Source organism: Pan troglodytes, chromosome 20, assembly GCF_028858775.2.
Source record: "Pan troglodytes isolate AG18354 chromosome 20, NHGRI_mPanTro3-v2.0_pri, whole genome shotgun sequence".
NCBI classification, from domain to species: Eukaryota; Metazoa; Chordata; class Mammalia; order Primates; family Hominidae; genus Pan; species Pan troglodytes.
In genome coordinates, this window is record NC_072418.2 from 38,170,163 (window position 1) to 38,220,735 (window position 50,573).

At 53.2% G+C, this 50,573-nt stretch overlaps 2 protein-coding genes, 1 long non-coding RNA gene and 1 pseudogene across 10 annotated transcripts; 2 read left to right on the forward strand and 2 right to left on the reverse strand.

Moving 5' to 3' along the window:
• Positions 1 to 3,367: 3,367 nt before the first annotated feature.
• Positions 3,368 to 13,385, forward strand: SCN1B (sodium voltage-gated channel beta subunit 1). 3 transcript variants are annotated; one of them, NM_001110821.1, is given in 6 exon segments: positions 3,632 to 3,759; positions 5,450 to 5,616; positions 6,421 to 6,661; positions 12,053 to 12,194; positions 12,571 to 12,642; positions 12,733 to 13,385. In NM_001110821.1, coding segments are annotated over 5 exon segments (657 nt in total). In that variant the 5' UTR covers positions 3,632 to 3,719; the 3' UTR covers positions 12,638 to 12,642; positions 12,733 to 13,385.
• Positions 13,386 to 14,656: 1,271 nt separating this feature from the next.
• On the forward strand, positions 14,657 to 39,639 carry HPN (hepsin). Of its 6 annotated transcripts, none has more exons than XM_009435294.4 (13): positions 14,657 to 14,808; positions 15,244 to 15,458; positions 22,118 to 22,219; positions 22,303 to 22,344; positions 32,807 to 32,936; positions 33,008 to 33,130; positions 33,263 to 33,303; positions 33,481 to 33,646; positions 33,760 to 33,950; positions 38,317 to 38,412; positions 38,606 to 38,748; positions 38,934 to 39,098; positions 39,315 to 39,639. In XM_009435294.4, exons 2-13 carry the CDS (start codon positions 15,443 to 15,445, stop codon positions 39,351 to 39,353), a joined length of 1,254 nt encoding a protein of 417 aa, XP_009433569.1. In that variant the 5' UTR covers positions 14,657 to 14,808; positions 15,244 to 15,442; the 3' UTR covers positions 39,354 to 39,639. The 6 variants fall into 6 exon arrangements, with proteins under 6 accessions (XP_009433569.1, XP_063656747.1, XP_016791145.1 ...); XM_063800677.1 differs by having other exon boundaries at positions 15,389 to 15,458; XM_016935656.3 differs by lacking the exon at positions 39,315 to 39,639 and having other exon boundaries at positions 14,698 to 14,808; positions 15,389 to 15,458; positions 38,934 to 39,308.
• LOC129138055 (uncharacterized) lies at positions 15,820 to 18,801 on the reverse strand. The gene is made up of 2 exons (XR_008540991.1): positions 18,537 to 18,801; positions 15,820 to 18,445 (listed from the first exon to the last, which is right to left on the reverse strand). It is a non-coding gene; the product is annotated as an uncharacterized LOC129138055 (long non-coding RNA).
• Positions 39,640 to 47,116: 7,477 nt separating the features above from the next.
• LOC107969730 (uncharacterized) lies at positions 47,117 to 49,397 on the reverse strand (annotated as a pseudogene).
• Between the last annotated feature and the right edge of the window lie 1,176 nt (positions 49,398 to 50,573).

Genomic DNA, 50,573 nt, shown 5'->3' on the forward strand with positions numbered 1-50,573 from the left:
ATCCTCCCACCTCAGCCTTCCGAGTAGCTGGGACTACAGGTGTAAGCCACCACGCCCGGCTAGTTTTTTATTTCTTTTTGGAGATGGGATCTCACTACGTTGCCCAGGCCAGTCTTGAACTCCTGGCCTCAAGCGATCCTCCCGCCTCAGCTTCCCAAAGTGTTGAGATTTCAGGCGTGAGCCACCACGCCCAGCCCCAGACCACACTTTGAGAACCACTATTATAGGTTCAAGGAGTTCATAAATGTGGCTACTTATAACAGGGCCTGGCACAGATGGAATGGAGGAAATATTCAATAAATGTTACACTTATTCCATAAAAATAGAGGGAAAAAAGTAACTCGTGTAGTGAGTACCAAGTACGTACGTACCCAGCTCTGTGCCAAGATCTGATGTTCATTTTATTCTCACAGTGATTCCATGAGGTGGAGACAAAGATGTACACGCCGGAGGCTACCCAGCAGGGAGGCAGACTCCAGGCCTGACCCCTGGGGTCTCCACATTTACATGCAAGGTCCTAACCCCCTCAGGACCCCACCACAGCCCATTCAGGCTGACATTGGTTGGATTCCTGTTTTACAGATGAGGAAATGAGCTTGGAGGCAAAGTCCCTGGTCCAGAAAGAACCCAGGTCCACCTCACGCAAACCTTGTCCTGGTTCCAGAGGGAGTATGTGGGGTAGAGACACCTTTGGCATGTCACACCCCCGGCTATAAGAATCATCCTAACTGATGGCTTGGAGCAGGGGACTGGAGGAGGGATTGGAGAGTGGATCAGGAGTGGCATAGGAGGCAGAGCCAGCCTCTCCTATCCTCTAGCTGTGTGATCATGGCAAGGTACCCACGCTGAGCCTCAGTCTTCTATATCTGTAACATGGGTATAATAATAATATCACCTATAGGAAGAATTAAATGAGCTAATGTTAGTAAAGTGCTTAGAATGCTTAGAACAGCACCAAGCCCATACATAGTAGGTGCTCACTGAACATAGCTTATAGGGCTGTGAGGTGCCTCCTGTCCAGTGCTGAGGCCTGTCCTCACTGTGCCTTCACCTACCATCCCCCACCAGTGGAAGGGCCTGGAACAGCAAGAGGGTTATTCTCTGCAGGGGAATTTCACAGCTCAGGAGGTGCTGGAGTAAAAGTCTAGACCACAGAGGTGTCAGATGTCCCTGGCTCCCTGCCCCTCTGCCATGGTCCTGCCCCACACCCTGGCTCCTCTTGCCTGGCAGGGCTGGGCCAGGGGAATTCTGAGACCTTACCCCACCCGGAATTGGAGGCTAGGATCTGGGTAGTGACCCTTCAGCTGAGAGTCTCACTCCCACCCTGGTCCTGACAGCCCAGAACTCCCACCTCCATTCTCTCCATTTGGCAGAACCTACTGGTAGGACAGGCCACTCACCACTGCTGGGGCAGGATTCCACATCCATCCTAGGCCAGCTACATGACTCTGGGCAAGGGCACGGCCCTCTCCCAGCCTCAGTTTCTTCATCTGTAAAATGGGGATAATAGAACTCGCTGAAGGTTTGGGGCAGTAGAAGTGGGTTCTGCAAATCCCAAGGACTTAGTGAACATTGGCATTCATTTATTTGTTTGACAAATATTGATTGAGTACCTACAATGTGCCAGGAACAGTTCAAGGTGCAAGAGACACAAGACAATATCCTCACCTGGGAGATTTTTTTTTTTTTTTTTTACATGGAGTCTCACTCTGTCACCAGGCTGGAGTGCAGTGGCGTGATCTCGGCTCACTGCCACCTCTGCCTCCCGGGTTCAAGCGATTCTCCTGCCTCAGCCTCCTGAGTAGCTGGGACTACAGGCATGTGCCCCCACGCCCAGCTAATTTTTGTATTTTTAGTAGAGATGGGGTTTCACCATGTTGGCCAGGATGGTCTTGATCTCTTGACCTCGTGATCCGCCCACCTCTGCCTCCCAGAATGCTGGAATTACAAGCGTGAGCCACTGCGCCCGGCCTTTTTTTTTTGAGACGGAGTTTCGCTCTTGTTGCCCAGGCTGGAGTGCAGTGATGCGATCTTGGCTCACTGCAACCTCTGCCTCCTGGGTTCAAGCGATTCTTCCTCAGCCTCCCAAGTAACTGGGATTACAGGTGCCCACCACCACTCCCGGCTAATTTTTTTTGTATTGTTAGTAGAGACGGGGTTTCACCATGCTCGTCAGGCTGGTCTCAAACTCCTGTCCTCAGGTGATCTGCCCCCCTTGGCCTCCCAAAGTGCTGGGATGGCGGGGGGTGGCTCACACCTGTAATCCCAGCATGGTCAACATGGTGAAACCCTGTCTCTACTAAAAAATAAAAAAATTAGCCAGGCATGATGGTGCACACCTGTACTCCCAGCTACTTGGGAGGTTGCGGCAGGAGAATCGCTTGAACCCGGGAGGCGGAGGTTGCAGTGAGACGAGATCGGCCACTGCACTCCAGCCTGGGCAACAGAGCCAGACCCTGTCTCAAAAAAAAAAAAAGAACATAATGTCAGGTAGTGAGGCTGCTGTGGAAAACACTCAACAAGAGTAAAGGAGGTCAGGTTAGGAGCGGGGAAGGCAGTTTACCCTGAAGGGACACAGAAGACCTGACGAAGGTGACACTGGAGCCATGGAGGCCCAGGGAGAGGGGCGGGGCAGGGGGGGAGAGCAGGGGCAGAGGGGAGAGCTGGGGCCAAGGCCCTGAGGCAGGAACGGGTTCCCTGTGTTGGGAACAGCAGGAGGGCCTGAACAGCCAGAGTGGAGTGGGAGGAAAGAGGGGTAGAAGGTGACATCAGGGACATAAATGGGTGCAGGGGATCATGAAGGGGTCCTCCTCCTGAAACAGCACCTCCAGATTCCCGGGGCTGCTTCTCTCCAGGGTGCCCCGCCTGCTTGGGTGAGGTCTGGATTGTAGCTGTAGTCCTAGCCTGACGGCCCCCCACCCTCCTCTAATGCCTACTTGGGGTCCCTGCACATTGACCCCCAGGCCTGGATATCAGGGCTCAGGGGAGATAACTTGGAGGTTCGCCCTCTGGAACTCCTGAGGATGACCTCCATCATTTGAAGTCGGAAACCCGGCCCCCAAACTGCGCTCTAAGTCCTCCTGTGACTCTGGGGGTGACCTTTCCAGACTCCCTGGGAAGGTGGGGGGGGGGGTCCTCAGAGCCCCAGCGGGGTCGGAGACACACAGACCACCCTCCCCGTTCCCAGAAGTCGCGGTCCCTGCGCCACCCGGAGAGGCCGGTGCAGCGGGCGCCTCCCGGGCCGCTGCGGCAAAGGCTGGGCGGCCGCGCCTTCCCCCCGCGGTGATTCATCCCGCCCCCTCCCTCTCCTCCCTCTCCTCCCTCCTCCCTCCCTAGGCCGCCGCCGCCGCCGCCGCCGCCGCCGCTGCAGTGCGCAGGAGACCGCGGTCCGCGCCCGAGCGCGCCCGAGCCGGAGCGGGACCGGGGTCGGTGCACCTAGCGGATGTGCCCGGCTGCGCGCGCCAGCGCAGCAGCCCGAGCAGCGGCCGCCGCCCGCGCGGCGGGGATGCCCGGACGCCGGGCCCCGGGGCTGGGCCCCCGGCGGTAACCGGAGCGGGGGGGCCGCGCCCCCCCTCCTCCCCCCTCGCCGGTCCCAGAGCCGCAGCTGCTGCGCCCGCGCGCTCCCGGGGACATTCTAACCGCCGCCAGGTCCCGCCGCCTCTCGCCCCGCTATTAATACCGGCGGCCCGGGAGGGGGGCGCAGCACGCGCCGCGCAGCCATGGGGAGGCTGCTGGCCTTAGTGGTCGGCGCGGCACTGGGTGAGTGCGCGGGGGGCGCGCGCGGCCGGGGGGCACCGCGGGGGCACTGGCGGGGCGGCGGGAGTGGCGCTCGGGACTCGGGGCAGCCGCGCGAGGGCCACCCCCGGCCCATCCCCGGGCCCGCCAAGTCAGCTTCAGAAGTTGTGCGCGCGGGAGCCGGGCTTGGGGAGGGCAGTGGAGGTGAGGGTGGTCTCCAGCGGGCGGGGGCCGGGCTGGCACAGCCTCGCGGCTGCAGGCGCCCAGCCGGGGGCGAGGAAACGCGGAGTCAGCTGCTCCCGGAGCCCCGCAGGCTGCAATGTGACACCCACAGCCGCGGGAGGGGGGTGGGGGGAAGGCGGCGCCCGGAGACTGGGACGGGAAAGACGGAGGGACAGGGAGATATGAAGACGGGAGGAAGGGGGCGAGAGACAGAGAAGGACTCGGAGCGCACCGGAGTGGTCCGCTGGGATGCTGGGGACATGGGGGTCAAGGGGGAGACGGAGACAGAGAGAGGGGTATTGGAGGGAGAGAGAGAGAGAGAGAGAGAGAGAGAGAGAGAGAGAGAGTGTTAAGAGACTGAGCGCGATGGAGAAAGGGAAACTTGAGAAAGACAGAAGGAGATGGAGAGAAGAGAGAGGGAGATGCGGGTGCCCGTGAACACCGGGAGAGAATCTTGCATGGAGTTTGAAAAGGGATAGACGTGGAAAGGTGGAAAGAGATTAGGAGAGGTCTCCTTCTGAGCCCAGAGAGTGGACAAAAAGTGGAGGGACCTTCAGAGAGACCCCTGAGAGGGACAAAGATAGGAGGGACTGAGACAGAGGCCCTCAGGGAGTCTGAAAGGGACCGCAGGGGAGGCGGATGGATGAGAAGTCCTGAGGATCAGGAAACAAGGACAGCACAGGGCTGCAGCAGAAGAGACACAGCGTTAGCTACAGAGTGCTGGGAGGCAGAAAGGAGGTGCCAGGTAAGAGTGTGAAGGAATTCTAAGACTGGAATTCAGTGGGCTGCAAAAGCCCTGGGGCAGGAGAGAGCTCAGGAAAGCTTTGAGTAGTGGATGGGGTTGGGGTGGGAAGAGCTCTAGAGGCGAGGAGCCTGGGGAAGAGGGGATGATGGAGGCAGGAGAGGCTGGGGAGGGGATGGCTCACACAGGGGCTTGTGGGGCTGTGGAGAGGGGCTGAGTGTGGGTCAGCCCCGGTTTCAGTGCCCACCTCCCCACAATCCCCCACCCCCAGACCTTTCTCCCAACCCATTTCTGCTGGAGCTAGCTGGTTTTACAATTTAATGGTGAAAATGACTGCCACCTTAAACTTCTAACTTAGCTGGAATTCTCATTCTACCACCTAGATGCTTGGGTTCCTCCAGCAAGGGACTTTCTGAGGAAGGGGCACTCGGGTAGCAAAAAGTCTGAGTTACCGGCAACGTTGACAGTCCCATTTATGGGGCCTCCCATGTACAAGGCCCTACCTAATTTATGAAAATGGGCCCAGCCATTGCTGGAAGGAAAGGACCATTTCTTTCAACAAGAGAGAGGGAAACTGAGACTCAGAGATGAATGACTTGCTGAGGTCACGCAGTGAGTGACAGGGCTCAGCCTAGCATCCAGTCCTGTCTGCTGGTAATCATTGAGGGGGGAACAGATGATTTGTGAGGGGTCTGGCATTGCTTAGGGCAATGGGTACCTCTGCCTGACCCGAGCCTGCTGTCCCCACAGTGTCCTCAGCCTGCGGGGGCTGCGTGGAGGTGGACTCGGAGACTGAGGCCGTGTATGGGATGACCTTCAAAATTCTTTGCATCTCCTGCAAGCGCCGCAGCGAGACCAACGCTGAGACCTTCACCGAGTGGACCTTCCGCCAGAAGGGCACTGAGGAGTTTGTCAAGGTGTACGGGTGCCAGGCACGGGCATGGGAGGGCAGGGGACCACAAGTGGGAGGCGGTGGGGCTGGATCTCAGGGAGGGGGCTTATTTGTTTAATAATATGCTGTGATTGCTGACCTGGATTCAGATTCTGGCTCCACCAGTGGCCAGCTGGTGACCTTGGCCAAGTCAGTGAGCCTCTCTGAAAGTCAGTTTCCTCCTCGGTAAAGACGGGGTGGCGGTGGTCTCTAGCCCATAGGTTTGTGTGAGGACTGAATGCATTGACGCACCTGGCACATGGTTGGCATGAAATAAATGTCAATGGACTTATATGGCACCAGCAAACAATGTCTCCGATAGTCATTACGGAGGGAAGACAGAACTGTTTTTTTTAACCTCCTTTAAACTATGTGTGTATTTTGCATTACATATCGGTGAGGGAACCATAAAATTCTGTGACATGCTGGAGAGTTGGGGTCTCCAGCTGCTGGAATCAGGCTGCCCTGTGTCTGCTGGAGGAGTGTGTCTGGTGGCTGGGAAAGAACTGCAGAGAATGATAGCCTAGAGGCCAGATGGGGCTTGGGAGGATGACTGAGGAACGTGTGTGTGGGCGTGTGCATCTCGGCTAGAGGCAAAAGCGGGGTCTGGATGACTCCAGGCGTGATCCTAGCCCCCCACCCCGGTGCCCTCCCTGCCTGAGGTCAAGGCGTCTGAGCCCATCTGTGTGCCATCTGTGTCTGTGGGTGTCAGGGCAGGGGACAGAATCAGGGTCAGGTGAGGGAAGAGAGGCCCAGGCAGTGACACCTTCCCCTCCCTGCCTACCCCTAGATCCTGCGCTATGAGAATGAGGTGTTGCAGCTGGAGGAGGATGAGCGCTTTGAGGGCCGCGTGGTGTGGAATGGCAGCCGGGGCACCAAAGACCTGCAGGATCTGTCTATCTTCATCACCAACGTCACCTACAACCACTCGGGCGACTACGAGTGCCACGTCTACCGCCTGCTCTTCTTCGAAAACTACGAGCACAACACCAGCGTCGTCAAGAAGATCCACATTGAGGTAGTGGACAAAGGTGAGTCGGGTGCTGCCTGCCCCTTTACCGTCACCCACCGGAGAGCCAGATGGAGGGACAGATGGCAGGTAGTGGACAGGACAGGCTGGCTCTGTGCCTGGCCAGCCAACCGCCCACAGCAGCAGGCTGAGGGGGAGGGGAGCAGCCCCTCCTGCCCACTCCAGCTCTGGCCTCTGTTTCCCTCCAGCCCACGGAGAGGTCAAAGCATGCCTGTCCCCCACAGACGCTCCGGGTACAGAACCCAGCTCTGTCACCTGTGCTGTATGACCTCTGGCAGGTGCCTTCTGTCTCTGAGCCAAAGGGTTGTCCTGGGCTCGCCTGGGATAATAATCCGATGTGTTTCTCGGGGTGTGGTTTGAGCCATTCTTCTATCATGGGGTTCATGAGGATTGAGCAGCTGCAGGCACATGCCTGGCTTCCAGCAGAGCCTTGCAGGTGGTGGCGAGCGTGGCGGTTCTTACTGTTTGAGTAGCTCAGCCTTGCTGCCCTCTGTCGTGATGAGGCAAGAGAGCGTGCCACCTAGAGCAGAGTTCCGCACACCCCTCTGCACTCCTGCCCCGGGGGAGCCGCGCTGGCCTGCAGTCTCACTCAACACCTCTGGGGCGGGCCCAGGGGTCCTTTCTAAAGCTCTCAGGTGAGGCAGTGAAGGGCCACAGGTGCGGGGCCCACCCTCTGAGCAGCAAGGGTCTACAGCGCTTTCGAACGTCTCATCATTTTGCCTCAGCCACCCTGGACCCCTTTTTTGAGGGAGGTCCGCCCCTTCTCTGATCCATCTTCTGCTCAGCATCAATTGCAATTGTCCAGCGCCCTGTGGCCACTGGCTTAGAGTTGGGGAAACAGCCCAGGCCTTGAAGCAGCTACAAGCTGTGGCAGAAAGGTCTCTCAGGGCCACGGCACACACATCCTCATGGGCAGCACGCACTGCCCGTCTTTTCTGTGAGATGGGTGCCGGCCTCAGTGCCTTACACGGAGTCCCTTAGTGAATCCTCTCCCCACCCTCTGGGGTAGGGGCTCTTCCTATCCCCATTTTACGGATGAGAAAACCAAGGCTCAGGGAGGGAAGGTTATGTGGCCAAGGTCATGTGATTGGGAGCTGGACTTGAATCCAGAGGAGCTTGGGTGACTGTGTTTCTGTTCTTGGCATGATTCACTGTACTCTGTGATCAGCCAGAGCCTGTGGGTTTCTTTTTATAATTAGCATTTTTACGTTTATTGTCAAATTGGTGTAGCAGAATGCAATTCAGCAGGCATGTCTGAGCCACTCTGGTGTTTGTCACGATACTGGGGGGTGGGGGTCACCCGCAGACATGGATGATGGAGCCCCGCCTGCGGAGTTGCTGTGACAAAGATGCCTGCGGTACTGGGACTTTACAAAACCTGTGTTATTGCTCTTGCAAATCTGCAGAGGTGAGATGGGGAGAGGGTGGGAGGCTCCAGGGCACTGTTCAGCCACCCAGGTTCTTTCCATCTTGTTGTTTGGCAGTTGGCCAGGGTGTTGTGTCCTCTGTACGCCGTGACCCAATACAGCCTCTTTTTTTTTTTTTTTTTTTAATTTAGATTTTTATTTTTTGAGACGGAGTTTTGCTATTGTTGCCCAGGCTGGAGTGCAATGGTGTGATCTCGGCCCACTGCAACCTCCGCCTCCCAGGTTCAAGTGATTCTCCTGCTTCAGCCTCCCGAGTAGCTGGGATTACAGGCATGTGCCACCAAGCCCAGCTAATTTTTGTATTTTTAGTAGATATGGAGTTTCCCCACATTGGCCAGGCTGGTCTCGAACTCCTGACCTTAGGTAATGATCCACCTGCCTTGGCCTCCCAAGGTGCTGGGATTACAGGCGTGAGCCACTGCGCCTGGCCTGAGCCTCTCTTTTTTAGGATTGTCCACTGTATGACACTACATCCCACAGCCCGTGCTTTTACCAGCATTTACCATCATATGCAGTTCCTTATGTTGGCCCTGCAGAGTTTGTGTTTTCTGCACTATCCACCCAGTTCTAGTGTTTTTTACCCACCATATGTAGTATTGCCTTTTAAACATTACCCACTATATTATAGTATTTTATATTACCCACTATAGGATATTTTATATTACACAATATATTTTACTATCATAATATTGCCAAACACAACAGTTTTTTGTTTTTTGTTAAAGAGAGACCAAGTCTTGCTCTGTTGCCCAGGCTGGGATACTGTGGCGTGAACATAGCCCACTGCAGCCTCGAACTCCCGAAATCCAGCAATCCTTCTGCTTGAGCCTCCCACGTAGCTGGGACTACAGGTGTGAGCCACTACGCCCGGCAATTTTTTTTTTTTTTTGTAGAGACTGGATCTTGCTATGTTGCCCAGGATGGTCTCGAACTCCTGGCCTCAAATAATCTTCCCTCCTTAGCCGCCGTAAGTGCCGAGATTACAGGAGAGAGCCTCCGCGCCTGGCCTACAGTATTTTTATTATAATCCATCATACTAGTGTATTTTTAACGTTCCCCACCATGGCGGGTATTTTTATTACCCACCATGCTATGCTATAGTATTTCAAAAATCAATCCTATTGTAGTATGTAAAAATATTCCATTCTATACCATACTATATTCATCATTACCTCTGATACTACAGTATTTTTAACATGACTCATTGTGCTATTGTATTTTTTCATTACCCACAATACCACAATATTACTGTATTTGTTAGCACTGCTAACATTCCTTATTATTATTCCATTCCTTATTATTATTATTTTTGCAATGGAGTCTCGCTCTGTCACCCAGGCAGGCTGGAGTGCAGCAGCACAATGTCGGCTCACTGCACCTCCCGGGCTCAAGCGATTCTTCTGCCTCAGCCTCCCAAGTAGGTGGGATTAGAGGTGCACGCCACCATGCCCAACTAATTTTTGTACTTGTAGTACAGATGAGGTTTTACCATGTTGGCCAGGCTGGTCTCGAACTCCTGACCTCAGGTGATCCACCCACCTCAGCCTCCCAAAGTGCTGTGATTACAGGCATAAGTTACCATGCCCTGCCTATTATTATTATTATTATTATTATTTCAAGTTAGAGTCTCACTCTGTCACCCAGGCTGGAGTGCAGTGGCACGATCTTGGCTCACTGCAGCCTCCATCCACCTCCCGGGTTCAAGCGATTCTCCCGCCTCAGCCTCCGAAGTAGCTGGGATTACAGGCACGCGCCACCACGCCCGGCTAATTCTTTTGTATTTTTAGTAGAGACAGGGTTTCGCTATGTAGACCAGGCTGGTCTCGCACTCCTGGCCTCCAGTGATTCACCCACCTTGGCCTCCCAGAGTGCTGGAATGACATGTATGAGCCACCACACTGACATTTTTATTATTTTTATCCACCATCTCGCTGCAATTTCAGTATTGCCCATCGACCTATATTGCCTCCTGGTAATGACCCCTGAGGAATGAGCCATGCCATTTCCATAGGTGGAGGCGACGGGTCATGGTGGTGAGAACTTCACTGACCTGGAAGAGGTGGAGAAGATGCTGGGAAGCTGCTGAGGGCTGCCCACCTGTGTTAGGGGAAGGCAGATGGGGACCCATGGGGACAGTAATACTATTTCGGATCCACACAACAGGAGTGGAAAATGCCTTGAGGCACAGCAGCGTCTGAGGCGGGTGAGAAATCCGGCCTGCAGAGTTGCGGCTGGCCTTCAGATCTGCGGGCTGCCTGTGAGATGCCGTGTTACCTAAATCCGTTTGGGCACTGAGTTCCAGGAGTGGGGGCAAGAATTCCGATGACGGGGCTTTATCCGGTGCGCATCCAGCTCAGAGTGGTTCCTAAGACCAGCCACCATGGGCAGCCAGGATGTGCTCATCCTTGAGGCTTTCCGAGGCATCAAGGAGATGGTTGGATAAAGAATTTAGCACAGAGCTTGACTGATGGCAGGCCCCCACAACATGAGACATATTAATAATGTGTGTGGAGGCCAGGTGCAGTGGTTCATGCCTGTCACCCCAGCACTTTGGGAGGCAGAGGTGGGAAGATTTCTTGAGGCCAGGAATTCAAGACCAGCCTGGGCAACACAGCGAGACCTCATCTCTACCAAAAAAAAAAAAAGAAAAGGAAAAAATTCACCTGGCCTAGTGGTGCACACTTGTAGTATCCGCTACTCAGGAGGCTGAGGCAGGAGGATTGCTTGAGCTCAGGAGTTCCAGGCTGCAGTGGGCTATGATTGCATCACTGCACTCCAGTCTGGACAATAGAGCAAGACCCTGTCTCTTAAAAAAATAAAGTCTGTTGAAAAGAATGAATGAAGGAAGGAAGGAATGAGAAGGAAACCCCGTCTCAGCTCCTCCCGCAGGGAAGCTGGGGCAGGGCAGGCAGGGGGGGCATCCGGCCCCGCTCCCTCCCTTACTCTGGCCCAGAAAGCACTGGTGCCATCTGCACAGGGTGGAGCCAAAGAAAGTGCCCCACTCACAGCAGAGGGAGGCCATTTGAGGACAGCAGGGAAAATGGGATCTCAGCCATCTAGGAGGGGGCCAGAGATGTGGGATGGACACCTAGGAAATCCAGCCGAGGACACCAGAGTGGCTTTTGACTCTGGTCCCCTGGCTGAATGCGTTCCCTTTACAGTTTAAATTTAGGCTCAAGGAGAAGAAGCTGGCAATCGGCAGGGCCAGTGCTGTAGAGAGGATGTAGGGTTTCCGGAAAATAGCCAACACTTCAGCAGTGCTGGCTGCGAGCTCATCCAAGCATGTTACGGGTGTTAACTCATTTCCTCTCCAGCAACCCTGTGAGAGGGTCTGAGTGTTCCCATCTCCATTTTACAGAGGCTCAGAGAGGTGCAGTCCTTTGCCTGAGGTCACACAGCTAGTAAGAGGCAGAGCCGGGATTTGAACCCTGGCAGTCTGGCCCTAGAGCCCCAGCTGTTAACCATTAGGCTTTATAGCCCCAGTTATAACAACAATAACAATACTAATACAAGTGAACCTTCATTGAGTGCTATTTATAGATCAAGCACTATTCTAAGGATTTTAAAGCATATTTAATTCTCACAGCACTCTGATGAAGGAGGTATTCATTTTACAATTGAAGAAACAGAGGCCTAGAGACATTGAGTCACTTGCGCAAGGTCACACAGCTGGCCAGTGGCAGAGCCAGCCTTTGAACCTGAGCCTTCTGGTTGCAGAGCTACGGCTTTTAGGCACTGTGCTGAGGGCCTCCAGAATGACACAGATGTGGCCTCGAGTTACACACGGAGGCAGGTTGAGGGTGACCCCCACCAGGCCTACCCAAGGCTGGGTATTAATAATCACAGTGCATACACCAGGCCCAGGGAGGTTGAGCCACTCGTCCAAGCTCACACAGCAAGCTCACAGCACACTCAGGCTGTCATGCAGCCTGGGCTACCCCCTTAACCCTGCCTGGCCCCTGCAGCTAACAGAGACATGGCATCCATCGTGTCTGAGATCATGATGTATGTGCTCATTGTGGTGTTGACCATATGGCTCGTGGCAGAGATGATTTACTGCTACAAGAAGATCGCTGCCGCCACGGAGACTGCTGCACAAGAGAATGCGTGAGTAGGGTGGCTGGGAGGCGGGAGGGCACCCAGGGCACCGTCACACTTGCCAGAGAGGAACTCCGGAGCCCGGGCAGGGAGGAGGCAGCGGAGCGGCCCAGGGCGCCATCTCTCAGTACTACCCAGAGGGGAGTGCTCCCTGTCAGACACAGGATAGGGGTCGTCAGACCCAGCCCCTTCCTCCCTCCAACTCAGGAGCCCAGGCTCCCAGCCAGATTCCTCAAAGACCCTGAGGAGTCCACCCGTAGACTCCTTCTCTCTCTAACTAAGGAGCCCTGTGTACCTGGGGTGGAGACCGCTACCTTCCCCCATCCCCCGGGGGTTGGGTCGGTCTGATGATGGGGTCACTGTATACCTGGCCTTTCCCCCACAGCTCGGAATACCTGGCCATCACCTCCGAAAGCAAAGAGAACTGCACGGGCGTCCAGGTGGCCGAATAGCCCTGGTAAGGCGGATGGGCGGGCAGAGGGGAAGGGGATTGGGAGGGGCCGAAGTCCCCCAGGTCCCTAATTCCCCCTCTCTTGCTCCCCTTCAGGCCCTGGGCCCCGCCTCAAGGAAGAGCCAGCCCTAATGGGGACTCTCCAGGCACCGCCTGCCCCCAGTGTTGGGGTGGCCACTCCTGGGCCCCAGAAAGCCTCAGAGTCCTGCCGACGGAGCCACTGGGGTGGGAGGGGGCAGGGGGCTTGGCTCGCACCCCCACTTTCGCCTCCTCCAGCTCCTGCCCCGCCGGCCGCGCACCGCCATGCATGATGGGTAAAGCAATACTGCCGCTGCCCCCACCCTGCTTCTGCTGCCTGTTTGGGGAGGGGGGCGGTGAGGTGGGGGCAGCGGCCCCGCACCCCTCCTCCTTGCTGATTTGCACACATTGGCCGCTTCAGACACGCACTTCTGGGGCCAGCCCCTCCCCGCCTCCTCCCTGCCTGGCGGCAGGGGTCGCGATGATGGGCTGGAGCAGTTTAGGGCAGGGGGTTCTGGGACCCACTCCGACTCCCCCTCCCCGGCATCATTTCCCCTCCCGCTTCCTCCGGCTGGACCTGGGGTCCCCCCTCCCTGTAATGCACTCCTGCCCCGGCCCGACCTCGCCCTCTCTCACCAGCCTTGAACTGTGGCCACCTAGAAAGGGGCCCATTCAGCCTCGTCTCTTTACAGAAGTAGTTTTGTTCATGAAATAAAGACTCTTGGACTTGATGCATAGTTTCGATTGTGAGCCCCGTCACCTTCCCCCCATTCCCGTCCCCGAATCTTAGAGCCCGCTTTCCAGGGACCCCACCTGAGGGCCCACAGGTGAAGCCACTTAGTGCCTGATCTGTGTCGGGGTTGGGGGAGCCATGGGCTCAGGGGTGAGGGAGAGTGGAACGGAGCCAGGAAGGGAGGGGGTGCCGTGGAGGGAAGAGAATCGAGGCTGATGCTGGGGTGCAGGGGTGGCATGGGGTGTGTGGTGTGCCCAGCAGTGTGAGTCTCTGGAGAGGTGGGCGCTGGGGAGAAGGAGAGGGAAGGAGAGACGGGTATGGATGGAAAGGCAGAGGAAGCCAGGCTAAACCAGCGTGTCCCAGTGAGGGGCCCTGGGCTGAGTGGAGGAAATGGGTGCGGTGGAGGTGGGTTTGGCTGGGCACAGCGGGCACGTGTGGGTAAGCGGGTGGGGCCGGTTGTGCGGGTGGCCTATCTGGGGCAAGCAGCCGAGGCCGACTGTGTCCGGCGTGTGGTTGAGCACGGGCAGGTGTCTGGCGGTGACCCTGCACGTCTGGTGTTTACCTGGCCCTGGGTCTGACGTGGGCCGCGCCTGGCTGCTGGCGGGACAGTGTGTTATCTGCCTGCGGACGCTTCCGGCCACTTGGCCTGGGCCTCTGCCCTTAGCGCTGTGTTTTCCCGGCCAAGCCCCCCATCCCCCCTATCTAGTGCTAGGACTTTCTGGCTCCAGAGGTCACCGCGGCCGGGCGGAGGCTGCCAAAGCAAACCAGCCCCGTGACTTGTAGGAAGCCAGCGGGGGAGGGGCCGGGGCAGGATGAGCAGGGCAGGCGGGAGAGGCTGGGGCTGGGGTTGGGGCCCAGGAATTGGGCAGGGAATTAGGCAGAGGTGCAGCAGGTGGCGGGCACAGCCAGGACCTGGGGCTGGAGGACGCAGAAAGGGCGGGGGGAAGGGGTCGCTGGGCGAGGGTGGAGTGGGCTTAGGGCAGCTAGGGCCCTCCATCTGATCTCTTCTGGTCAGACCCCCACCCTTCAGCCTGCACTTTCTCCCTAAACCCCCAGCCTCCAGCCAGGCCTGTCCCTGTTCCCACATCCCCGCAGACAGGCACACCTGGGTCCCCCTGGAGGTCCAAGGCGAGCCCCGTAGCTGGGCCCGCCTGGTCCAGCCCCCACAAGCCCGGCCCCATCAGCCAGGTGGCCTCCAGCGCTGCCAATCGAATGGTCCGGCCCCTCCCCGCCCCTTCGCCCGCCCCTCGCCCAGCCCCCTCCTCCTCAGGTGAGGCAGCCTGGCCTAGCAGGCCCCACGCCACCGCCTCTGCCTCCAGGCCGCCCGCTGCTGCGGGGCCACCATGCTCCTGCCCAGGCCTGGAGACTGACCCGACCCCGGCACTACCTCGAGGCTCCGCCCCCACCTGCTGGACCCCAGGGTAAGGACAAGGGCCCCCAGACTCACAGTTCCAGCCCTGAGGACAGGGGTTCCCTCATCCCCCGACCCAGCCTAATGCCCACCTCCTAATAGAGGGGTTCCTGGGGACCTGAAGAGGGGGCACTATGACGTCCCCCCAAGCACCTAGGTGTTCTGGCCTGCTCTTCCTTCAGACTCAGCCGTTGGACCCCAGTCCTTTCCTCCCCAGACCCAGGAGTTCCAGCCCTCAGGCCCCTCCTCCCTCATACTAGGGAGTCCTGGCCCCCAAATTCCTCCTTTCCCAAGACTTATGATTTCAGGTCCTCACCTGTCTCTTCCCTCAAACTGGGATCCTCAGTCCCCTGCTCCACCAGGCTCAGGCATGGGGGTCCCCATCCCTGCAAATCCAGGCGTCCCCCCGCTGCTGGTCAGACACTGACCCCATCCTTGAACCCAGCCCAATCTGCGTCCGTGATCACGGCGTGCTCTGGCCAAGGCCCAGTCCCTACAGCCTGCCTGGATGGACGCCTGGGACTGGGGGCGCCAGGACTGGGCTGGGCTGGGCTCCCCCAGGCCCTGCCTCCCCGTCCATCTCCTCACAGGTCCCACCCTGGCCCAGGAGGTCAGCCAGGGAATCATTAACAAGAGGCAGTGACATGGCGCAGAAGGAGGGTGAGTCCCCTTCCCTGAGCCCCAGCTTTGGCTCTGCCTGGCGCCCCGCCCTCTGTGCTCTTTTCTCTACCCTCTACTCTTTGGAGCCCCCTCTCTCCGGGCACCCCTCCCAGATGCATCCCCACCCCCTGTTAGTCCTCCTCCACCTGATTAACTATTAACCACATTTTCTGTGCAGCTGTGCCACCACCAGCCTCCCTTCTACCCTATGTGACCTTCCTGGCGTGCTGCCTCAGTTTCCCCTCATCCCCCAGTGATTTCTCAGCTAACTCTGGACTTGTCCTCTACTGGGGCTGAGGCGGGGAGGCTGTAGCTGTCATGGTTAAGGACACAGATTTGGAGTCAAACACACAGGCTTGCATTTGAATTTGCTCTTGCCATCTTTTTTGCTGTGTGATCTTGTGCAAGCGACATTATTCTTAGGGCTTTGGTCTCCCTCTGGGTCAAGCATGGATCCCAGTCCTCCCTCTGTGAGGTTGTTGAGTGCATGACACACACCAGGCACTGGTCTGGGGCTCTGCATATAAGACGCATGCCATCAAGCAGAGCTGTCATGACAGAGGTTGGCAGACTCGGAGTCCCAGAGACCCAGGACCCCCACCGATCCCAGACATTCCTCCACCTCCTGGCTCTGTGGGCAAAAGAGCAGAGGGAGGACTTTGGACTGGGCCTGGATGGATGGAGAGGGGAGAGACGGCAGAGAAACCACCATAAGGATGACAGAGAGAGACTGCGTCATGGAGTTGCTGGCCCTTGGGAGTCTCTGGGCAGCCCCCAGCTAGCCTGGCTTCCTTTCTACCTCTCACACATGGGACCCAGCTGGAGGGGCGCATGGAGGGGCGGCCTGTTCTTTCTGCCTTCCCCTAGCTGGGGCTGACTCCCTCTCTTCTTCCTGCAACCAGGATAGCCGGGCTCAGTCCTGGACAGTAGCACTTTCTAGCTGTGTGGCCCTGGGCAGACGGCGTGTCCTCCCTGGGCCTCCATTCTCTCATCTGTGAAATGGAGAGGGTGACAGTGCATGTCCAACAGCGTGGGGCGAGGCCTGAAATGCCAGGATGGGCAGGAAGCACTGAGCGTGTTGGCTGAAATGATTAGTTCAGATCTCTGGCCTCCTCGGGTCTCGGCACAGCTGGCAATTCAGACCCCAAACCAATCAGCTGCGGTCCAGAGGGAACCCAGGCTCCCAGTTACTCAGGAGAAGGCATTGCACCCTAGACGAGCAGGTGGATGACAGAGTCCAGCTCCTTGGGGACAATCTCTTTCCTGGAGCTGCCGGAAGGACAGCACCAGGGCTTGGGCCCATGGGTGAATGAGCCAGGGAAGAAAAGCAGAAAATGCCCGGATGGACAGAGATGGCCTGGGTACAAAGAGAAACAGACACAAAGTGGGCTCTGGTGCCTCCCTGGCAGCTCCGGGCTGGTCTCGGAGGGGAGTCCTGCTGTCAGGGCTAGGGGTGTGGAAGTCGAACCTGGACACAGATGCTGAAGGGTTCCGATTCTGCACTTACTTGCCGGGTGACCCGGGTTTGGTGGCTGCCAGACTTTGGGCCTCCTTTTCTCATCTGTAAACTGGGGGTGATGGCAATGGCGCCTTCCTCGTGAACAGCTGCAAGGATTTAACGATGCTGTGCAGGACTGAACGGGGTTAGGGTAGGGCGGTGCGTCCGTGTGTGATTCAGAGAGCCGTTGTGGCTGCAGCGGCTGCTGTTGTTGGTGTCACTGTTATTGCTGCTGGCTTCTTGGTGCTGCCTGGAAACTTGGAATTGGAGGAGGTGATACTGGAGTTGCAATTCCAAGGATGCCAGGCAGAGGGAAGAGCAAGGCTCTTGCTCTTCTCTGGGAAGCTGGGAGGTGACACAGCGCTGGTGTGCACGTAGCCAATTGTGGTATTTCTGGAGGTGAAGTTGGAAGTGGAGCTGGGTGGGAGAAGAGGTGTGCAAGCTGGACCAGGCAGGGGTGGGACTGTTTTGGGGAAGAGCCGGCCAATTCCTTGCAGTGCCAGGTCTCTCCACAAGGTGGCGCCAGTGGTTAGTCCCTGCTTCTCTTGTCTAACTTGTATTTTACAAGTTCTACTGTTTGGGTTGCTTTTTGGAAGCTCTCTCTGGTGCCTGATAGTGACCCACATGGTTGTCTGAGAATTGGGGGAAACATACTCCCAAATCTCTAAAAGCCGTGCTTATACCGTAGTGGGGCTGGAAATGCCAGGCTGAGGGACTTAAGCTGTCCGGGGGGTACTAGGGAGTCAGAGAGGGTTCTATAGGTAAAGAGGGGACAGGTTGGATTTGGTGTCTCAGTAGGTTCCCCAAGCCTCCGTGTGGAGGGTGCGCTAGAAGGGAGACTGAGCCCAGCGGTTGGATGGGGCCGGAGCAAGGTGCAGATGGAGGGAAAGAAGGAACCGGGGGAAGGAGAGTCACTCAGGAGGATTGGCAGGCTGTCGGGGGAGGGGAATGTTATGCAGATGGGGGTGGTCCTAGGAGTGAGGGCCTCTGAGACAGGACCTGGGAGGAAGAATATACTTGGGGAGACATTGGGGAGACATTCTGGGACCTGGTAGGGGCAAAGGGACTAGGAGGTCCCAGGGAAAAGGTATTTAAAAGGTATTTAAAGGACTGCAGGAGCCCTGACCTGGGACCTGGAAGAGGGTCTAGGGCTGGGGACAGAGGGGAAACTGAGTCCACAGAGGTAGGTGAGACAGACTTAGGGGCAAGGAGGAGCAGGGGGAGGCTGCGGCCAGCCCTACAAACTCTGGATTTTATGGAGTAGGTAGAGGGTGGGTGGAGACAGCAGCCTCAGAGACGGGAAGGAAAATCAGGTGCGCGTGGTGTCCCAGAAGTCCAAAGAGGAGAGCATTTATACAGGAAGCTGCAGTCATGTAAGATGAGGCCCGAGACAGGGAGCCACCAGTTGAGTGGATTTTCAGAGCCAGACAGCCAAAGGTGTTACGCGTGGGGGTCTTCGCAGCCAAATGGTGGAGGCGGAAGAACTGACCTATGAGAAGACCCAAGGCATCCAGAGGGGCCTGGAGAAGCAGGGGCAGAGAGTCTCAGGGAGATGTAGGGGTGGGGGAGGTCTGGCTTACCAAGGGAAATAGTCCTGCTGCTGGGATCAAAGAATTGATGATGACGTGCCGCCTGTCCCAGTAGAGACACGCAGGGAGGATGAGGATGCGTCCCACACCCTGGGCCAGATGAGGATGCTGCCTGTCCCAGTAGAGACATGCAGGGAGGATGCCTCTCATACTGGGGGAACCCCAGGATGCAGATGCTTCCTGTCCCACTGGAGGCGCTGAAGTCCTCTGAACCACACAGCATGGAAGGAGGTTCTTCCTCTCACCCTAGGAGACACATACATAGTGGCATTGCTTCCTGTCCCACCAGATGTGCCAAGGCCTCTAGGCTGCATTCTGCGTGGCCTAGAGCCCTGGCAGGCACAGCTGAAAACAAAGCAAGCAAGACCAGCCCAGTGGCTGTCGGGAGCCAAGACCTCCTGCTGGAACCTGGAGAGTGGTCCTGGGCAGAGTCGGGGGGCAGGCCTGAGAGCCCCTCGCAGGACCGGCAGGGGTCAGCCGGCAGTAGTTGGGCTGGTCTGGCCCACTGGGGCCTCTTTTGGGGAAGAGAGTGTTTCCTCGTGCCTTGATGGGAGCCACTGAGCTTTCAATTTTTTTTTTTTAATACAGAGTCTCGCTCTGTTGCCCAGGCTAGAGTACAGTGGTGCAATCTTGATTCACTGCAACCTCCCCCTCCCGGGTTCAAGCGATTCTCCTGCCTCAGCTTCCCGAGTAGCTAGGACTATAGGCGCCCACCACCACACCCAGCTAATTTTTGTATTTTTAGTAGAGGCGGGATTTCACCATGTTGGCCAGGCTGGTCTTGAGCTCCTGACCTCAAGTGATCCACCCGCCTCAGCCTCCCAAAGGGCCGGGATTACAGGCATGAGCCACCGTGCCCAGCCTGAGCTCTCAAATTCTTAAGACACCCAGATAATGGCCACACCAGGAAGGTCCTAGACCACTCCCTGCTCTGTTTCAGGTGCTGGCCTGGTGCTGGGTTCACCAGCCACATCACCATGGGTGCAGATGGGCGAGCTGGGAGCTCCTGCCGCCTTGGGGTGCTTTGCGGCTGCCAAGGGCAGTTGAACCCAAGCCAGGCCCAGCTGAAGTCTTTCAGCAGCCTTTACTCTTTGGCCCTCTTATAATCCCTAGTGAAGGGGTTGGCTTTTATTTATTTATGTATTTATTTATTTATTTTTTGAGATGGAGTCTCGCTCTGTCGCCCAAGCTGAAGTGCAGTGGCGCGATCTCGGCTCACTGCAAGCTCTGCCTCCCGGATTCACGCCATTCTCCTGCCTCAGCCTCCCGAGTAGCTGGGACTACAGGTGCCTGCCACTGCGCCCGGCTAATTTTTTGTATTCTTAGTAGAGACAGGGTTTCACCATGTTAGCCAGGATCGTCTCGATCTCCTGACCTCGTGATCTGCCCGCCTCGGCCTCCCAAAGTGCTGGGATTACAGGCGTGAGCCACTGAGCCCGGCTAGGAGTTTTAATCTCCAGGACTTCTTTGCCCTGGGAATAAAATCCCTTTTCCTGTGCCACCAGGCCTCCCTAGCTGGCCCCAGCCTTGGTTCCCACTACCTTCCCCAAGCTCTGGCCATCTGGCCGTCTCGATGGCCTCTCCAGCCTCTGACATAACAGAGCCTGCTTATTCTTGCCTCAAGGCCTTTGCCGTTCCCTCTGCCCACAGTGCCCTTCCTTGTGGTCTGTGCGTGGCTGGCACCTCACCTTTCAGAGCTTAGCTCAGAAGTCTCCTCTAGGGGGGGCCCTGTGATCCCTGATCCCCCTGCAGAAGCCCACCTGCTGCCCCAGCCTGCATGGTTTTCTTCACAGCCTCTGCCACAATCTGGAAATTATTGGGTTCATTTACTTGTTTCCTTGTTAATGTCTTCCACTCCCCACCTACACGCATGAGAACGTGAACCCCTGAGAGTCGTAACCTTATCTGTCTTCTTTGGGTTATGTTCCCGGAACCTAGAAAGGTGCCAGGCACACAGCGGATGTTCAGTAGGATGGTAAACAAATAAAGCTTCTTTAGGCTGATGAAAAAACTGAGGGTCAGGCGCGGTGGCTCACGCCTGCAATCCCAACACTTTGTTTAGGAGGCTGAGGCAAGCAGATAGCTTGAGTCTGGGAGTTCACGACCAGCCTGGTCAACATGGCAAACCCCGTCAATACAAAAAATACAAAAATTAGCCAGGTGTGGTGGTGTGCGCCTATAATCCCAGCTACTCGGGAGGCTCAGAATTACCGGAGCCTGAGCGCTTGAGACTGCAGTGTGCCATGATCGCGCTGCTGCACTCCAGCCTGGGCAGCACAGTGAGACCCTGTCTCAAAAAAAAAAGAAAGAAAGAAAAAGAAAGAGAGAGAGAAAAAGAAAGAAAGAAGGAAAGAAAGAAAGGAAGGAAGGAAGGAAGGAAGGAAAAGAAAAAAAACTGAGGCTGAGGCTCAGAGAGGGGAGGGGAGTTGCTCAGGCCCACACATCTCTGATGATTTATAAAGCATTTATAGAGAACTTGCTATGTGCCAGGCACTTCCGCACAGTGAGAGCCAGGATGGCTTCATGGCTGTACACAGGGGACCTGGCATCAAACCTGCCCAGGGTTCTGGACGCTGCTCTGCCTCTTCCAGGCTGTCACTGTGGGCACGTGACCCCACTTCTCTGAGCTATCTCAAAAACAGGAATCATAGTTGTGGGATTGAAATAAGGACTAAATGAGCTGATGTATTTAGAACGGTGCTTAGCACCTAGGAGGCATCAATACAATTTGAGCTATTCTTCTTCTTGAAAATAACTTTAAATTATTATTTTTAGAAGTAGGTGCTCAGTGGATGCCCATTTAATAGATAAGAAAGTTGAGGCTCAAAGATATGATGGCACCTGCCTTAGGTTCCAGCTAGGAAGGGGTAGGGTCAATATTTTTAAATGAGGCTGGCCAGACGCAGTGGCTCACTCCTGTAATCTCAGCATTTTGGGAGGCTGAGGAAGGAAGATCGCTTCAGCCCAGGAGTTTGAGACCAGCCTGGGCAACATAGCAAGACCACGTCGCTAAAAAAATTAATACATAAAATAAAATGAGGCTGGCAGATTTTCAAGTGGAGGGGCAAATTTGATCTTGCAACTGGGTACCATGAGAGAGGTCTGATTTAGGGGGTATCTAGGGGCAAAGCATCTAGAACAGCAGAAACGACTGAGGCAGCGAGGAAATGCCAGCGGCAGGGAAGAGAGCTACCAAGAGGGCAAAGGTTGGGGGTCACAGTCCCAAGAAGAGATGGCCCAAAGCAAAGACAGAAATACAAAAGCACACTGTCACTGGAGAGGAGACATTCCCTAAGTGCCAGGAAAGTGCAGGGCGGAGGTGGAGACCGTGGCAGGTGGCCCGGCCATGCACCCCTCCCAGCTGGAACCCTGGGGGAGCTGGACACCTGGTTGTTCACACGGCAGGGGAGGAACAGCCCTGTCAACTGCTGGCCCCGGGAAACTGGGCCTGGGGAGGACATGCTTGGGCATAATAAGTTAGCCCTGGGGGCAGGGCAGAGCTGGCCTCGGGCCCAGACCCTGCCGCAATGAGGACAGGCCTGGCTGTGGCCCCAGCATGGTGTCTGTTGCAGGTGGCCGGACTGTGCCATGCTGCTCCAGACCCAAGGTGGCAGCTCTCACTGCGGGGACCCTGCTACTTCTGACAGCCATCGGGGCGGCATCCTGGGCCATTGGTGAGAGCGGTTCCTGTGCCTCTGACCTCCCCTGGCCCCTGCAGCCTCCAGCCTGCCTGCCCTCACCCCTCCCTTCTCTGCAGTGGCTGTTCTCCTCAGGAGTGACCAGGAGCCGCTGTACCCAGGTGAGTGGAGCAGGCTGGGACCCTCTGGGGGAGCCCTGGAGGACACGTGTATCTGGCGGGAGCTCAACAAGCGTATTTGTTGAATAAATGTACAAATGCATGCAGAAATGCTAATCATAATACTGCATTTGTATCGAGTGCCTGCTATGTACCAGGCACTATTCTAAGCACCCCACATGTCTAACCCAGACTTTTTCAGACACCAGTGTATTACTCATGAGTGCCTCATAAAATTAAATTAGTGAGTTGGAAAACCATGTTTTTTTTTTAAGTATGAAATAGATTAGATTACAGACTATCACAGTACATCTCTCAGTAAGTAAAGGTTATGCTAATTTTTGTTTGTTTGTTTTTTTTTTTGCATCCATATACATGTAATCCCACTGCATCCCCACACTCTGAGGGTGGGACTGTTATTCTCCCTGTTTTACAGATGGGGAAACTGAGGCTTTGAGCAATGCGGCACTTTGCCCCAGACCACAGAGCTATGGGCCACATCAGGATGTAAAAATGTGTTTCTTACTGCGTGGCATGGTGAAAACATGTTGGGGAGGCATGATATAAATTCAGTGGACCCTTCTAACTCTCCTAGGAGGTAGTTTTTTTGTTTGTTTGTTTTAAAAAAGAAAAAAGTCTTGCTCTGTCACCCAGGCTAGAGTGCAATGGTGCGGTCTCAGCTCACCACAACCTCCGCCTCCCAGGTTCAAGCGATTCTTCTGCTTCAGCCTCCCAAGTACCTGGGAATACAGGCGTGTGCCACCATGCCTGGTTAATTTTTTGTATTTTTAGTAGAGATGAGATTTCACCATGTTGGCCAGGACGGTCTCGATCTCCTGATCTTGTGATCCACCCGCCTTGGCCTCCCAAAGTGCTGGGATTACAGGCATGAGCCACCGCGCCTGTCCCTGGTATTAGCTCCATTTTACAGATGTGCAAAATGAGGACCAGAGAGGACATGCAGCTGGGGAACGAGGGGCCAGGAACAGCTCTTAGACTTATCCACTGTAAGTGTGTCTGCGGGCATGTGGAATGAATGGCCACACAAATAAATAGATAAAGAAACTAACTGTGGGATGAATGAATGAATCTTCCCAAATGCCAACTTCAAGCTGCCATTCCCTGATGCAGGACAGCAGGAAAAAAGGGGAAGTTGGGTGGTGGGATGTATTTTTCATGTCTGTGAGCCTCATCTAATTCCATAAAGGATTCAGTTCACACTAAAATCAGAAATGAAAATCCAGACAAGAAAAGCCAACATCAACATTAATCATCATTACCAGCACTTAGCATTTGTATGCACCAGCCAAGGCCTTGGGACCTTATGATATCAACTCATTAAGTCTTCCCAACAACCTGTTGTTTTTCTTTTCTTTTTTTTTTTCTTTCTTTCTTTCTTTTTTTTTTTTTTTTTGAGATAGGGTCTTGCTCTGTCGCCCAGGCTGGAGTGCAGTGGCACGATCTTAGCTCATTGTAACCTACATCTCCTGGGCTCAAGCAATCCTCCCATCTCAGCCTTCTGAGTAGCTGGGACTATAGGCTAATGCCACCATGCCTACACAAAATTATTTTGTCAATAACAAATTATTGTTATTTTTATCTTTTTGAGCCAGAGTCTCGCTGTGTTGCCCAGGCAGGAGTGCTGTGGCGTGATCTCGGCTCACTGCAATCTCCATCTCCCAGGTTCAAGTGATTCTCCTGCCTCAGCCTCCTGAGTAGCTAGGACTACAGGCACGTGCCACCACACCCAGCTAATTTTTGTATTTTTAGTAGAGGCGGGGTTTCACCATGTTGGCCAGGATGGTCTCAAACTCCTGACCTCAGGTGATCCACCCGTCTCGGCCTCCCAAAGTGCTGGGACTACAGGCATGAGCCACCACACCCAACCTCATTTTTTAAATTTTTAGTAGAGATGGGGTCTTGCTACATTGCCCAGTCTGATCTTGAACTCCTGAGCTCAAAGCAGTCCTCTCAGATCAGCCTCCCAAAGTGCAGGGATTACAGGTGTGCACCACCACAACCCATTTTCCTATGGGGATGCTGAGGCACAGAAAGGCTGAGTGACTTGCCCCAGGTCATGGAGCTAGTCAGTGTCAGGGCTGGGATTTGAACCCAGGCAGCCTGCGTAGTAACTGTATATAATGTCTACACTTGATTGCTTGTTAAAAAAAAAAAAAAAGAACAGCTGAATTCATTGCCATAGTAAAGACTGACATATGCCAGGCCCTGGTGGCAGCCTTTACCCAGCAGGCCTATGAAGTTAGGGCTGTTACATCCCAACATTTTGCATTTGGGGGAAATTGAGTCCCAGTGAAGCAAACTGACTTGCCCGAGGCTGACCACACATCAGAGACAGAGCAAAGGGATCACGCCCCTGTCAAAAGCCCCTCCGTGACAACACGTGGCATTGAGATAAAATCCCAACCCATCACAGGCTCCAAGGCTCCTAGTGTGGAGGCCCCTCTCCACCCCCACCTCACACTGGCTTCTAGCACCCTCAGGGCCCAGTCCCTTGCTCAAATGACCTGCTCACACAGAAGTCTCTACTCACCCACTTCTTTCTAGCTCACACCTAGAGGCAGATTTCAGTTCTGCACAGTTCCTTCTGAGCTGTGGGGCCTCCCACCAGTCCCTACTCTCTCCAAGACTCAATTTCCTCATCTGTGAGATGGGGGTAAGAAGAATCAGTGAGAATAAGAGGAGATAAAAATCTGTGTAGTACTTGGGCGGGGTGCGGTGGCTCACCCCTGTAATCCCAGCACTTTGGGAGGCCGAGGCAGGCAGATCACCTGAGGTCAGGAGTTCGAGACCAGCCTGGCCAACATGGTGAAACCTCATCTGTACTAAAAACACAAAAATTGGCCAGGCATGGTGGCGGGCGCCTGTAATCCCGGCTACTCAGGAGGCTGAGGCAGGAGAACTGTTTGAACCTGGGAGGCGCAGGTTGCAGGTTGCAGTGAACTGAGATCACGCCACCGCACTCCAGCCTGGGTGACAGAGCAAGAGTCTGTCTCAAAAAAAAAAAAAAAAAAAAGGCTGTGCAGTACTTGCCTCTTAGCCAGCACAGTGGACATTGGCTTTTGTATCTCACTCCTGAAATTCTTTCTTGAAATTTCTTGAGCAAGATCTTCCTGGACTTCCAGACTCTATGGCCTCTCACCCTATGGTGTGTCCCTGCCACCCCGGTAAAACCCTCCTCACTCATTGTGAATTATTTACTCCTGGCGAACTCCAGGAAGGCAGGGACCTTTTGTGGTCAGACGGTGCCTGGCACATAGTAGGTTCTCAGGAAATCCTTGAGTTATGAGTGCACCCAAAGCCAAAACACTGAGATGAACTGGAGAGCCATGGGCCTCCAGCTGGAAAGGAGCGAGGCCACCACTCACACCCGGCTCTGGCCAGCGCCACGCCCCCGCCCTGCAGAGGTACTTGGGTTTTTCAACAACTCAGGGAAATGATGAAACAAACAAACAAACAAACAAAAACAACCCCAAGCTTGTATCCCCACCTCGCTTTTTTTTTCCTGGGATTTTCACACTTCTAAATATATCCAACAACTTGGCAGGCACACCAGGTGACCCAGAACATCCTTTTTGTGTTGCCTGAAATGATGGGAACAAGAATAAAGAATTTAAAAGTGAGAAACAGCAGCAGAGAGTGTGACTTTAAAAATAGCCAGAGGGGACATTTGATGTTCTCTCCCCACTCCCATCTCCCCCAACACACATCTATAAAGTGATTTTTCCCCCCTAAAACCTCACACTTTCTGGAAATCACATTTCCAGAGCAGTTAACAGTCATTTTAAAATAAGAATCCACCCCTCTCCCTGCCCCAGCTGGTGTTTCAAACTCCAAGCCTTGGCTTTCATGGGGTGATGAGGACCCCCCAGCTAGAGGTGCCAGGCATTCCCTGCCCCAACCCCAGAGCAGGAGACCGTAATTAAGGCAGGCCAGGCCGGTGCGGTGGCTCACGCCTGTAATCCCAGCACTTTGGGAGGCCCAAATGGGCAGATCACTTGAGGTCAGGAGACCAGCCTGGCCAACATGGCAAAACCCCATCTCTACTAAAAATACAAAAATTAGCCGGGCGTGGTGGCTGGTGCCTGTAATCCCAGCTATTTGGGAGGCTGAGGCATGAGAATCGCTTGAACTCAGGAGGCAGAGGTTGCAGTGAGCTGAGATTGTGCCACTGCACTCTAGCCTGGGAGACAGAGCAAGACTCCATCTCAAAACAAACTTAAAATAGAATAAAATAAAATAAGAATCCACCCCCCTCCCCGCCCCAGTTGGTGTTTCAAACCCTGAGACTTGGCCTTGGAATTCATGGGGTGATGAGGACCCCACAGCCAGAGGTGCCAGGCGTTCCCTGCCCCAACCCCAGAGCAGGAGGCCATCATTAAGGCAGGCCAGCCAGGTGGCTTTTCAGTGCCAGCCGTAGCTGAATATATTAGGCAGGGAGACAGGCAAGGGTTTGTATGAGACCCACAGAAGGAACAGGGAATATGCTGGTCTGGGTTCAAGTCCCGGTTTTGCTGGTTAGCCGTGTGCCCCTGGGCAAGTTTATTCCTCTGAGGCTTAGTTTTCCCATCTGTAAGATGGGCATGGAAGTGGTCACTATTGGCTGGGCACGGTGGCTCATGCCTGTAATCCCAGCACTTGAGGAGGCCGAGGCAGGTGGATCACCTGAGGCCAGAAGTTCGAGACCAGCCTGGCCAACATGGTGAAACGCTGTTTCTACTAAGAACACAAAAGTTAGCCGGGTGTAGTAGCATGCGCCTGTAATCCCAGCTACTCGGGAGGCTGAGGCAGGAGGATCGCTTGAACCCGGGAGGCAGAGGTTGCAGTGAGCCAAGATCACGCCACTGCACTCCAGCCTGAGCAACAGAGCAAGATTATGTCTCAAAAAAAAAAACAACAAAAAAAAAACCGAAGTGGTCACTATCTCCGAGGATGGTTGTGGGATTCAGAGAGCCACTTGGATAGGATGCATAGCATGGGGCCAGCCCACTGACACCCCCCAGTAAACGTAGCCAGTGCTATTATTACTGTGCTGTTGTTTAACCCTCCAGAGGGGAAGTCTCTTGAGAGGCTGTCCAGGGCAATGTTAAAAGCTTGGGGTTTGAAGTCACTCAGACCTGATTTCGAATCCTCTCTCCCTGCTTCTCGTGCATTTGGTGACGTTGGGGAAGCCACCCCACCTCTCTGAGCTTCAGCTTCCCCGTCTGGAATTTGGGGATGATCTTCGTGGCTCCTGGGGTGTGCGACGAGGCCTTGGTTGATGGTGGGGCAGAGGTAGCCTAGCCCCAGGCACACAGTAGATCCTCAGCTGGGGAGACTTCTACTTGGAAGTCTTGCTTCTCCTTGTCCTAACCTGCGGGGCTGTGGGAAGACCCCTCAGCTGGTGTGTGGCCTCACCAGGTTCCTTCTAAGAGGATGCAAAAGCAAGTTTTCATTTGACTCGGTTTCCCAGAATGTGCTCTCAGAGCCCAGGCCAGGCAGGAGGCTCTTGAGAAAAGGACAAAAAGACATGGTGCCTCACACCTGCCATCCCAGCACTTTGGGAGGCCAAGGTGGGAGGATTGCTTGAGGCCAGGAGTTTGAGACCAGCCTGGACAATATAGCAATACCCTGTCTCTACAGAAAAAAATAAGTTTAAAAGGCGTTTTTAGCTCAGGCTTTGCTGGGTTCTAACCTGGCTATTGTCACTCAGCTTTATCCTAACAAAAAAGTAAACAAATTAGCAGGGTGTGGTGGTATGCCCCTGTGGTCCTAGCTACTTGGGAGGTTGAGGCGGGAGGATCGTTTGAGCCCAGGAGGTTGAGGCTGCAATGAGCTATGATCGTGCCACTGCACTCCAGCCTGGGTGGTGGAGCGAGACCCTGTCTCAAAAAAGAAAAAAAAAAAAAGGTGGCAGGGAGAAGGAAAGGAAAGGACAAAGAGGTTCACAGCTGATCTCTCCCCGAACCTGCTCCCTCCGTCCCCATCTCTGTCAGCCCCATCTTTTCAGGCTCAGGCCAAACCCCTCCGTTACCCTCCCAGTTCCTCCAGTCACCCATGAATCAGATCTTGCGGGAAACCCTGTCAGCTGCACCTACAGAACCTCTCCAAAATCTGAACTCTTCTCCCCCTCCACTGCCCCCACCCTGCTCCAGCCCCCCTCCCCTCCCCTCTGGACATCCCAGAGCCTCCTCCCTGGCCTCCCTGCTCCCATCCCTGCCCCCCAATCATATCCCACAAAGGGGATATGACTCACTCACTTAACCGGCAATTCTGGAGGGTCTTAAAACCTGGCTGCCTCAAGAGGCTTTAAAATGTTATCAGATGGGGGCCGGGTACAGTGGCTCATGCTGGTTCCCCACTTGCAGCCAGAGGGAGCTGGTGACCACCTGAGTCAGGTCAGGGCCCTCCCCTGGCTGCACCTCACAACAGGTGCCAGCAAAGCCCTGATGTTGCTCTATTTCTAGCTCCCACCTGATCTGCCCCTCCCTGGCTCACTCTGCTCCGGCCTCCCACTGTTCCTGGAGCACTGCCCCCAGTCCCCCACACCAGCCTTGGGATCTTTGCATCTGCAAGTCCCTCTGTCTCCGTGCTGATCTCACACACCTCCTGACACTTTCTCACCTCCTGCAGGTCTTTGTTCCTGCACCACCTTCCCAGGGACGCTCTCCTTGCAGCGACTGAAAAGTGCAACCTCACCCCACCCCACCCTCCACGCCGGCACTCCCCTCCTTCGGTGGCATTTTTATTTTTCTCTGTGGCCCCTTCCTATCTTGTGACACATATCCTACTTATTTGTCCCTTTCTTGATTTGTCTCACCTACTGAGCTTTGAGTTCCACAGGGGTCGGGGTTTTTGTCTGATTTGTTCATTGCAGTGGTGATTTGTTCACTGCCTAAAATAGAGCCTGGCAGGTACAAAGTGTTTGGTAAATAGAAATCAATACCCCAGGGTCTGTGACCTGACTTAGGTGTTAACAGGTTCCTCTGAGGTGTGTGGGGAACAGACTAAGGGGTTTCAGGGGACATCTCTTCTCACCACAAATTGCCCCCCAACCAGCCCCAGACATGAACAGTCTCCCGGGAGCTCCCTCTAGCCTTCTCGTATATCCCAGCCCTGCCTCATGTCACAATTTGTAATGATGTGTTTGGCTGGGTGACATTTTATGGCCATCTGTCTCCCTATCCCCTATAATGTGGTTTGCCGAAAGCAAAGCCCAGGACTGTCTCAGCCATCTGTGTCTCCAGCATCACCCCTCACTGGGCATGGAGTATGTGTCCAGTTAACACTTGCTGAGTGAATGAATGAATACTCCATCCTCTGCTTGGAGAATTACGCACTTTAGCATATTCAAGGCTCTGACAAGTCCTGCATAAAAAGATCATTATTGTTTTCTTTCTTTCTTTCCTTCTTTCCCTCTTCTTTTCTTTCTGACTATAGGATATTGATTATCAATCTGGCAATAGTCAAGATTGGCAGTCTGGTGTATTAGTCAAAGGTTTTCAGCCTACAAAAGACAAAAAGAAAAAATAAACTGGCTAAAAACAAAAGGGGATATGATTTACTAACTCACTTAACCGACAATCACAGAGTTTCTTCAAACCTGGCTGTATCAAGGGGCTTTAAAATGTTATCAGATGGGGGCCAGGTGCAGTGGCTCACGCCTGTCATCCCAGCACTTTGGGAGGCCAAGACAGGCAGATCACTTGAGGTCAGGAGTTCGAGACCAGCCTGGCCAACATGGTGAAACCCCATCTCTACTAAAAATACAAAAAATTAGCCAGGTGTGATGGCACGTGTCTGTAGCTCCAGCTACTTGGGAGGCTGAGGCAGGACAATGGCTTGAATCCGGGAGGCGGAGGTTACAGTGACCCAACATTGCACCAGTGCATTCCAGCCTGGGTGACAGAGCGAGACTCTGTCTCAAAAAAAAAAAAAAAAAAGTTATCAGATGGGAAATGAATTCCGATATTAAAAATTGATGTGTATTTATACTATATTATTAAAGTTATTTTTCATAAAACATAGAAGGGTAAGTTTAAGAAATGAGAAGTATTTATACCAAAATGATTAAATATTATTTAATTTAAAGATATAAACGTCTTGTTGGACAAATAATTCAAAATTTCCATTAGACAGGAAAAATAAGTTCAAGAGATATATTGAACAACATGGTGATTATAGTTAATAACAATATATTATATACTTGAACATTGCTAAAAGATATTTTAAGTGTTCTCACCACACACAAAGGGTAGTGCATGTGTTAATTAGCTTGATTTAGCCGTTCCACAACGTATACATATTTCACATCATCTTGTACACCATCAATGTATATAATTTTGTCAATTAAAATAAATACATATTTTAAGGCCGGGTGCAGTGGCTCACACCTATAATCCCAGCACTTTGGGAGGCCAAGGCAGGCAGATCACCTGAGGTCAGGAGTTTGAGACTAGCCTGGCCAACATGGTGAAACCCCATCTCTACTTAAAATACAAAAAAATTAGCTGGGCATGGTGGTGCATGTCTGTAATCCCAGCCACTCGGGAGGCTGAGGCAGAAGAATCGCTTGAACCCGGGAGGCAGAGGTTGCAGTGAGCTGAGATTGCACCACTGCACACCAGCCTGGACAACTGAGTGAGACTCTGTCTCAAAAAAATAAACAAATAAAAATAAAATAAATACATATATATATTTTTTTGAGATGGAGTCTCACTCTGTCGCCCAAACTGGAGTGCAGTGGCACGATCTTGGCTCACTGCAACCTCTGCTGCCCAGGTTCAAGCAATTCTCCTGCCTCAGCCTCCCGAGTAGCTGGGATTACAGGCACCTGCCACCATGCCTGGCTAATTTTTGTAGTTTTCATAGAGACGAGGTTTCACCATCTTGGCCAGGCTGGTCTTGAACTCCTGACCTTGTGATCCACCCATCTCGGCCTCCCAAATAAATACATATTTTAAAAGATAGAAATCACTCTGGAAGGAGAGTTAATCTGTTCGATATAATAATAATATATTAATATTATATAATAATATAATATATTAATATTATATAATAATAATATATTAATATTATAATATAATATAATATATTAATATTATATAATAATAATATATTAATATTATATTATAATATAATATATTAATATTATATAATAATAATATATTAATATTATATTATAATATAATATATTAATATTATATAATAATAATATATTAATATTATATTATAATATAATATATTAATATTATATAATATATTAATATTATATTATAATAATATTATATTATAACAATATATTAATATTATATTATAATAATATATTATAACAATATATTAATATTATATTATAATATATTATTATAACAATATATCAATATTATAATAATATTATATTATAACAATATATTAATATTATATTATAACAATATATTAATATTATATTATGTAATAATAATACTACTCCATATAGCTATGGAAAAGTTCATATGAAGAAACCAGGCTATGATCTACAAACTGGCAACAAATTTGTTCTTCTATTTTCCATATGCTGTCTGTGTACATATAAAGTGAGAGGTCTTTTTATATGAGTTAAGGGTGTGGCCAAAGACAAATGGAAAAAGACAAATGACAAACATACTAATAAAGAGCTTCGGTTTCTCCACAAAAAATACAATAATAAAATAAAATGTTATCAGAAATCTCTTGACTCTCCTCCACGTTAGCTCACTTTTTCCCTCAAGAGGGTGAAGATGACCCTTAACAGATCCAGCCTCATGTGCTGGATTCTCTTGGGAACTTGGTTAAATGGTTTTTTTTCTTCCCGAATGTCCAAGTCACCTTCCAGACCTGCAGCTCCTAAGCAGCCAACTTAGGACTTCTAATGGAGAGTGAAGTTCCCCTGGTTCGCGGAGGGGCTGGCCACAGCCTCAAGGCTGCTGTTGATTGGTCCGACCTGAGTCCTTGAGTCTGGCAGAGTGCCATGGTGCTCTGTAATCCCACCTGTAATCCCAGCATTTTAGGAGGCAGAGGCAGGAAGATTGCTTGAGCCCAGGAGTTCAAGACCCGCCTGGGCAACATGGCAAGACCCGTCTCTACAAAAAAACAAACAAACAAACAAAAAAATTAGCCAGGTGTGGTGGTGCACGCCTGTGGTCCCAGCTACTCAGGAGGTTGAGGTAGGAGGATTTCTTGAGTCTGGGAGGTCAAGGCTACAGTGAGCCAAGATCACACCACTACACTCCAGCCTGGGCAACAGAGCGAGACCCTGTCTTAAAAAAAAAAAAGTCCTCGAGTCATGATTCCAGATGCAATCGCAGATGTGGGGGCTGCAACCCTCCGATGGGCTGGGGTTCACGTCTACACCACATGGCTGGAGCACAGGCCAGGAGGGGCTCCGGCTGGGGAAGCATGTGGGGAACCTGGCTGTGGGACCCAGGCGGCCCCGGGCCCTGTCGCCCTGCAGTGCAGGTCAGCTCTGCGGACGCTCGGCTCATGGTCTTTGACAAGACGGAAGGGACGTGGCGGCTGCTGTGCTCCTCGCGCTCCAACGCCAGGGTAGCCGGACTCAGCTGCGAGGAGATGGGCTTCCTCAGGTACTGGGGGCCCTCGGAGGGGTGGGAGCCGGGAGGGGCTGGGGAGCAGGCCTAACCCCTGCCCCGCCCAGGGCACTGACCCACTCCGAGCTGGACGTGCGAACGGCGGGCGCCAATGGCACGTCGGGCTTCTTCTGCGTGGACGAGGGGAGGCTGCCCCACACCCAGAGGCTGCTGGAGGTCATCTCCGTGTGGTGAGGAGGGCAGCGGGCAGGTGGGGCAACACCCCAGACCCCCAAGGCACTCCCTCTCCCCGTTTTCCTTCCACCTGTCTTAACTGGTCTCTATTTCCTTTCTTTCTGTGTCTCCAATCCCATCTCTCCCAGTGATTGCCCCAGAGGCCGTTTCTTGGCCGCCATCTGCCAAGGTGAGATCCTGAAACTCAGAACCCTCTCCTTTAGGCCCTTGGGGAGGCCATGTCCCCTCAAGCTCCCCAGGATGGGGCCATGTACTTTCAGACCCCCTAGGGCAGGGCCAAGCCTGGGCTCTGGGGACCTGGGCTCCAGTCCCCTGTCGCCGCCCTCTGCTGACCCCTGTCCCACAGACTGTGGCCGCAGGAAGCTGCCCGTGGACCGCATCGTGGGAGGCCGGGACACCAGCTTGGGCCGGTGGCCGTGGCAAGTCAGCCTTCGCTATGATGGAGCACACCTCTGTGGGGGATCCCTGCTCTCCGGGGACTGGGTGCTGACAGCCGCCCACTGCTTCCCGGAGTGAGTGCCCCCAATGGCGCTGATGATGGGGAGGCAGAGGAGTGGAGAGACGGTGGGGAGGAGGGCGGATTGTGGCCAGTCAGGTGGCCACCCTCCACCCCTTTCCCTGGTAGGCGGAACCGGGTCCTGTCCCGATGGCGAGTGTTTGCCGGTGCCGTGGCCCAGGCCTCTCCCCACGGCCTGCAGCTGGGGGTGCAGGCTGTGGTCTACCACGGGGGCTATCTTCCCTTTCGGGACCCCAACAGCGAGGAGAACAGCAACGATATTGCCCTGGTCCACCTCTCCAGTCCCCTGCCCCTCACAGGTAAGTCTAAGGGCTGAGCCTTGGGGCTTGAGGACCTGAGGCCAGGAGGACAGAGGAGGGGACCAGGGGCACAGGGCAATCAACTTATGGTTCAGGCATCCTTGGCAATAAGGGGAATGATCTCGAGGGAGCACAAAGTGGGCCTTAACTATCAATGATCAGTGCAGCCAATTTGGAAAACTTGCCAGCATTTCCCCAAGAAGTATACATAAAGTTACCATTGGACCCAACACTTCCACTCCCAGGACAGGAGGTATATACCTAAGACAAATGGAAACTGTGTCTGCACCAAAACTCGTACATCAGTGTTCATAGCAGCATTATTCATAATAGCCCAAAGACGGAAACAGCCCGAGTGTTTCATCGGACAAATGCATAAAGAAAATGTGGTATATTGACCGGGCGCGGTGGCTCATGCCTGTAATCCCAGCACTTTGGGAGGCCGAGGTGGGTGGATCACGAGGTCAGGAGTTTGAAACCAGCCTGGCCAACATGGTGAAACTCCATCTCTACTAAAAATACCAAAATTAGCCTGGCCAACATGGTGAAACTCCATCTCTACTAAAAATACAAAAATTAGCCTGGCATGGTGGCACACGCCTGTAATCCCAGCTACTCGGGAGGATGAGGCAGGAGAATCTCTTGAACTCGGGAGGTGGAGATTGCAGTGAGCCGAGATCACACCACTGCACTCCAGCCTGGCTGACAGAGCAAGGCTCTGTCATCTTGAAAATAAATAAATAAATAACAAAAAAAAAATGTGGTATATCCACACAACGGGAGAATATTGGACCATAGAAATGAATGAGGTACTGATTCATGCTACCACAAGGATGAAACTTGAGAACAGTGCTGAATGAGACAAGCCAGCCACAAAGGCCACATACTGTAGGATGCCACTTGTATGAAATGTACAAGGCTGGGCACGGTGGCTCATGCCTGTAATCCTGGCACTCTGGGCAGCTGAGATGGGAGGATTGTTTGTGCTCAGGAGTTTAAGACCAGCCTGGGCAATATAGCAAGACCCCATCACTTAAAAAAAATGAGCTAGGTGTGGTGGCGGATACCTGTAGTTCCAGTTACTCAGGAGGCTAAGGCAGGAGGATCACTTGAGCCCAGGAGTTTGAGGCTGCAGTGGGCTAGGATTGTGCCACTGTACTCCAGCCTGGGTAACAGAGCAAAACCTTGTCTGTTAAAAAAAGAAGAAAGAAAGAAAGAGAAAGAAAAGAAAGGAAGGAAGGAAGGAAGAAAAGAAGAAAAGAAAAGGAAAGAAAGAAAAGAAATGTCTAGAATAGGCACATCGGTAGAGATAGAAAGTTGATTGATGGTGGCAGGGTGGGAGGTGGGGATGGGAGATTGGGAGGTGACTGGTGAAGGACACAAGGTTTCTTGTCTGGGTGATGAAAGATTCTAAGTCGATCATGATCATGGTTGCACTTGTCTGTGACTACACAAAAAGCCAGTGACTTGTGCCTTTAAAAGGAATTGTCTAATATGTGAATAATAGTTCAATCAAGCTGTTACCAAAAAACTAATAAAATGAAAAGAAAATGTGTTAAAAAATGAATGAATCAGATTTAGAAAGTAAGTTAGGAGTCATTCCCTCTACAATTCCCTGGAGTATTCCCTTGGTCTTACTGAGACTCACTTGGGTGCCAACATGTCCTTAACACCTCTCCAACACGTACATCTTCCTTTTGGATTAAAAGCAGGCCCTGGGCTTCAGATTTCAGCAGGCTGCAGTGTAATAATAATAATAAAAATAGGCTGGGCATGTAATCCCAGGCCAAGGCGGGGGTATCGCTTGAGCTCAGGAGTTCAAGACTCGCCTGGGCAACATGGCAAAAACCCATCTCTACAAACAAAAAAAATTAGCTGGCTGTGGTGGTGCGTGCCTGTGGTCCCAGCTACTTGGGAGGCGGAGGCAGGTGAATCACCTGATCACCCAGGAGATCAAGGCTGCAGTGAGCCATGATCACACCACTGCATTCTAGCCTGGGTGATAGAGCGAGAGCCTGTCTCAGAACATAATAATAATAACGGTGATAATGATGATCATGAAGTAGTAATAGCGAGTAGTATTCGAGTTCATGATTGAGTATTCGAGTATAGCGAGTTCATGATCATGAAGTAGTAAAGGGGAGTAAGGGAGTACATGATGAGTGTACACAACACAGTAAAATAATCTGGTAAACATAGCAGTGTGCCAGGCACCATTCCAAATATGTCCTGTGTATGGACTCACTTAGTTCTCACAGCAACCCCAGCACACCCTGGTAAGGAGGGTTCTCTTAAGATCCTGTTTTCCACCCAGGAAAAGGTCCCAACCCAAAGAAGGCAAACAATGCCCCAAATTTGTACAGCTGGTGAAGGGCAAAGATTTGTGCCCAGGTGGACTGGCACTGGAATCTGTGCTTGTGGCCCCCACGCTCTGGTGACGGAGAATCCAGGGCCATGTTGGGGTTGGCATTATGTTTATTTTAATGTTTATTTTATTTTTCATGATCTGTGGTACTGGTTTCCCATTGAAGGGAGTGATACATGCTTTTCTTTAAAACCAAACCCTGTCCTGACATGGTGGCTCACGCCTGTAATCCCAGCACTTTGAGAGGCTGAAGTGGGCAGATCACTTGAGGTCAGGAGTTTGAGACCAGCCTGGCCAACGTGGTGAAACCCCATCTCTACTAAAAACACAAAAATTAGCCAGGTGTAGTGGCAGGCACCTGTAGTCTCAGCTACTCTGGAGGCAGAGGCAGGAGAATCACTTGAACCCAGGAGGTGGAGGTTGCAGTGAGCCAAGATCGTTGCCACACCCTTCTCCTTAGTGAAAAGAGTGAGAGAGTTAATATTGAAGTAAGGACGCATCTTTGAGGACAGGTGGACAGGTGGAAGCGGCTGGGGTTTCAGACACAGGGCTGAGGGGGTCACAGCATGGGCTTTGGGGTCAGATTCAGATATTTGCCAACTGTGTGATCTTGGACACATGGCTTCACCTCACCGTGCCTCAGTTTCCCTTATCTGTAAAATGACTTCCTAGGGTTATTGAGACAATTAAAAGGGTTAATATGAGTAAAGAGCTTAGAGAACTGCCAGCACATAGTGAACACTGGTAAATGTTAGCAATTGTACTGTTGTTGTTTAATACTTTTACTAGTTATATGAACACTTGCTGTTTGCCTGGCATGCAACTCAATGACTCACCAATTTCTCACTACAACTTCTGGGGATAAGTGATTATTATTTCCATTCTACATCTGAGAGCTCTAAGACTCAGGCAGGTGATGTCATCAGCAGGCAACAGGCAGGGCTGCCAGGAACCCTTGCATAGGTTGTGCACTGCACAAGGACACCACATCTCAGGGTTACCACTCTCTCTGTAGACCTGTGTATTTATTATTATGATTTTCTGCCAGGCGGAAGTCAAGTGTCTCAAGATAGGAGTGTCTCTCTCTCTCTCTCTTTCTTCTCTTTCTTTTTTTGAGACAGAGTCTTGCTCTGTCACCCAGGCTGGAGTGCAATGGCGCAATCTCGGCTCCCTGCAAACTCTGCCTCCTAGGTTCAAGCGATTCTCCTGCCTCAGCCTCCTGAGTAGCTGGGATTACAGGCACCTGCCACCTGTAATCCCAGTGCTTTGGGAGGCTGAGGCAGGAGGATTGCTTGAGCCCAGGAGGTCGAGGCTGCAGTGAGCCATGTTCCTGCCACTGCACTCTGGCCTGGGTGACACTGCAGGCTTAGAAATGAAAACAAGCTGTGTTAAAACATACATGTTATGAAACTTTGGACACGTGACTTGGCCTCATTTTCCCCCTCTGTAAAATGGGATAATATAGACCCTACCTCTCTGGGCTGATGAAACATTAAAGAAAATGGTGCAGGATGGCGACTAGTATGCGATGAGCTCTCGGTACGTGGCGACTTCTGTTGTGGCTTTTTTGTTTGTTTGTTTGTTTTTGAGACAGAGTCTTGCTCTGTCGCCCAGGCTGGAGTGCAATGATGTGATCTCGGCTCACTGCAACCTCCACCTCCTGGGTTCAAGTGATTCTCCTGCCTCAGTCTCCCGAGTAGCTGGGATTACAGGTGCGTGCCACCATGCCCGGCTAATTTTTGTATTTTTAGTAGAGATGAGGTTTCGCCATGTTGGCCAGGCTGGTCTCAAACTCTTGACATCAAGTGATCCTCCTGCCTCGGCCTCCCAAAGTGCTGGGATTACAGGCATGAGCCACTGTGCCCGGCCTATTGTGGTTTTTTTTTTTTTTAAAGAACAGAGAGGGCAGGGTGTGTTAGGGGCCGTGGTAGCAGCTGGACAGAGGTTTGTACCAGGTGGGGCAGGCCAACGGGGGCTGGACCAGCATTGTCTCTCCCACAGAATACATCCAGCCTGTGTGCCTCCCAGCTGCCGGCCAGGCCCTGGTGGATGGCAAGATCTGTACCGTGACGGGCTGGGGCAACACGCAGTACTATGGTGAGTCCTGTCCTCTGCCTCTGATGTCACCGTTTGGGAGACTCTGAACTGGGCTGGGGATGGGCAGTCTGGCTGGTTGGATGAGTCTTGACCATGAGGAGTAGGGATGCTGAGGGGAATGGGGTGGGCACCAGGAGGGAAGGGGGGTGTGTACACCCCCCAGCTCTGGCCAGCCTTGCCCACACACCCCCAGGCCAACAGGCCGGGGTACTCCAGGAGGCTCGAGTCCCCATAATCAGCAATGATGTCTGCAATGGCGCTGACTTCTATGGAAACCAGATCAAGCCCAAGATGTTCTGTGCTGGCTACCCCGAGGGTGGCATTGATGCCTGCCAGGTGAGGGACTCTGTAGGGGCAGCCCCCTGGCTGCTGCCACCCCAGGGATGGAGACGCAGGGGAGTGGGTGGTCGGGCTCCCCATCTAAAAGCCTGAGGGCTCTGGGGCCACAGCCCATGTCATCCCGGGGGGGCCTCCTGTCCAACCACCTTGGCCTCCAGCCAGACCTCCCTCTCCCCTCCCAGGGCGACAGCGGTGGTCCCTTTGTGTGTGAGGACAGCATCTCTCGGACGCCACGTTGGCGGCTGTGTGGCATTGTGAGTTGGGGCACTGGCTGTGCCCTGGCCCAGAAGCCAGGCGTCTACACCAAAGTCAGTGACTTCCGGGAGTGGATCTTCCAGGCCATAAAGGTGAAAGTTGGGTCCAGATGGGAGCCAGGGTGGGGATGGTTGGGTGTCTAATGGGGGAAGGGAGGCAGAGATTTGTTTTAGGAAACCTACGCTCAGGCCTAGAAGAGGGCCCCCCTTGGGAACAGATGGACTTTGAAGGGTTCCTGGGGAAGGGAAGCCGGTGGTGGGACGTGGAAACCTCTCAGACCTCGGGAGCCCCCAGCTGTCTTTCCCCAGACTCACTCCGAAGCCAGCGGCATGGTGACCCAGCTCTGACCGGTGGCTTCTCGCTGCGCAGCCTCCAGGGCCCGAGGTGATCCCAGTGGTGGGATCCACGCTGGGCCTAGGATGGGACGTTTTTCTTCTTGGGCCCGGTCCACAGGTCCAAGGACACCCTCCCTCCAGGGTCCTCTCTTCCACAGTGGCGGGCCCACTCAGCCCCGAGACCACCCAACCTCACCCTCCTGACCCCCATGTAAATATTGTTCTGCTGTCTGGGACTCCTGTCTAGGTGCCCCTGATGACGGGATGCTCTTTAAATAATAAAGATGGTTTTGATTAATGCGGCCTCCGAGCTTACAAATGTACACAGCAATGAGGACATTTTGGCAGGAAGGAAGAGAAGAATTAGGACCTGGCGCAAATCAGACAGAGAGTGTGGGTCCCTCAGTTCCCACTGATTTGAGATTTAAGATTTTAATTGGTTCACTTAACTGGAATTTTCCTGGAGCAAATTGGCTTCAGGTACAGCTGGATCCAGCTGCTCTCTCAAATCTGCCTTAGGCTGTGTTAGTTTCATTTCCAAGCAGCCTCTCCTACAACCAGAGAGAGCGATGTCTCCTTCCACACAAACTCTTTCCCAATCACTGCAGAAAAAGTCCCAGGCAACAACAACAACAAAAACCCAGGCCCAGCTCCCATTGTACAGATTTGGGTCACGTGCTCATCCCTTGGCAAATCACTGTGCACCGGATGTACGCGGTAGGGGTGGAGCGGGGTGGAGTGGGAGGAGCTAGGCCTTCAAGAATCGTGTGACCTGAGTGTGGGAGTCCCAAAGGAAATAGGGTGCTATTTCCAGAAGTGGAAATAGATGCTCAGTGAGCAAAAAAGACATCTACCTTGAACCAACACGGAAAATGGGGCCCTGTAAGGTGGAGATAGGGAGACGCTGGGAACACAGCCTGAGACCCTCCCCCAACCCCTTTCTCCATCTGGGCAGCTTCTGGGGAGGAACCCCCTTCTGTAGAGCCTCTGCAGAACCTCATGCAGCCCCGATGGCCACCAGGGGGCACTGCTGCCCCAACATTGTGACACATTAAGGGGTTTCCTGCCTGGAGTCAGCCGCGTGTTGCTGAAAACCTGCTGTTCTGCTGAAGAAAGGCTCAACGGGGGAGCCTGTTCACCATGACTTTAAATAATAACAATTATAATACATCACCCATGGACCACAGCTCCCAAGCAATTTCCTTTTTTTTTTTTTTTTTTTTGAGACAGAGTTTCACTCTTGTCTCCCAGGTTGGAGTGCAGTGGCGTGATCTTAGCTCACCGCAACCTCCGCCTCCTGGGTTCAAGCGATTCTCCTGCCTCGGCCTCCCGAGTAGCTGGGATTACAGGCGTGCCCCACCACGCCCAGCTGATTTTTGTATTTTTAGTAGAGACGGGCTGTCACCATGTTGGCCAGGCTGCTCTCGAACTCCTGACCTCAGGTGATCCACCTGCCTCGGCCTCCCAAAGGGCTGGGTGTCACGCACATACATGTGAAGAGACCACCAAACAGGGTTTGTGTGAGCAATAAAGCTTTTTAATCACCTGGGTGCAGGCAGGCTGAGTCCGAAAAGAGGGTCAGTGAAGGGAGATAGGGGTGGGGCCGTTTTATGGGATTTGGATAGGTAGTGGAAAATTACAGTCAAAGGGGGTTGTTCTCTGGCGGGCAGGGGTGGGGGTCACAAGGTGCTCAGTGGGGGAGCTTCTGAGCCAGGAGAAGGAATTTCACAAGGTAATGTCATCAGTTAAGGCAGGAACCGGCCATTTTCACTTCTTTTGTGATTCTTCAGTTACTTCAGGCCATCTGGATGTATACATGCAGGCTTGGGCTCAGAGGCCTGACACTGGGATTACAGATGTCTGCTGCCACACCTGGGTAATTTTTGTATTTTTAGTAGAGACGGGGTTTCACCATGTTGGCAGGCTGGTCTCGAACTCCTGACCTCAGGTGATCCGCCCACCTTGGCCTCCCAAAGTGCTGGGATTACAAGCCTAAGCCACTGCACCCAGCCCAGCTTCCTAAAATGTAGACGATCTACAAGAATTCCTTTGAGAAACTGACAAACTGTGCATTTGGAAAACGATCCCAGCGTCACTCCCCGATCCCCACACCCCTGGCGAGGTTGAACCCCACCACTGCTTTGTTGGTCAGGAGCCCCCAGGCCCACATCGTGTTAGCAGAGCCTCAGTGCAGTTTCCCCAAACGTCTACCTCTGGCTGTGGTGTTCTACCCATGGCATGTGGGATGTAATTTGAGACCTGACCTACGGCTTGCTTTGTTAGAAACGTATTGAGTTACAACAGGGAGTGACTGAGTTTTCCTTTGTAATTGCCAGCTGAGAAATGTACTGTACCTGTGTTTTAGGAAGTCTGGGGACTCTCAGAGAACATGGTCCACCCTGGGGGTTCTAAACTGAGGTGACCATGTCCTGGAGGGACATAGTTCGCTCTGGTGAGGAGAAGGGCGGGTGTGAGGGGCACTGAAGAAGGCATGGCCCTGCCCTGGGAAGTCTGGGGGGATGTGGCCTTATTCTAGGGGATCTGATGGAAATTTGGTCATTAAAAGCCAACAGGCATCCTGCTGGGAAAATAAAAACCAGGTGGCCATGTTATTGGAAAGGGGTCCCGATCCAGACCCCAGGGGTTCTTGGATCTCGTGCAAGAAAGAATTCATGGCAAGTCCACAGAGTAAAGTGAAAGCAAGTTGATTAAGAAAGTAAAGGAATAAAAGAATGGCTACTCCATAGACAGAGCAGCCCCGAGGGTTGCTGGTTGCCCATTGTTACGGTTATTTCTTGATTTAGTCTTGATTTATTATTTAGTTATGCTAAACAAGGTGTGGATTATTGACGCCTCCCCTTTTTAGACCATATAGGATAACTTCCCAACGTTGCCATGGCATTTGTAAATTGTCATAGCGCTGGTGGGGGTGTAGCAGTGAGGACAATCACAGGTCACTTTCATGGCCATCTTGGTTTTGGTGGGTTTTCCCGACTTCTTTACTGCAGTCTGTTTTATCAGAAAGGTCTTTAGGACCTGTATCTTGTGCCGACCTCCTCTCTCATCCTCTGACTTAGAATGCCTTAATTTACCGGGAATGCGGGCCAGCGGGTCTCAGCCTTACTTTACCCAGGTCCTATTTAAGATGGAGTTGCTCTGGTTCAGATGCCTCTGACAGCCATTCTGAGTTCTGTCTGCATTGTTGCTTTGTTGGAGGAGTGGAGGGGCTGGGGAGATTGTGATTCACTCAACAGCCATTCACTAGTTTCCCTTGTATGCCAGGGGTCAGTGAGCCTCAGTTTCTCCTCCTGCTCCCAGCAACCTTGCCACTCACCCCAAAGAGCTAGGAAGATATTTAAAAAGAATAATAACAGTCACAAGGTTGCTTTCAGTTCCTGCCAGGGTCTCAGTCTTCAGAAAAGCTGAATATGAAAAGTACTTCCATGTCATTGTGGTGCCGCTCAGAATCAGACATATTTGACCCATCTTACAGAATTAGTGCAACTACATCAGGAACCCAAGCCAAGTTTTGCATTCCTGTTTAGCATTTATATCTACATAGTCCTTTTCAAATATAGAAAAGCTTTCTGGATGTTACTTGGAACAGATAGCTCCATATGTGGTTATAAGTTGGCATTCTCCCAGCTGGGTTGAAGGAGAAATGTACAGCTACTCTGCCACAACAGTTATTTCATACATAAAATCACAGCCATGATTAGCAATGATGGTGAAGGCTATTCATTTTATATTCAGAAATAATTATTGTGAACATTCAGATAGCAGCATAAGTAGGGAGATGGACTTTAGTTTCTGCATAAAAAGTAACACTGTTTCAATCCTGCAGTTATGAAGCGAGGAGCTGTTTTGGCTCTTGCCGCATGACAAACCACCCAAAGCTAGTGGGTACAGTAAATGCTCATGGATTCTGCGGCTCAGAAAGTTGGACAGGGAACAGCAGGCACAGCTTGTCTCTGCTCCCTGATGACCAGGTCCTTAGCTAGAAAGCCTAAAGGAACAGGGACTGGAATAGGGAGGCTTCTTTTGTTTGTTTGTTTTGAAACAGGGTCCCACTCTGTCGCCCAGGCTGGAGTGCAGTGGTGTGATCATGGCTCACTAAAACTTCTACCACCTGGGCTCAATCGATCCTCCCAACTTAGCCTCCCAAGTAACTGGGACTACGGGTGTGTGCCACCATACCCAACTAATTTTTTTTTTTTTTTTGTAGAGATGGGACTGGTTGCCCAGGCTGGTCTTGAACTCCTGGGCTCAAGTGACCCTCCTGCCTCGGTATCCCAAAAGGAGGCTCTTTACTCACAAGTCTAGTATCCGGGCTGGGATCACTCAAAAGCTGGGCTCAGCTGGTACTCTGGACTCATTGTCTGTCTGGCTAACTTGGGCTTCCTTCCAATATGGCTACCCAAGGACATTTGAACTTCTCACGTGGTGGCTCATGGCTCCAGAGTGAGCATTCCAGCAGACACTGGCCTTTACACCCCAGCCTCATTTCTGCTCCACTCTGTCAGCTGAAGCAATCACAAACCTGTCCAGACCCTAGAGGAGGAGATGGAGACCCCACCCTTTGGTGGTGGAAGGCAGGTCAAAAAATTTGGGGCCACATCTTAAAACTGCCCTAGGAGCTTATGGACTATCGGAGCAAATTAACAGCTGACAAAGCAGAGAAATCATCCCTCAGTAAGGTGTTCAACCTGAAATATTTCCCTGCTAAAATTGTGGATAATAAAATTATGACAGTAATAACTGTTTAGAACACTTTCACGTTTGTTCTTACATTACAGAAGTTCATTCTCAGAAGGTGATAGTCAGCTTTGGGCAAATCTTTAATTTAATACTTCACTAATTAGCATTTGGCCACAATGCCTGTTTCACTTCTAAATAATAATAATAATTTATATTAATAAACATATCCATGCATTTTTTTGAGCACTTCCTATGTGACAGGTACTGTACTGAGAGTTTTATACATGTTACTTCAGTATTTCCCCAAATTCAGACGTTTGAAAGTATCTGTCTTAATTTTTGCTATTCATTCATTCAAATAATATTTATTAAGCACCTATTATGTGCCAGACACTGTTCTAGGAATTGGAGAAATATAGGGGACAGGACAAACCAACTTTATGGAGCTTAGGGGCAAACAAATACCGCTGGTACTACTTGTATTGTTTTATTCAAATTATCTCTTTTCCTTTTGTGTGTGTGTGTGTCTTTTTTTTTTAAGCTTAGCCTTGACTTTATTTATGTATTATTTTTATTGATTTATTTATTTTGAGACCGGGTTATGAGACTGGCTAATTTTTGTACTTTTGATAGTGATGGGGTCTCGCTATGCTGCCCAGGCTGGTCTCAGACTCCTGGGCTCAAGCGATCCACCTGCCTTGGCCTCCCAAAGTGCTAGGATTACAGGCATGAGCCACTGTGCCCTGGCAGCCTTGACTTTAACAATAATGTTTATGAAACTGTGGGTTTGAGGCCGGGTGCAGTGGCTCATACCTGCAATCCCAGCACTTTGGGAGGCCGAGGTGGGTGGATCACGAGGTCAGGAGATCGAGACCATCCTGGCTAACACGGTGAAACCCCGTCTCTGCTAAAAATACAAAAAAATTAGCCAGGCATGGTGGTGGGTGCCTGTAGTCCCAGCTACTCAGGAGGCTGAGACAGGAGAATGGCGTGAAGCCGGGAGGTGGAGCTTGCAGTGAGCCGAGTTTGCGCCACTGTACTCCAGCCTGGGCGACAGAGCGAGACTCTGTCTCAAAAAAAAAAAAAAGAAACTTTGGGTTTGATGTGGCGGTGGCAGATATATGTTTTTCAATATAAATCAAAACAAATGTATTAAATAAACAAATGCTAGTGAAATAATAACAATTCCTTCTTCACTGCCATCTTGTACTCTCCCGGGGTTTCCCGCCAGCAGCCCATGTGCCGCCCTTTGGGAAACACTTGTTTCATCGCCATGCAAGCTGGGAAGGAGGGTCTGTGGGGTTTGCTGTCCTACAGAGGGGCTGCATATCCCGTCCAAGGTCCACCTCCGAGGGGCAGGGCTGGCGCTGGGGCCTGGGGCTGGAACAGCTCGGGATATGGCACTGAGCTCTCATTCCCAGCCTCTCTCTGCTGAGCAGGTTCGGACACTTTCTCCCTGGCGGGGTGGTGGGGGGGTCCCTGGACCCCTAGGGAAGTGCATGTGTCCAGATGCTGGGGGTGTTCTGGAGAAAAAGATGGGATGCCTTAACCCAGACACTCCTTGGACTGGTGGTGCAAAAAGGAGCCTTCGAATCAGGACTGGGCCCAGGTGTGGCAGGCCAGGTCTCACTAACGCAGGCCTCCATAACAACTGTTTCAGCACCGACTGAGTGGCTAAGTCAAATATTAAAAGCTGATAGAGCCAGTGCCCTATACAAAAGCTGGAATGTAACAAAAGCCTACCAAGAGTTTTGCTCAGGCCTTTCCTGGGCTTTAAAGCATGACAAGATAAAGAATGAATTCTTAACAGGACCCTTTTAGGATTAAACAAGTTTAATTGGGGGTCTGAAGAAACTACACTTACACACAGGCATATAGCTTAGAAGGTATATAAGCTCTGGAAAACTTTGTAATTTTGAGTTGGTCTGGGGACAATTTCCAGGCTTTCACCCTATAACCAGTTACAGAAATAAAAACTCCCTTTTCGCCGGGTGCGGTGGCTCATGCCTGTAATCCCAGCACTTTGGGAGGCCGAGGTAGGCGGATCACCTGAGGTCAGGAATTCGAGACAAGCCTGACCAACATGGAGAAACCCCGTCTCTACTAATAATACAGAAATTAGCCAGGCATGGTCGTGGGTGCTGGTAATCCCAACTACTTGGGAGGCTGAGGCAGGAGAATTGCTTGAACCCGGGAGGCAGAGGTTGCCGTGAGCCGAGACAGTGCCATTGCACTCCAGCCTGGGCGATAGGGCGAGACTCCGTCTCAAAAAACAAAAACAAAAACAAAAAAAACCTCCCTGTTCTCCCAGTTTATCTGCATCTCATCACTGGGCCATGAGAAATAGCAGCCTAATCCTCAGTTTGGTCCAGGAACACAGGTGACCCTCTGTCCCATGTGGTTTGACCAGGTAAAGGGCTGTCTGGGGTTTGAGGGTCTGGAGTACCCCTTTGGGACACTGCTTTGAAGATGGAGTCCCCAGTGCCTAACTCTGAGCCTCCTCCACCAGGGTGGTCCGTGAATCTCACAGGTGCGCAGTAACGAGCCCCCTTGCCTGTATGCTCCTCCTCCCCCTCTCCCCGTTCATGTCTCCAGGCGAATCTCCCCTTCTGGGTCCAGTAACACTCCTAAATGCCTGACCTTGACTATCCACCATGGCAGCCCCAGCCATGCCCTGCAGATGCCCACGCCTGGGCCCCCGGGGCTGGCCTGCAGCCTATGAGTCTCCCCAGCCACACATCTTGGCCCTGCTTGATGCACACACACTCCGTTCCCAGACGCTGTGCGCTCATCTCTAACCTGCTCCAAGAGAACCAGCAGGGCCCCATGGGAAGAGGCTCCCTGCATGTTCAGCTGTCTGTCAGCAGCGGCCCTTCACCAAGCAGTGGCTCAACTTCCCCACTGTGGATCGCTTGACTTGTGCCCAGCCTTGCTAATGGGTGGGGGGTTCCTCCAGGTTCTGGCAACCCGGCCCCCTGGGAAAGCCCTGGAAGATTTCCATCCCCTCTTTCCTCCCTTGCCCTGCCCACCAACCCCAGACCTGGCCCAGCCTCAGGCAGACCGGATGGGAACCAGGATCCCTGGGAGACCCCCAGGCCCCCTGGACCCTCAAACAATGGAAGGTGAGCTCCAGCCGCCCCGTCCCCACCCTGGCCCCACCTCTGCCCTGGTATAAGCCCGCCTGGCCCGCAGCACCTGCAGCCACCATGGGGATACTGTGGCTTCTGCTGGTGGGTGAGTAGGAGTGGGGACTCTGGAAGGGGGTCGACTATGGCACGTGGGCCCCAGCCCTTAGCTGACATCCTTCCCCTCAGTCCTACAGAACCAAGTGACTTGGAGCAAGGAGATCAGAGGTGAGAATGGATGTGCTCCCTAACCTGGAGAGAGGACAGGGCCATGTGGACAGGCAGGGAGGGCTCCAGGGGTCTGAGGAGCCATGGCCCCACCCTGGAGTCCCTCAGGGGACCTGGAGCTTTCTCTTGGGGACTGAGGGGACACAGCCCTGCCCTGGGGCTCTGAGGGGAGCCTCAGTGGTCTCGTGTCCCCAGCCTCGCTCCTGTACCCCTACGGGCTGGAGCGTGGGGATCAGGCCCTCCCTGCAGAGGATGATGACTTCTCTGAGGAGCTGCGTCTGCTGGAGCCCTTCCTGCTCTTCGAAGCCACACACGGGACGGCCTATGTGAGTGCCCTGGCCCTGACCGTGCGGTCCCTGGGCTCTCTCTCTTCTCCCCACCCCACTCTTGACTCGGAGCCTGTCTATATCTATAGCTCCTGGCTCCTTCTGGCTTCGTCCTCCGTCTTCCTGGGGCGGGCCCTGTCCCTCTTCTGCCCCCTGCCCTGCCAACACCCCCTGCGGGTCTTGCCCTTCCTCACTTCCCCCAGTTCTGCACCAATGGGCTGGTGTCCTTTGGGGAGGCTGTGGCTCTCTTCACACTGGAGGCGTTTCCCCAGGAGATGGGCCAGGCCTTCGCAGTCCCGTTCTGGGCCGATGGGTCCACACTGAGCAGGGGCCAGATGTGGTACCGGCAGAGCCGCCAGCCAGAGCTGCTGCAGCAGGTGACCTGAGACCTGGCCTCAGCCTTCCCCCATGCCCTGCCCATCCCTTGCGCCCTGCTGGTGGCCATGTGGGACCAAATTCCATTTTACGGGGCACTTGGTCCCCAGGTGAGGAAGTGGGTGGCAGAGAAGGGCCCAGGCTGAGGCTGTTTGGCCCAACCCCTTGGGAAGAAGGGCTTGGATTCCTGGGTAAGGAGGAGACACCATAGAGGAGAGACGGAGATGGGGGAACGAGGGAGAGATAGAGGGGGCGGGAAGAGAGAGACAGAGAGACGGAAGCATGGAGATGCAGCGAGGTAGAGAAAACGGGTGAGAAAGAGGGAAGACACGAACAGGGAGAGAAATGGTGAGAGAGAGGAGGCAAGACAGCAAGCGAGAGGAGTGAGATGATCAGATGGAGAGACAGAGAATAGGAAAAGGAGAGAGAGACGGAGAGAGAGAGGGGATGAGAGCAGAGCAGAAAAATCGAGACTGGGGGATGTGAAAGGAAGGCTGGCACGGGTGCCAGCGGAGGCAGCTGTGGACATGGTGTGGACAGGGGCCTGGGAGGTGGCGTGGATGGGGGTCTGGGATGTGGCATGGGTAGGGGCCCGGGATGTGGCATGGATGGGGGCCCAGGAGGTGGCACAGCTGGAAGCAGCCAGCTTAGTGGTGCAGATGGAGCTCGGTTGAGGACTGGGCAGTGAGGAGGGTCCTGGGTGCCCCTGGACCAGCCCACGACACCCTGGCTCCTGGCGCTTGCCCTGCAGGTGAACACCTTCCAGGAGGTGCTGGCCCTGGGCAGCGGCCCCTCCTGGGTGCTGTTTCACTACAAGGACATCCAGTGGACCATGGGGGTGGCCAGCGGTGGGAGCCCCCACCACGGCCTGGGGGGCATTGCGGCCCAGGTGAGTGGGGAACCCACAGGGGCCTCCCTGGGTCCTTGGGGAGGGTGAGGACGCAGGTGGGCTGACCCTGTTCCAAATGACACCCCCAGGCAGGCTTCAACAGCGGCCGACAGAGGGACTACTTCACCCTTCCTGGCTCCCAGACCTCAGGCATCCTGAATGTGGCAGACACCAGCAATGTGGGCATCCCCAGGCACTAGGCCTTCTGCATCAACAGCTTTGCAGTCCCCAACGGCTGCACCTACAATGGTGAAGGGTGGAGAACCTGCCCCAGACCTGCCTGCTCCCAGGGCCCAGCCACAGAGCCCAGGAGCCCAGGCCCCACCCTCTCCTCCTCCAAGACCCAGGAGTCCAGTCAGCCCTCAGTCCATTCTATCCTTAGATCCAGGAATCAGAGGCCAGGCGGGGTGGCTCATGCCTGTAATCCCAGCACTTTGGGAAGCCGAGGAAGGCAGATTACCTGAGGTTGAGGGTTCGAGGCTTGACCAACATGGAGAAACCCCGTCTCTGTTAAAAATACAAAATTGGCCGGGCATGGTGGCACATGCCTATAATCTTAGCTACTTGGGAGACTGAGGCAGGAGAATTGCTTGAACCCAGGAGGCGGAGGTTGCAGTGAGCCAAGATCGCGCCATTGCACTCTAGCCTGGGCAACAAGAGCGAAACTCTGTCTCAAATTAAAAAAAAAAAAAAAAGATCCAGGAGTCAGAACCCCCAGTCCCCACCTTCCCCAGGACCTGAGGTTCAAGCCTCAGCCCCAGACAACCCCACCGCAGCCCACTCTCTCCACAGCCCAGTTCCTGCCCCTCGGTGCCTCTTTTTGGAACAGCAGTGCCTGCAGCCACCACACTGTGGGCAGGAAGGCCGGGTGTGGTGCTGGCCAGAGGGCTGCCAGGTGGGGCAGCAGTGTATGCCTGCACACCCCTTCCCACACTGCTGGGCCCCTCGTGGCCCCTCCTGCCACCTGGGTCCCCAAGGCCACCCGCACACACTCTCCAGATGGCAGCTGCAGCTCCAGCCCTGCCACTTCGTCCTGGCCCTGCTTCCTGGCATCTGCGTGGAGGTGGAGTTGAGTAGGGGAGGCCCGGTGGCAGAGGCCCTGGTGCGGCTGGTCATCCATGGCTGGGATGTGGTAGTGAGATCACATGGCCCAATAGAACACATCCTGGTGAGTGGGGCTGGGAGCTGGGCTGGAGGATAGAACCTGGACAGCCGTGGAGTCGCAGACACACTAAGTGCCCACAGCCCCAGAGACTGCCACAGAGACTGGCGGGCAGAGTCAAATGTTAGATGGACAGGCAGGCAGACAGACAGACAAAATGAATAACAGGCAGAGAGACGGACAAGAAGACAGACCAGCTGGCCAATGGACAGGAAGACAGGAGGGTTGGACAGATGGACATGTTGATGGAAAGACAGACAGAGTGACGTTGGGATGACCAGAGCAGGTGGCAAGACAGACGGCAGAAGGGGGCTAGATGGACAGAAGGACACATGGCGAGCAGATGGCGAAGCACTTGGTGGACTCGCTGAGGCTGACGATGGTCGCAGGCAGACAGAGCCTCCCGGGCTCTCATCCTAGCCATGGACC

What these genes read in the sequence shown, in the direction of transcription:
- SCN1B (XM_009435264.4), top strand. Translation starts at nt 3,720, where the DNA reads ATGGGGAGGCTGCTGGCCTTAGTGGTCGGCGCGGCACTGG. An exon ending in AGTGGTCGGCGCGGCACTGG is followed by an intron (nt 3,760 to 5,449) that starts GTGAGTGCGCGG and finishes CTGTCCCCACAG; the next exon opens with TGTCCTCAGCCTGCGGGGGC. An exon ending in GCACTGAGGAGTTTGTCAAG is followed by an intron (nt 5,617 to 6,420) that starts GTGTACGGGTGC and finishes GCCTACCCCTAG; the next exon opens with ATCCTGCGCTATGAGAATGA.
- HPN (XM_016935656.3), top strand. An exon ending in GAGGAGATGGGCTTCCTCAG is followed by an intron (nt 32,937 to 33,007) that starts GTACTGGGGGCC and finishes TGCCCCGCCCAG; the next exon opens with GGCACTGACCCACTCCGAGC. An exon ending in GTGGCATTGATGCCTGCCAG is followed by an intron (nt 38,749 to 38,933) that starts GTGAGGGACTCT and finishes CTCCCCTCCCAG; the next exon opens with GGCGACAGCGGTGGTCCCTT.